Source organism: Polypterus senegalus, chromosome 13 (assembly GCF_016835505.1).
Source record: "Polypterus senegalus isolate Bchr_013 chromosome 13, ASM1683550v1, whole genome shotgun sequence".
In the NCBI taxonomy this organism is placed as follows: Eukaryota; Metazoa; Chordata; class Cladistia; order Polypteriformes; family Polypteridae; genus Polypterus; species Polypterus senegalus.
In genome coordinates, this window is record NC_053166.1 from 124106429 (window position 1) to 124178517 (window position 72089).

The window sequence follows — 72089 nt, forward strand, 5'->3', positions numbered from 1 at the left end:
TTCAGTTATGCAAGGTACGACAACATATATTTTATGTATAAAGTATACTCAGTATACAGGGTATATATATATATATATATTGTAAGATATGGCCGCCATGTACCCCGGCCAATACCCCCAAGCCGCCAGGTGGAGCCCTCCTTGCAGCATGGAGGTCCCCAGAAGACCAGCAGGGCATTATGGACCATGTAGTTTTATGCACCGCCCTGCTGGATGCCATGGGGGCCACGAGAGGGAGCTGCAGGGAGGACCGAAGAGTTCTTCATGCCCTATGACCCGGAAGTTCGTCATAGGAAGAGCGACAGGCTTCCGGGATGAGAAAAAACATCATTTACCCTGACCCGGAAGGAATAAGGACTTGTGGACTGTTGGGAAGGAACACCTCCGGTCAGGGAATATAAAAGGACTATGGGAGCTCCCAGGCGATGAGCTGAGTTGGGAGGCAGGGTGGCTAAGCGTCTGGGAGAGTGGAGGATTATTATTGTTGTTATTATTATTATTGGAGTATTTGGGAGTGGAGGGTGCTTTGTGCACATTATTGATATAATAAATATCATTATTGGACTTTTACCTAGTGTCTGACGTGGTGTCTGAGGGTGCAAGGGTGCGAGAAGCATCTTAATCTGTTACAATATATATATATATATATATATATATATATATATATATATATATATATATATATATATATATATATATATATATATATATATATATATAGCAATAGGTAGATCATTACGACCTGGTCATTTTAAAAGTAGCTCGCAAGCCGAAAAAGTGTGGGCACCCTGATTTAGACAAAACAATATTAAATACAAGAGTTACAAAATCAACAAAACAAATGTAAAATAAAGGTAGATAGATAGATAGATAGATAGATAGATAGATAGATAGATAGATAGATAGATAGATAGATAGATAGATAGACTTTATTAATCCCAAGGGGAAATTCACATACTCCAGCAGCATATTGATAAAGAACACTATTAAATTAAAGAGTGATAACAATGTAAGTATAACAGACAGACAATAATTTAGTATAATATTAATGTTTCTCCCACAACGTCCCCGATCACCCGGGTGAAATTGAAGAGTCACATAGTGTGGGGAGGAACTATCTCATCAGTCTGTCAGTGGAGAGGACAGTGACAGCAGTCTGTCGCTGAAGCTGCTTCTATGTCTGGAGATGATCCTATTCAGTGGATGCAGTGGATTCTCCATTATTGACAGGAGCCTGCTCAGTGCCCGTCGCTCTGCCACAGATGTCAAACTCTCCAGCTCTTTGCCTACAATAGAGCTTGCCTTCCTCACCAGTTTGTCCAGGAGTGAGGCATCCCTCTTCTTTATGCTGCCTCCCAGCACACCACTGCATAGAAGAGGGAGCTCACCACAACCATCTGATAGAACATCTGCAGCATCTTATTGCAGATGTTGAAAGATGGCAGCCTTCTAAGGAAGTATAATCGGCTCTGTCCTTTCTTACACAGAACATCAGTATTGGCAGTCCAGTCCAATTTATCATCCAGCTGCACTCCCAGGTATTTATAGGTCTGCACCCTCTGCACACAGTCACCTCTGATGATCACGGGTCCATGAGGAGACTAAGCCTCCTAAAATCCACCACCAGCTCCTTGGTCTTGCTGGTGTTCAGTTGTAGGTGGTTTGAGTCGCACCATTTAACAAAGCCTTTGATTTGTTTCCTATACTCCTCCTCCTGCCCACTCCTGAAGCAGTCCATGATAGCAGTGTCGTCAGCAAAATTTTGCACGTGGCAGGACTCCGAGTTGTATTGGAAGTCCGATGTATATAGGCTGAGTAGGACCAGAGAAAGTACAGTCCCCTGCGGTGCTTCTGTGTTGCTGACCACCATGTCAGACCTGCAGTTCCCGAGATGCACATACTGAGGTCTGTCTGTAAGAGAGTCCACGATCCATGCTACCAGGAATGAATCTACTCCCATCTCTGTCAGCTTGTCCCTAAGGAGCAGAGGTTGGATGGTGTTGAAGGTGCTAGAGAAGTCCAGAAACATAATTCTTACAGCACCACTGCCTCTGTCCAAGTGGGAGAGGGATCGGTGTAGCATATAGATGATGGCATTCTCTGCTCCCACTTTCTCCTGGTGTGCGAACTGCAGAGGGTCGAGGGCATGGTGGACCTGTGGCCTCAGTGGTGAAGCAGCAGCCTCTCCATGGTCTTCATCACATGTGACATCAGAGCGACAGACCTGAAGTCGTTTAACTCACTAGGATGTGATACCTTTGGGACTGGGGTGATGCAAGATGTTTTCCAAAGCCTCGGGACTCTCCCCTGTTCCAGGCTCAGGTTGAAGATGCTCCCCAGCTCCAACACACAGGCCTTCAGCAGTCGTGGCGATACTCCATCTGGACCAGCTGCTTTGCTGGCACAAAGTCTCCTAAGCTTTCTGCCTACCTGGGCTGCTGTAATTGTTGGTGGGGGAAACTCTCTCCTATGCTGGTATCAGCAGAAGAATGGGTGGAGGGTGCAGTACTCCAAGGTGAGAGTGGGTTAGGATGGTCAAACCTGTCGAAGAAGTTGTTCATCTGGTTTTCTCTCTCCGCGTCTCTCTCAATGGTGGCACCCCGCTTTGAGCTGCAGCCAGTGATACTCTTCATCTCGTTCAACACTTCCTTCATGCTGTTATTCTGCAACTTCTGCTCCAGCTTTCTCCTGTACTGCTCCTTCGCCACCCTGAGCTGGACTTGGAGTTCTTTCTGCACGTGCTTGAGCTCATGCTGATCACCGCCTTTAAAAGCCCTTTTCTTCTGGTTCAAAAGGCCCTTGATGTCACTTGTAATCCATGGCTTGTTGTTAGCATAGCAGCATACAGTTCTTACTGGAAATACAATGTCCTTACAGAAGTTGATGTAGTCAGTAGTGCAGTCAACAACCTCTTCAATATTCTCACTACGTGACCCCTGTAGGATATCCCAGTCCGTAGTTCCAAAGCAGTCTCTCAGAGCCTGCTCTGCCTCAGGGGACCACTTCCTGAATGAGCGTGTGGTTGTAGGTAGCGCCTTCACTCTTGGTTTGTAGTGAGGCTGAAGCAGAACCAGATTATGATCTGCTTTCTCAAGCGCAGGCAGCAGGGTGGCGCTGTATGCGTCTTTAACATTTGCATACAGTAGGTCGATAGTCCTATTTCCCCGCATGTTACAATCCACATACTGGGAGAAGGCAGGTAAATAATAATATGAAAACAACAGAAATCCATTAATTCAGCAACAATAGAAGAGAAGAATAAGAAGCACTAATCTAGGGGGGGGGAGTCACTTCAGCCACCACCAATGTACAGCATCCACCTGTGATGATGTGATGGCAAACAAAGGAAAACATACTTAAACCAGGAATCAAACCCTGGCTGAAACGTAACACATGGATGATGTGCTAGTCCATCGCAGGACATGCTTGCACACCAAAATTCACACTCATACGTACAGAGACAGTCTAGATTCAAACTTTACCGCACCACCAGTGGACCAGGGAAAAACACACTTGTGAGAACTGCAGACCTCACACTGATAGCAACGAGTTCCGAGATTAATATTCTGTCTCCTAAAACACTAACACTTAGTTACTATGCTGTCTAAAAACCAGGGAAAGCTTATTTGAAGAAGTCTATTAAAAAATAAATTACGTAGAGTGAAAATTTGCAACCTTGGATGTACGAGTTTGAGAACCCTTGCTCCGGGCCATAAATGTAAGAAAAGCTGGGTTATAGTTAACTAATGTATAGTCAGTTGGGTTAATCCTTACCTTAACCCACCATTTACTTATGTTATAGAACTAGGGAAATAATCAATGATTTGTCAGTCACTTTGGAGAAAAGCAATTGCCAAAAAAAAAATAAAATTCAATTTGTCTCATGTATATATTCAACAGTTATCAATTTGAACTTGGCAATTAAACTAAGACCAGGATGTGGTGTTTTTAATCATTATCCTAGTGAATCTACAGTAAGACAATTACATTACACCCATAAAGTAAAGAAAATCTTGCTCTCAGATCTCTGCTTGCTTGTAAAGAAAGAGAAATAACAATGATCCTTGATCAGGGCCACAAGCTTATTATCTTAGCATGATGCCTATTCAGGATTTCAGTCATCTCTAAGTCATTACTTGGTGATTTTATAAAACCAGCTAAGTGTTAATTAGGCGGCTTTGTGAAGCAGCTGTGTTAAGTTGGCCTGCAGTTGGGTCACATTGTAGCAGCCGTGCCAACGCAGAGAGATGTGCGTGCTTGCAATGCTAATGCAGTAGAAAGCCGAGGTCTGGCCAATCGGTGACCTTTTCAGGTGGATTTCTGCAACGTCCTTGGATTCCTGTTCAAATTGTTCTCCTGAAACAGAATGCTATTTTAAAAGCAGAGCGACTCGTAAGACAAAAAGATGTCAGTCTCTGTCATTATCCTGCACTTCTCCCTGCTCAGGGCTGAAGTGTTTGTGTGGCAACTGATGAAAAAAAGAACCCCCTAGGGAGCCCATTTCTACAGCGATGGATGAGGTGCATTCTCTTTACTGTCACCTGGATGGCTCTCCTCCTCATAGATACCATTTAACACAATACTTGCTGCCAGAGTTGTATGTGGCATTTTATGAGTTTAACTGCTGGAGCTTATTTTAGATCAGTTAGTCCTAATGACCCAACTCTGTTTGTAGCCAGTGCTGATTTTTTATATTAACAGATATCTATTAAATAGTAACAGTTTGATAAATGTAGTGACAAATTAAACTGGTAATAAGGAACACTACAGTGCTCATTTATTCTTTAGTTTCCACCCACTCAGTCCCAAAATCTTTTGGATTGCAGTTTTATCCACAAAATCATGCTAGTATGAGATCACACAACCCACATAATACTGAAAAGTCATTTGCATCAGTGCTCTGAGATTCACAGAATGCTATTTATCTGAAGGCAACACTGGTAGTGGAGGGCTGCAGGCCTTTCATTTCTTTTCTTTCTGTTTGTGAGGAGTGCCTTTTAAGATGAAGGCTCATTTCATGTTTTTATTCTGCCAGGCTTCACATATATAGATATTCCTTGCAGTTTATATTTGACTTTTTTGTTGAATTCAATTAAAAAGCTGCAAACCCAGAGTGGATTATAATCCCAGCTAACAGCTTTTCTCTTTATAAATATTTTATAAACATAACCACTTTGTGCAAATGGTACAAAATTAGCTGCTTACTCACTGCTTGTCTTCATTTTTGAATTTCATTGTTAGGTAGTCAGTGATTAAGAGCAAAAGAATTAAGTAAAAACTAAGAAGAGTGTGCAGAAAATCTTGAATTCCAGTCTGCTCACAATTTTTGTGTGTGTGTGCATTCTTTCTTTCATATTTTCCCCATGTTTGCAGGATTTTCCTCCTAAATTCTTAAAGACTCTCATGAGTTAGACTAGTAAATCTCTCTCTTAAGGGTGAACTATGCTGAGAACTGCTCATTGGCTGAAGTAGCTAGAAATGAAAAGTACAAACATTGAAAATTAACTGTAAAATGGGGATGTTAAAGTCATTAAAATGGCAGCGAAAAACAAGACATTTTGCAGTAATATTTATTGTTGATAGAAAATTAAACCAGCTACTATGTACTTCATGTTATGGATTGTCACAGACGGCTGGGGTTCTTACCCAGCTGGGACGCCTAAAAGGACCGGAAGGGGGCAAGAATAGCTTCCAGGCCACGCGGGGGCAACCGCCCTGGAACAGGAAAGGACCATGGGAAAAGAGAGAAAAGATTATAACTCGTTGGGACCCGTGGCCACCGCCAGAGGGCACCTTAAACCTTGTGGGACCTGGAAATAATTACTTCCGCCACACTCTGCAAGATGGCAGAGGAACCTTCCAGGGACGCCCGGAGTGCTTCCGGTGCAAAGGGCAGCACTTCCACCACACCAGGAAGTGCTGCCGGATGGACGTCATCAGCCACCTGGAGCACATCCGGGCAGGAATAAAAGGGGCCGTCTTCCAGCAATCGGGGAGCTAGAGTCAGGAGAGGGAGCAGGACGATGCTCCCAGGAGGAGATTGGCGGCCAAGGACTGAGAGAAAGAGGAATATTGGGGTGATTATTGTGTGCATTGTGTGGTGTTTGTGAACTGTGTTTATTAATGAATAATAAACGTGTGACTTTTATAAAGATGTGGTCTCCGACTTGTGGTGTCCGGGCAAGTCTCACAGGATGTTTAAATGCTGTGATGGTCACCAAGCATGGGCTGGTGTTCCGGCAGGGATGGGGCAAGGTTCCCTATCCAGCCTGGAGGCCAGTTTAATGGAAGGACAGTTGGAGACCGATTGTACAAACTGTTTCCTCCCCCGACACAATAGGTGGCAGTCCTCCTGGCCTACGGTGCCTGCATGGATTCCTGCGGGTTAGGCCGGTAAGTGAAGTCCAGTAACACAGCCACGCAGTGTTACATGGGAGCTCCCAGGGGGAGCTACAGGAACAAATTGTTCCCCTATAAAGGAACCTCCACCTGACACGGAAGTGCCTCCTGCTTGTGGTAGTATCACATCACACGTACTCCTGGTTTCGGCATGAAAGAAGCCTCCCAACCTCATCCAGGTAAGCCAGAGTCAAGTAGATGTTGACGAAGCTTTCCTGGTGTAGTAAAAGGAGAGGAAGAAGGGAGAAGAGACAAAGAATACCAGTGGAATTGTGCTTGTGCGATATTTGTGTATCATCTGCAAAGTATTTGTAAAAATAATCAGTTTGAACTTATACTTGTGTTGGTGTTTGAGGGTTTTGGAGCTCACTGGCACCCCTTACAGGTCACAATGGTTTAATACACAATATATTTAAAGTGGCACAGGACGTAATTTTGAGTGTGGGAGCAAACAGAAGTGGTAGACAACCATTAGAAATCAAGTGGTGTATCATATTTGCACCCATAATCACTCTCTGTTAGCTCACTCACAATTTAGAATCAGCAATCCACCTAACTGGCAGGTCTTTGGAATAAGGCAGTAAACCAAAGTATTTAGAGGAAAAATCCATGCAGACCATGAAAACTTCACATACACAAAGTGACAATGTCTTCTAGAGCTAAGGCAGTGGCTGTAGTAGCCGGGGCATGGTGCTTGTATGACGTATTTTTATTGCAACAAGTTCAAGTAGCCGGGCATGGTGCTTGTATGACGTATTTTTATTGCAACAAGTTCAACATCATAATAGAATTACTACATACCAGTTGTAGAATACACAACTTTGAGCATGGATCAGGGAAAAACTGTGTGCCCAGAAAGGGGTGCCAGCTCCCCCATGGCACTCTTGATGCTCTGGTTGTCATATTCTCTAGGTGCTGTTGAAAATTGCAGACGTTTGGAGGGAGAATGTTACTGTGGGCCACAATTCAAAGATTAGAAATTGTGCTCTTCCAGCATGTCTTGGGGTCAGCAGGTGTGGAGTTTCAAATGCCAAAGTATCCTAACACTTTTTATGACTTTACAATAATATTGTTTTGATACAATTAACCAATCAGTGTTTCACCAGAAGCTTCATCCTCTTTTACTAGAAATCTCTAGGAACAAAGAACTTTCTCAGCTTTTTCCCAGGTAGATGCCACAAAATGCTTTTATCATAGACTGATACAGCATAATTGTCAGTGAGTCATTGTCCAACCGACTATATCCTAACACAGGGTCATGGGGGTCTGCTGGAGCCAATCCCAGCCAGCACAGGGCGCAAGACAGGAACAAACCCTGGGCAGTGAAAACAAAAAGTAAGGATATTAAAAAAGAAAATCAAGCAATGTAGGTTAATAGTAAGTATAAACGAACACCCTGGAACAATATTATGAGCCCATCGGGAACTGAGGTATGCACGATGCTTCATTCTCTTGCTGTTTAATCCTCTATAGAAAATGGGCAAAGTGAATATCTGTGGCACAAGAAACTGTTATCCAGAAAAAAATATATTCTGGTTCTGAGGGTTTGTCTGTATCTTTGTAATGGCAAGAACCAGCATCAGTTTTCATTTCCTGTTCCCAGCACAGAAAAAAATTACAAAATTGAAGTGACTAAATAAGACAGCCCATCTGGCAAATTGGGCCTTTATATGTCTGGCTGGTTTTAAGTAAGTAACATTTTTATGTTTTGCATAAATTACAAAAAGGTGCTTAACCTTTAAGACCCATTTTTCCCAGCTGTATTCCCAATTGGCAACATTACATTAAGATAAAAACAAATGGGTCACAGTTAGCTGTATCTACAAATCTTTGAGATAGATTGGCCTCTATTCTGATTTAGATTTAACTACACACAGTTCAAAAGGATTAAACTGGGGCAGTAACAGTCTTTAAAAATTCCCAAATGCCTCTTGAGCTTCTGGAGTCCAAGAAAACATCTGCTAGTACTAAGATACTTAATAAACCCTTCAGTAATAATTAGCAAAGCCAATACATTGTTGAACCTGTGGCACTGCTGCCAGAGTCTTCCAATCTAGATATCTTAGCTTGGTATGGTGTGATAGACGAGGTATATTATTAAGGAATTGAATCCACATTTCTCCTATTTAACATTAATTAAAATATTGTCTGCAATGGACTGAAAAATATGGGAGAGGTGTTCCAAGAGGAGAATGAGAGGAAAATGAGAGTCATAAAGTCTATGTGGTGGTAACATCGCAGACTTTTGTTTGTTAGATACGTCAGCCTATTCCAGATACTGAGATTAGGTAAAGTTTCAGCACAGCATCAGACAATTGGAGGAGGTCTGAACCTATCCTGGCAGCAGTGAGCTAAGGCATGGAGTTTGTCTTAGGATGTATGTCAGTCCATCAGAAAAAATAAAAGATATTATCATTCATACCTACCCATAATATTTAGAAGGTCATAAAGACACATGCTTACATTAGAAACAGAAAATCAAATAATGCAGTCAGTGAAAATGAGCTTTCATAAAACCTTCACTCATAATATCAGTTACAAGCAGTTTGATAAAATTGCAAAAAATGAATCTCACATGTATTTTCATGCACAAATCGTGTTTAAATCCTTTATCTCATTTTTGGAAAGCAATGTAGACAATTCAAAGTCATTGTCACTATCCACTAGAAATTCAGATTTGTGTGCCTCTTCGGCAGGGCAAGAAAATTTAGATAGCTGTTCATTCACAGATTCGTTATCATTATCTTAATCATGCATTTTTATCATCGTTGTTGTCTTCATCGACATCCATGTCACTTTTATCTGAATCATCCTATAAACTATTAATAAAAGTAAGACATGTCTGTTATTATTGTGTTTCAAAGACAAGCTATGGGCTGTTCTTCACACCTTCCATTACAGTAATAATGGATGGCAGAGCCTTACGTAGCTGACCTGCATAACCATCACTGGACTGGCTGCTAATCCACTAAAGCATGACCACATGCACACAGCCACAGTCACTCAAAGTGAGATACATTAGAGACATTTATTCATCTGACTGACATGTCTTTAGGTTCTCATAACATATTAGAAATCTGTGAGAAAATTGATAAAAAATACTTTCATAAACTACAGAGGATGGCATCACCACAAGAAAAACAATGCAAAGAGAATAATTAACAGATCGATATACCAGTTTTATGTAGCAATTTTGACTTCTAACTTCATATTGAGTATTTTTAAATTTCACCTTCAGCTGTAATGGTGGTGTGTTCTATATGAACATCCATATTGAGAGATTTTCCAAAAATTTAGATTTTAAATTAATTTCAGTGAAAAATTTTTTGAATAAATGTTGAAATAGTAATATCACTGCATACAGCCTTAATGGACTGGATTTCCACTTTTAACTCGTTCTGTTTCACAAAATATCTTTCAAATTATTAGGTCTTCATTTGCATACATATTCTTTACACGGAAATCAAATTAAGCAGAATGCATGTGCCTTTCAGAGTATTCAATAGTTAGTGGGATCAATAAAAATTAAACATCTCTGTATAATCTATAATAGATCATGTTTCATAGATTACATTGTTTATTATTTTTTGTGCCTTCTTTATTATTCAGTAAACTCTGCCTTTTCCACATCTGTCACTGAATTGGGAATGATAGATGCATAAAGGTAGCTGGAGTTCTATTTGCAAAATCATCAATTTTATATTTAATGCAGGAGCGATTAAAAGAGATGTACACACAGAGTAATTCAAACATATCCAAAAGATTCTCTTTTTTTGATAAAAGAAATTCTACAAAACAGCAGAATACAGATTTGTTTTCATCTTTTTCAGTATTTTACTCCATGCCTAATTGTAAAATTATAAAAGAACTAAAAGTTGTTTGATTTGTATCCAATAAACACACAACAAAGTTACACAATACGTTACACGTTTAGGCTAAAGTAGTTCACTCTACCAAAATCAAATTATAGGATTCAATAAAGAGCATGGGGATGTCAGGATCTATTAGTTTCAAAAGGTTCTGAGAAAGAGATTAGAGCCTAACTAGTTTCATTGTCATGATCATGAAGAGAGTACAGACACTTGTGCATTTTAAGAATATTACAAAGCATAAGGGCATCAGAAAGGGAAAATACAGCTAAAAATATCTCAAAAGGAGAAACAACAGCCCAACTACCCCCAACACACACACACATACACAATTTTTCCCCCTGAAGTAACAGGAAGTGGAAGGGAGGAAAGCAATCTAGAAGTAAATTAGCTTGAAACCACACAGAGAACTGCCTTGGGCAGAGCTGGCTATTGTCAATTTCAACTGTAAACCAGCAGGGGAAAAAAGAACCCATAAGAATGAAAAATTAAAAAAGAGATCTCCTTAATATCGTTTTGGTCTCTCCTAGACGACAATGTTATCAGAAAGAAATTAAATGGAGGCATTTTCTTTTACCTCTTGCTTCTCAGATTTTTCTCCTGAGAAAAAAAATACCCCAGTATTCTCCTGTCGAGTTTCAGTAGAGATCACAGCAAAGTCGTACAATGGGTTTCGATTTTCCAAACAGTGTCTTGAAATATTATGCTTTTTGCAATTTGAAAGTATTTGCATTGTGTGCTCTGTAATATATGGTGAAACATACATTTTTTTTTGGTAATAAAATACTTTGCTATGATTATAAAACTGTAGCTCTTGCTTCTGAACAATATTAGTTACTTTAATTTATATTGCTGTGCTCCAATTAGTCCATACTCATTCTAGAAGAAAAGGCAGGCAGTGTGGTATTGGGGTGAAAACTTTGGACTTGAAACCCTGAGGTTGCTGGTTCAGATTCAGCTACTGACATCGACAAGCAAATGCACTTCAACTGCCTGTACTCCAACTAGAAAAACAAAAGAGATGTAACCAGTCGTGGCTCAAATGTTGCAAGTCACCTTGGATAAAGGCATTAGTCCAATTATAAGTAAAATTAGGTCTTGATGAGATTAAAACAAGACTAGAAAGAGATCTCACAAAATTTAACAAGTTTTTCAAACCAAATTCTCAATTTTGACTCCTTTTTCCTCAGTTGTATTTCATGTCTCCTTTTTGTCTTATGCTATTTGTGCTAAGGAATTAGGAGAAACATCTGTGACAACACTGATTCTTCAATGAAACATAAATGAGAATCTCTTTTTAAGTCTCATGAGCCATTAAAGATCAACCAAAAGATTTAAAAATATGTGGAAATATCTACCAAGATATCAATAAATTTAATGCATTTAGAAAAGTACAATTGACCCAGTTTAGCAAAAATTTGTGTGCTATTGCTTTTGAAATAATGCAGAAATCACAATTTCTTCAAAAAATACATCTTTGTCATCTTCTCATATGCATATGAAATAAGCAATTTTATCCTCTAAAGAAATGAACACTGCATATGCCCTGAAGCAGCTATCTATTTTTAAATCTTTTCTTTATTTTCTGGCCCATAAGTTTTCCCTGGATAATTATGATTTAACAACGGGTACAACCATGCAATTATATAAAGATGTAAATTCACCTGACAATGTATGTTTTTACTATTGGAGGAAATTAATGAGAACAAATGGAACACGTACAGTACGCACAAATGGCACTGAGGCAGGAATAGTACCAACTGTGTAAGTGTACGGTATATTCCAGATACACCAAATTAAGCGCACTATTTTTTCAATGTTTAGTTCTACCATACTCCCTACATGTGACAGCAATGACTCTATGTTTTATTTTTTGCAAATTATATATTCATTATTATTCTGGTCCAAATCTAATGTTTTTCTTTGCTTGAACCTATGTGTTGTCATCTTCTAATACACTTTAATATATCCTATGTGCATATATCTACTATAGAAATAAATGTTCTTATAAACCTATAAATATAAATCAACTAAAGAAGAGCTCTGGAAATAGTAGATAGCACATAGGATATTTTTAAATTTACCATGCACTATTTTTGAACAATGCCTACTTTGTACATGAGCTTCATAGACTCAGAGGTAAAAAGAACCATCAGTGTTTCACCTCATCTTTTGTGGTCCTTCATTTCATGGCTCCCACTATGTGAGGAACACCCCTCAATGTTGTAGTTAATCAAAAAAAATATTATAAAAGATAATCTTCACATACTCAGCCTTGGCTCTTTGTTTAAATAAGAAAGGAAGAAGGATGAATCAAATTCATATTAAAGCGCCGATTTAGTATTTTGCTGTTCCTGCTTAACTTAAAAGTGAAAGTAATAAAACTGTCATTATTTTCCTCCTCCAAGAAGATAGCATTTCTCAGTCATCCAAAGCTTCCATATTATGAAATAGGCAAGTGTGGCCTTCGACGTGTATACATTGACTATTGTGTAGAAGGAGAAGCTAATGGGCACAGATGGACTGACTTGAAATTGAATTTAAAGGTCTTGCAGCTGTGATTCTCATAAGAACATGGAAAGGTGGACTCAGTCAATGTAATCATATTCATGTAGGATACAGCATCAAGATTTTATTTTTTAGGTTTCTGGTTTGTGGAAGAAAAATGAGATTAACGGGTCACATTAAGGGTTATAGGGTGGTAATGCTTTCCACATTAAAACTATGGCATCTATTTTAGAAGTATCATAAAGGGTTAATAAAAATAGTCTAAGCTTGTACAAGCATATCAGGAAACAACATAAAGGTCAAGTGAACATCAAGGAACAAGAAAGTTCAAGGTGATGCTTTAAAAAAGTGGCTGACTGTCATGTACCCAGTAAGACTTGGCAGTTGTCACATCCACAGAAATGCCATAAAAGAATAAGAGTTGAACTCAATAAGTATTGGAAAGAACAAGAATGATATGAATTGAGACTTTTATTTTAGTTATGTATTTGGCTGTGTAAGCTAATAAACCAATCAGATGTTGTGTAAGCATTAATTCAGCAGTGCTATACAAACTCAGTTGTCTGTAAATATGACTCTTTTGTCTTTGCTCTGTGACCATTCTGTGGCAGCCTCTGGTTAAGGGCAGACAGTTTTGATGGGGTGCTCCCTCTTCATAAAGAGAAATTAATGACACAGTCAAATGCTAGCCCCTGTCTGGTTTCTGACTCAAAGAGGTCCTAGTTGAGGACAAAATTTCTTTATTTAATATATTTCCCATTTATTTCTTCCACAGTTCTAACTGAACAATCCTTTTTATTAACCAAATCTCTAAACTCTCCAGCCTCAATATCATTGATAGAAGAATCAGCCTAGCCATTTCTGAATAATAACACCTAACCTTTTATTGGTAAATGAATGCGGCTGACTTGTTGGTGCTCTTAAATGAATGATAGTGTGATCTGCTCCACAGAACCCATCATTAACGCTGTGCTGTGATCTGCTTGCAGAACCCATCATTAACGCTGTGCTTTGTTTGCTTCTGTGACCCCTCTGAATGCTTCCCTATTTTATTCAGCAGTAGACACATTTCCCTTATCTCAAATGTATTCACTCAATATGTTTTTATGACAGTTTCAACTAAAGTATGCATATCTGATGGTTCAGTTACACATTTAAATTATGGGCTTTTGAAATGTTTTAACTCGAGGGTCCTTAAGATCTTCATTTACTGGCTTTCATTATTTAATCAGGATTGCCTTTTTGTCTTGCTTTCCTTGCTTCTGTGCTCAGTCCCACCTCTTTTGTAACTTATCCAAGGTTTTAGTTTTGGCAATAGAATGCCAGCAAAAAAAAAACAGCCATAGGAGATGTTTAGGGGTCTACTACTTTGGTAGGCTACAGTTAGCAGTTTTGAGGTTGGTTGGATTTGGGGTGAGTCTTCCTGGGCAGGCTGGTTAGGTTACGGCCCTGCCATTATGGTCCTTTTAGGGGGTCACACCCATTTTCTTATATTTAAGACCTCTAATTATGATATCATCCATCTTCAACAGCACTGTGTGTAGACAGACTAATTACCAATCAGGTTATGGATTTCTTGTTTGGACTGCTGATAAGGCAAGGTGTTACACTGAGGAGCCAGAGTAAATATTGCACCTAGTCCTTCACTAGCCCACTCAAAACTGAATTTACCTCTCCTTAGTTCATGGCATTTGTAAAACTCTTCTGTTTCCTGCAGGCCTGCCACATGAGAAGTACAGCTAAAACCGGCAGTGCATAGGACTGAGAACGTGCCACAACATTGCCACCCTACTTCCCATAATCTTTCTTTCAGTCCTTCCAGGTGCACTAGATCATAACAAATAAATTAATCCAACGACAGATAAATAAATTAAGGTATCTTCATAATTAATTCACTCCCTTACACTTTAAAAATTTAAATATTGGAAAGCTTAAGTTTCCAGCAACTTAACTCAGTCTCTTTCCACCTTTCAGTGACTTGACAAAATTAAGCAGCAGGGGCACTTCATAAAAGAACAGTTAGTGTTATCACATCACTCCAGTTCTTAAATCTATTCACCGTCTAGGAGCTGGATTTGGAAGTGACTTTAAAATCCATTTCATGACTTATAAAGCTTTACATGTTTCCGTTCCGTTTTATTTCACTAATCCTTACACAAAAAGGCACACAAGGCAGATGTTTTCTTATTAATTCTTAGGATAAATATACTGTAAGTACTTCAGGCTGCACTATCTCTAGAAAAAGAGCTCTGATATTTGAAATATCTAGCCGTGAGTTGGCACCGAGTATAACTTGAAACAAGGCAATTTTCCACCACATAGTAATTGTGCCGTACATTATGAGAGGGCCTGGGTGGTCAGGAAGTCCAGCCTCACCAGATTAATTCTGCAATCCTCCGGTTCACTTTTTCCAAATTTCACATCATACTGGAGCTTTTGTTTTCCTTAGCTCTTTGCCACCTAACCTTAAACATATTCAGATTACAACATATGTTTTGAGTTTTATTTCTCTTGCTTCACTTATAGCCTTTCTGCTGCTTTGTATGCAGACGTTAATGCAGCATTGTAAACTCACCTACTGTGAAGTATGTACTATAATATATATTTTACACCGACTGAAAAAAGAGGGTTTTTTTTTAGTTTAAAACAAAAGCTTCAAATTTATTGGCAAAATATCAGAGTTACTAGAAATTTAACTTTCATCCACACACATTACAATGTAACTACAATTAAATAATATAATATACAGTGCAGTCAAAAAGTATTTGTGAAAAAATGGTCAAAAAATTGAATTAAAATTGAGAATATTGAAAAACACACTTTTAAACTGTCTAAAATGTTACAATTATTTGTGTGTTATGTAAAGAAATAATAAAAACTTTTATTTAAAACATATTCTGGAATAGTTTTCAAATTATGTAACTTATTGCCTTACAATTATTTGTACACCTGGCCCTTCATATAGTTGGGTGCCACAATGGGAGGAGCTCCCGGTGACAACTATGATCATTTAACACAACACATGACAGCAGGTGCTCCAAATAGGCAGGTAATTGGGTGCCCTTCCTATCTACCAGTAGCCTTGGTGGTCATTCTCCACACAAACATTTGTAGGGTTAGTTGAGTTTCCCAACATGGCTAAAACTGCTGAAATACCCAACGCATTAAGGGGAAGAATCATAAAATTACACAATCAGAATCTTTCCCTTTGAAAAATTACCACCAGACTTTATATGAGGCATGCTACCAGGCAGTACATCATTCAGAAATTCAAGAAGTCTGGTGAAATCATTAATCTGGAGGGAACAGGGATAAAGAGAAAAACCATTTCAAGGACAGACAGGTACATCAAAGAGCTTACCATGAAAAATCGAAAGTTGTCTGCTCCACAAATTGGAAAGCAAGTCAAGCAGGCTACTGGAATTCAGGTTTTCACACAAACAATGAAGAATAGGCTGAACGAAGGTGGGCTGCATGGAAGTGTTCCTCATAAGAAGCTATTTATAACTAAAAACAAACTGAAACAATTTCAGTTTGTCAAAGAACATGGTGACAAGCATTTCTGCTTCCAGAAATCAATTTTATGGTCTGATGAATCCAAATTCAACATGTTTGGATCAGATGGTCAACAGACAGTGTGGCACAACTCAAAGGAGTAAAGCCCCCAGTGCCTAAATCAAGCTGTCAAGCAGGGTGGTAAGGGTTGGTTGGTTTGGGGTTCCATGGCAGCTTCCAGTGTCAGCAATTTGCATTTTATTGAAGGCATCATGAATTCCCATCTGCTGCCAAACTGATTAGGCATCACTACATTTTCCAGCAAGATAACAATCCCAAGCACACTGCAAAGAGTGTAAAAGCCTTCCTCACCAAAAAAAGATAAACATGCTTGAGTGGCCCCCACAAAGTCTAGATCTCAATCCTACTGAGCAACTCTAGGATGAGATAAAAAGGAAATGCCCAGCAGACTCACCAAGCAACAAACAGAATTTGAAAGACATACTCCGCTGCACATGGGAGAGCTTTGACCTAGCCATTTGTAACACCCTTGTTGAAAGCATGCCCAGGAGGTAGCATGATATTATTGCTGTCAAAAGAGGGCCTCCCAAACACTGAGCAGGACTTTGGAAAACTTTAATGGACAGATGTACAAATAATTGTATGAAGGGAATAAATTACATAATTTGAAAGCACTACCAGAATATGTTTTGCATAAAAGTTCTTCTTGTTTCTTTACATACAGTAACACACAAGTAATTGTAACTTTTCAGATAGTTTTTAAAGTTTGTTCTTCAATAGGCTCAATTTCACTTCCATTCTTGACCATTTTTTCTTCTTCTTCTTCTTCTTTCGGCTGCTCCTGTTAGGGGATGCCACAGCAGATCATCTTCCATATCTTTCTGACCTCTGCATCTTGTTCTGTTACACCCATCACCTGCATGTCCTCTCTTCCTACATCTATAAACCTTCTCTTAGGCCTTCCTCTTTTCCTCTTCCCTGTCAGCTCTATCCTTAACATCCTTCTCCCAATATACCCAGCATCTCTCCTCTGCACATGTCCAAACCAACGCAATCTCGCCTCTCTGACTTTGTCTCCCAATCGTCCAACTTGAGCTGACCCTCTAATGTACTCACTTCTAATCCTATCCATCCTCGTCACACCCAATGCAAATCTTAACATCTTTAACTCTGCCACCTCCAGCTCTGTCTCCTGCTTTCTGGTCAGTGCCACCGTCTCCAACCATATAACATAGCTGGTCTCACTACCGTCCTGTAGACCTTCCCTTTCACTCTTGCCAATACCATCTGTCACAAATCACTCCTGACACTCTTCTCCACCCATTCCACTCTGCCTGCACTCTCTTTTTCACCTCTCTTTCACAATCCCCATTACACAGTACTGTTGTTCCCAAGTATTTAAACTCATCCACCTTCGCCAACTCTACTCCCTGCATCCTCACCATTCCACTGACCTCCCTCTCATTGACACACATGTATTTTGTCTTGTTCCTACTGACCTTCATTCCTCTCCTCTCTAGAGCATATCTCCACCTCTCCAGGGTCTCCTCAACCTGCTCCCTACTATCGCTACAGATCACAATGTCATCAGCAAACATCATAGTCCACAGGGACTAAACATTTTTGGCTGTACTGTATAATATGTGACACCATCACAACATTTTATATATTTTTATGGGATTGTACATTCACGTGCACCACTGTTTTTTAACCAGTATGCCTCAGTGCAGTGGTGCACTATGAGAGCTACCCAGGTGTGCAATGGTAATAATAGTGTAGTGCACCTGGGTCTAAATCTGAGAGGGGCAACCTCCTCGGGTGATTGTGGCCTGTCTGAGGAGGACAAGTCTACCTGGAGAAGCTGGCATAAAAGCAGCTCCATGATCGCTATGTTGCAGACACAGCATTTAGAGCAATTCTGACACGTATCCAGGCTGTTAGAGCCCATCTGCCCTGGGTGTGTGGTTGCCAGCGAGCCTTACAGCACTTGTGGATAGCGGGCATACAAGTTGCCTCTGAGGCAGAGAGGGGCGGGCAAAGGGATGAAGTAGCTTGGAGATGCCATCAAAGTGCTCACTAAGTGTCATGTCTGTGAGCGCTGATCTCAGGGCTCCTTTTTTTACCAACTTCTTCAGTTGACCCTGCCCTTCGAACAAGTGAGCACATATATGAAATATAATTTGTTTCTGGTTAGTAAGATAGTGGTGTGCCTTGGGATGATATTGGTTACAAAAAGTAGAAGAAAAGGTTGGGAAACACTAAACTACACCCATACTCACACTTAGCTATTTAGCTCTTGAGACAATGTTGAGGAAATTAATGAATTCAGCACAGTTAATCAACTTCCAGATAGCAAGATCTCGAAAGGATATTCAACACATTAGTTAACTAATAAATATTGTTTTATTTGCACCAGAACGCTTCACAAGGACAAGATAATTTTAGCTATTTTAAACAAAAGCAATTTCATTTATTTTTTATTTATAAGAATTAAGAATTAAAATGGAATGAAAACACACATTTATAATTACAATTTAATTTTATAATTAAATTCTAAACACTTGTACAAAGCTGCTACCAACTCCTCAAAGTGTTCCTGCCCTCAGTTGCTCAGATCTACCAGTCTCTCAACTTGGATGAAGATGCCCACCTGAGAGTTGTATGCTGCCATCTGCTTATCTGGAAGTTTTCCAGTCTGCTACCAGACTCTTGATCTCTCTCTTTCATTTAAAGTGAGGTAATTTGGTCCCTCTTATGTAAAGAACCCATATGTTACTTGACAGAAGCCTGGAGGCCTCCTGGCCTCTGATCAGTCACTTCCACAGCTTCTCGTTTTCTCTGGTTAGAGAGTCACCCTCTCAGTATAATTTAGGGTGGCTGCCGTCTAGCATCTTGGAAGATGATTTGTCTGTTTCTTATCATCCACATCTGTCTGCTCTGCTGAGGTGTTGTAAAGTCTTTTATTGCAGAAAATCACAAATGGCAGGGTCTACTACACCCCTAGTGGATCTTGTTTTCCACACTGATATGCTCTGGTACCCTGTGACTGCCATAATCTGCTGTTCTGTTTTGTTTCAATATAGCTGCATAAGGTACTTTCTACTGCCATGCTGGAGGTGCCCTTATACTGTATATGGCAGACCCTGTCACACAGCATTAACATAATTTTTACAATCTGCATATTGGTTGTTTTATTGCTTGTAATAGTTATTTTAATGAATTATGTAAAAGCAAAGTACTGTATGTCACTGCAGTGCACTTACTAATGTCTGGAACTTCAGCTTATCTATTTGTGCTTCTTGAATCCACAGACACAACCAACTGTGCACTGTATTTTATCTATACTTTCAATAATAGTGCAGGGACTAACACTGTCACTAGTATTTTATAAAACATAAAATATGGTTGTAACGTATCTGAATTATTTGGTTTAAACATGATTTTTGGCACTCTTGCCACTCTATTAATAGTGTGCTAAAATATGATTGACATTTAATAAGAATTGAAACCTAATTTATAAAATCCTATTTATCTGCCAGTTTTCCAATGCTCTTATCAATTTAATGTGGTGCTAAGGTGTCACCCATTGCATAACTGCAAGGGCAGTAATTTGGGATCCTGAGGTGGTTCGTCGTGTGGTGGGTGCAGCAACGCACTGTATCAGTGCATGCTCCCAACCTCTCTCTCTTATCAGTTTCAGACACGTGAGGGCCGATGCCTACCTAATTTACAAAACTGAAACAAATAAACAACCCATAGGAATTGATCAATTATTTTTCTCCAGGTAAAAAGCAGTGAAATGTAAAATTCTGTGTGAAGTAGCCTTTAGCATGTTGAACACAAAATCTGTCGTCATGTGCTATGGGAAAGAATGAAAATATGTGTTTTCCAGAGGGAAATTCCACATGAACACCCTTTATAAAGTTTTTTTAAATTATAAGTTTATCCATTAGAGCAATACATTACAGGTGTAATTAATAAAACCAACAGATTACAAGTAATGCATAGAAAATAACATTCAAATAATTGCATAATGTCAGGGGTATATTAAACTACTGTACATAGCACAGAGACAAACTATTACAACAACAACATTTATTTCTATAGCACATTTTCATACAAACAATGTACCTCAAAGTGATTTACATGATGAAGAAAGAGAAAAAAAACAAAATAAATAATTAAAATTAGGGAACACTAATTAACATAGAATAAAAGTAACGTCCGATGGCCAGGGAGGACAGAAAAAAACAAAACAAAAACTCCAGACGGCTGGAGAAAAAAATAAAATCTGCAGGGGTTCAAAGGCCTCAAGACCACCCAGCCTCCTCTAGGTATTCTACCTAACATCAATGACCTCAATCAGTCCTCATTGTATTCAGGGTTCACATGGAAGAATTTGATGATGATGGTCATGCGGACTTCTGGCTTTTAATTCATCATATTAGTACAAATACACAAGTTTATATTTCAATAACATAGTTAGTTTTTTAGTCGTCTTACTATTTTTATAGGCTATGCAAATGAATTGAATTAATCAGTAAATAAACTGTAATTTGGAATTATGTTGGTAAATTTCATTTTGTGGATAAAGAATATTACAAGTAAAATGGAGAGATGTATTACATAGTTAACACTCTTTGTTACTTACTGTATAACAAAATAGGCTATCAGCATTCTGTATATTTATTTTGATGTTCATAAAAAAATTAAATATGAAAAAAAAAATCAAATATCCTTCAATAAAGGAAGCAAAATCTTTGGAATACAAGGTTACAAAAATATGTTCAATACATCAATTATTTTCACCACAAAAGCTGCATGCATTAAATATATCTGGGATGAATTCAAAGATTAATCTGTTACATGAATAACAATTATGAATGATCTTTTATGACACTTCTTTCACTTTAATTGTCAGAAAATATCTATAAGAAAGTGATCATTTTTCAAATAAAACCCTGTATTTTGATGCCCACTAAAATTGCACAGCGGGAGGGTTTTTGTAATAAGCAGATCTTTAATAAACTTGTTAAACTTTCTTTCTGCTATGTCGATCCCAATGACTGCAATTGTTCCAATGTATTTATGTATTAAATGACTGTTTTTGAAAAATGTTTCTTTCATAAGGGTGCATATGGCATCAGGTAATACACCCATGAATGTGGTATATTCCATTAAGGAAACTGTAAAGTTCTTTTGAAGAATTGGGAATATGTTAAAAAAGACCACTTTCATTTGCAAATTGACTTACCAACAAAATGTTACCCCTATACCAATTTTCTAACAATACACTTTTCCTTCTGAATATTAATTTTTTTATCATTCCGAATTACTCAGCGGTTTGAGGAGACGCCATTTGAAGTGGTAGCTCCCAGAGGGCCAATTTGGAGAAACCTGCGGACAGATGATCCACTGTGGCAACCCCTAACGGGAAAAGCTGAAAGAAGAAGAGAATAAGTAGAAGAGCCACGCAAATGAGGCGTGTTGTGCCTGTATGATGACCATTTACCTTAATAAAAAATATATAATAATAAATAAATAAAATTCGCTCAGAAATCGCATTTGTATGGCCACATTTGGGGCGATACTTTCAAAACGCCGGCCAACGGTTTATGTGTAACACAGTAGTAAGCCGAGAGGTCGAAAGGAGTAACCCAGACCACGTGTGCGTCTGCCTTCCACCTGAACACGTGGAGAAGAGGCTTCACAACTGGGCGTGGTTGGCGAATGTAACTGACAGTTTATGCAGTCCATGAGTATATTAATCTTCCGGGAGGAGCGCAAGCTTTCGCTAAAATGTGGGAGGGGAATATGTCAATTGTTTTCTAAAAACCCAATCAGCTGAGAGAGGCGTCTGTGTAAACTAACCCATCGAGAAACTTGTCAGCTTTAGGGAAACACTAAGTGGAACAGTCGGTTGTTTGTGCCTCTACTTTAGGTTTGTATTTCTGCAGATATATGCTCTTCTTTAACAGTTTTGTTGAAAAATACAAAGTTTCGAGAATCGTTATTCAATTACTGTTCCAGAATTAATAGTCTTTTTTACTTGTTGCTTGTTTTGATGGAGAGCGCTGGAAGGCCGAAGGTCTTTATTGTAGCAACAGTATCTAGGGCTAAAGGTCCTGGCAGCTGTGAGAAAATAATTGCAGTTACTTTGTATAGTAGAATTGCATTTTACACTTTGTAAGTACGGCGTAACTAGTTAAAAGAATAATACTTAATATTTGTGGTTATTAATTCACTTTTCAATAACAACGTTTGTTGTACTACTATCCTCTGTGGTTTACAGGACCTGATGTGCGCCTTCTCTGTAAATTTGCGGCGGGAGATCAACAAGAAGCGCTTTCATTCTCTTCTTCCGCAATGCACCCCACTGATCGGTAAGTTGGACTCCTGAATTTCCCAATATCTTGATTGAGATCGATGTAACTAAAGTGCTGCTGTTAAAATGTCACTCGAATGATCGTGTCGATTTCCAGGTCAGAATAACGTGGTGTTTTTTGTAGCTCCTTTCTACATTTAATAGAATAAAATGAGATTGGTAGGCGTAGTGTGTATTTTTATGGGAAACCAAGCGGTGTTTTAATTTTACAAAGAGCGTCGTATGCTGTATGACCTTGTGTTCACGCAGTTATACTCAATTACATTCTTCTGTGTTTCTGCTTTTTACACAAATACCCAATGCTCATATATTCTGTTTTCTGATGGGTAAAAACATTTTGAGGTTGCATAGCTTATCTTTTAAAAACATGTTACTAAATTTCGATTTTGGTATGGGATTTTACAATGACAACGATGGCATATGCTTTCTCAACTCTGTTTTGTGCTGCAGTTACTTTGAAGAGACATCTTTATAACTGACTGCACATGAAAGCGAAGAAGCAAACGTAATAGCGCTTTGACTTTTGCTGTAAAGCAGTAACGTGCACAGACATTTTTTAAAGGGAAGATAGAGCACTGAACGTAACTGGATTTGTTACATGTTAACCTCGGACAAATTAGTACCCATTTTTGTGTCTTTGTTTTTAATTTCATGTGTCGTGTGGGTTTAACTTAAAAGGACATTGTAATATTTGCAGAAATGCAAAAATATTTAATATCTACAATCGCGTCTCAAAACTAGGAAACAAAAAGTAACTTTTTTTTGTCAGACAAATTGATATGTAATTAGAATTTCCCTATCACATAAGGATTGTACATTTTATTTTGTACTTGGCTTCAGGGATATAAGTGAAATAATCACTTATCCATTTCATAAATGTCCCAATGAAACCAGTTGCCATGCTTTTTGCTTTAGCATTCTGTCATTTCCAGGGAACAAGTTTAGAAGAAGTGTTTTTTTTTTTTTTTTAATTTTTATGAATTTTATTGCATTCCATACAAATCAATCAAGTTTTACATAAAGAAAATTTGAGTTAAGAACAAATCGATCCCCACCCCTTAGAAGTTTTTATTGCTGTCTGGTAACATTTTAATTGTGAATTTAAATTTAAGAAATGGCATACACCATAATAAGGGTTTATATACTAAATCTACAACCTTAAAAAAAAAAAAAAAAAAAGACACAACTCAAAAACTATGGGTGATGGAATTTCTGAGTACATTTCTGAAATTGGCATGGAAACATACGTTTAACACTAGAATCCCTGAAGCTGACGAAATACGTAATCCCGGGCCGCCTTAAATTTCCTTGCACCTCTCCATCATTGTCTTTGTTTTGTAAATGTGTCGATCGGCAGCAGGCAGGTTGCTATCCCATCCACCACCGACACAGCTTCTGTAGACACAGAACACACATGAAATGTATGTGTTCCAAATAACGATATATTTAACTTATACAGTTCAAGGCACCTCACACCCTGATAAACAGGCTTGAGCCGGGAGAACTTTGTGTATGACTGAAGGTACGTTGGTGGTGGATGGGATAGCAACCTGCCAACTGCCGGTGTTGTTCGACACATTTGCAAAACAAAAGATGCTGATGAGGAGGTGTGAAGGAATTTAAGGTTCCCCGGGATTATGGGTTTTTTTGTAGGCTTCAGGTTGTTCTTTGACAAAGTTTTATGTTCAATTATCAGAAAGGACATTACATCCACCATAATGCACATATAATTTTTTATATAACACATTTAAACATAAAAGAGTAATAAAAAAAAATCAAGTGAAACACCACATGCACCTAGCTGCAAGAGAGTTGTCATCCCTAAGCACATCTAAGTTTTTTTTTTTTTTTTGTTTTTTTTGTTTTTTTAAACAATAAGGTGCCTATTGTGGGTATGTTATGCAGGAAGCCACTGAAACTGACCACTTGGTGTTCTAAAACAATGAAGTACAATAATTTTTATGGACTGTAGCTCTGTACTATGCTTACTAGTGTTTACCCAATTGATTGTTGCTCACATCATTGTTTTTTTTTTTTTTGGAAGTTTGCTATTCTTAAGTCCCACTACAATGTTGATGATGTGTCCATCATACAGTATTTGAAAATAAAGAAAGATGAAGGTCTTGGGAATGCTTATCTGCTCAGGTCCACAAAACATTTTAACAGTGTTCTTAGAAAACGGAAAATCAACAATTTCGGTAATGTATGCTATTGCACAATAAGAGCACCAACAAGCCATGGAATTAAAGACGGGGTTTAATTAACAACAAATATCGGCACCTAATTAAGCAACTAGGTTGGAGTTGGAGTTGAAATTGGTTGGAGTTTGAGGCCCTGACTTAGTTGGTCTTCTGTTGGCTCAATCATTTCTGTTTGGATGCTGTTTTTAAGGAAACAAATGAGGCAATTCAGAGGAACGATAAATAAATTCAGGGAAACGAATCTTAAAATAAGTCATTCAAAATTAATTGAAAAGAAGTTAATCAGCAACAAAAACGGGTCACTAATTAAGAAAAGGGTTTAGAATGAAAACCTGCAGCCCTCCAGGAGCAGAGTTTGAGAACCATGGAGTAATGGAATAGCACTTTAAGCTACATCATTTGTGTGAAAATGTGCTATATAAGTAAATGTTGTTGTAGCAGCTCATACTGCTGCTGACTCATTGCTGAAGTCGTCCCAAACTGGTGGAATAATTGGTGCTGTTATAATGTTGTGTTAAGATCTCTCAGTAATAAATGATAATGTCCTTTTCCTTTTTAAATGTTGTTAGCATTTGGGTTTATAGCTTGGAAAAAACTTGTTTCAGCTGTTGCTGTTAATAAAAGTAATGTGGCAATTGAAACAGTGTTGTAAACACTAAATTGGCATCCAGCTCTTTGAATATGTTGAGCATTGCTTTGGCTGTATTCTTTGGGCAGGTGTATGTGGAATGAAATACTATCAGCTGTGTCAAAAGATCTGACCTTATGAGCTTGAACGCTGCGGCCAAAACTGGTCCTTTTCTGTTCCTTTCCAAGCAAGTAGACATCTCTTGTTATAAAATGCTTTGCTTGGTTGCTCTGTGCTCGCAGTAAATGATGTGTGATGTGAAAAACATTGTTTATAATTCTCATCACTTTTTGAAAGTGAAGAGTAGCTAATGGCTGTAACAAGTCGGCAAGAAAAGGAAAGTGAATATCTGTAGCTTGTCCATAGACTGCATAGCTACTTTCAACGCCATAGCACAATACAAACCAACCCTAACCAAATATTTAGTATAGTGTTTTTTTTTTTGTGGAATTAATAGGAATAATTATTGTAGACCAAACTTTATTTCCCAAGGTGATAGCATAGAGTAGACTACCAAGCTTTAACATGGCAAGTTGTTCATCACTCATTTTTCTCCGGTTATTTCAACACTTGTGCTTGGAAGTGATTGACTATGTCCTATGGGGCATGTGAGAGGAAAGCGGCAGGGTCAGGGGCTTGAGTTACTAAAGCCACCCATTTGAGCATGTCACTTTCAAATAAACTCTCCCTCCTCTATCATTTTTGGATGAATGATCTGCAAATGGGCAGTAATTAGTGTTTACTTACAGTTTTCATTTTCGTCCAGTTTAAAGTTGTCTCTTACAGAGTACAGCATTGTTTTATGATGCATCTTAAAGCACTAACAAAATGTTGTTTAGTAAGGTGTGATTGTTACTTGACCCAGTCAGTCATATAATTATTGTACCTCTTGGCTATTGTTGCAGAAAAAGTTATTTTGAGCTTGAATTAGCTCTTGGAAGAAATGCCAGATAGGTGGCCCTTTCGTAGCATTCCCTTTTTCTGCCTTGTTAGTATTAATAAAATCCTCATAAAATACTGTTCAGCATTTATTTAGCTGTTTTTTTTTTTTTGGTCTTCTAAGTTTATTGTACTTTTTAAATATTTGCCTTAGTTTTGTCAGTGGATAAAATGAACTGCGTGGCAATGAGAAGGTGATTTTTTTTTTTTGAGGTAATCTTAAGTGAAGAATTTTTCAAAAATATGTTGGTGTAGTACACAAAGTGCAACAGTCAGTCTCCCAGTAGACTAGATCATTTTGAAAATTTCAAACATGTTAAAACCTATCAAAGAAATCCATATTTCTTTGAGCAATTAATAGAATGTTGTGGTTGTTATTGAGAAGGTAAAATCTGTTGCACTGTTCAAGAAACCTCCTTCTGAACACAGTTTCACAATAATACACGGCTGGTAAGTTGTAGATTGGGAAAAATTTTCCAGTGTTTCCATCTGGCTTAACTCTTGATGGCCTCTAGGTTTGAATCGGCATAGTCTTAGTCAATGTACGCGGTGCTTGTTTAAAAGAAATATAATTTTTACTTGCCATTTTCCTGTTTTTTTTTTCTTACTGAATTTTTTTATGTATATATTCTGCACCTCTTTTACAGTACCAGGATATTTTCAGCAGTTATACTAAAATTTAAAGCATAGTATCAGAATGCATATGAGGGTGTACTCACACTGGCAATTTGTTCTGAGCACATTTTTTCGCATGTAACCCCACAAAGTTTAATTTGTTTGACTAGTTTGAGCGCTCCATGCCAAGCGAACTGTACCGTGCCTTGGCCCGCTTGGAAGAGGTGGACCCAAGCACAGTTCAGTAGCATTCTGGAAGAGTGATTTTCACACGTGCCTGAGCACAGAAAACAGACATGACGTCAATGATGTGATAAGTCAGGTGGTGCAATTCTCATTTCATTCAATACTATTTGAGTTTTTAAAATGAAAAAAACAGGTTTTTATTCTCACCTTACACACGAACGTGAATTGTAATTGGCAAGAAAAGCTACAGATTCCTCCCTTAACATTTGTCACAGTAAAAATCTTCTCAAATGTACAATACAATTAACAGCAAAATGCTGCGCTGCACATTCAATAAATCCGTAAGAGGGTGGAGCGTTATCCCTCTCTACACGACTCCAAAACAACCACAAAGTAAGTAAAATCATTTTGACATGTATGCTGTCACTCAGTGTTTTGATCTTGCTTTGGCTTTACACGAAGTTGCATGATAATGACAAAAGCATGTCCGGGCCCAGAATGTTAAGGGCAGTGTGAGTGCAAGCCAGTGGGGGTGTGAAGAGGGGGGACAATCAAGCTTGGCACATTACAGAATAAATGTGCCTAGTGTGAATACACCCTAAGGATCGCTATAGAGTACTTACATTAAGTTTTTGTGTACTGCTCTTGGCAGATCAGTGCGAGTACTTCAATATGCTATTGAACAGTGTAAAAGAGAAGAACTGCGGTTACAAGAAAGCATTCGCCAGTGCAGGAAGTTGTTGCAGCCACGGTAAGTTTTAAAAAGGATTTTATTGTCATAATGGTTTTGCTTTCAGTAATTTTGGGCCAGAAATTGAATATTAAACTGATTCTTTAAGAAATGTGCTATTAAAATAAAATAAAGATGTACTTAAAAATATTAAATTACTTCAGTATCTCTAAAGTTTATATATTAGATTTTTTAACATTCTTTTTTATTTTTAGCATGAAGCTGAGCTAGAATTTGACAGTAAAGCTATTAAGTTGGATTTGATCTGGACTTAGTGGGTTCAGAAAAATGGCTGGATGGATGAAATGGAGAGTGGTTAGTGATACTAGCAGTACCTTCCAGATTCAGCATTATGCTTTCGACACTCATGTCAGGTTGTCTTGTTACACTCATGTCAGGTTGTCTTGTTGGGGTTTCTTCCCACACATCTAATCATTTCTGTGTTTAGTGCCAATTTTAGAATTGGCAGTTAACCTTTGTGCATGTGTGTGTGTGAGAGAGAGAAAGTTCTAAGATGGACTGGTGATCCATCTAGATCTAGCTCTTTCCATTGTATTAAATTAACGTGAAAATGTATAAAGCTATAACTTTGAACACAGAAACAGTAGCCAGAAAAACATGTCTAAATACAGTGCGTCTCACAAGATAAAAATTTGTAGTACAGAAAATAATGAATATTTTCTTGATTTTAATTTTTTAATTTTTATTTATGCCTGACAGTGCTCTTTGCAACAATGAAACCTTTGTGTTAGCTAAACACACAGTTCAAGAAATATGCATTTTTCACAGAATAATACACTTTTTTAGCTGAACTAGTTTCTATTGTTATCTGCAGATGCAGTTCTATTACTGCCTTTTAACATACAGTAGTTTTAATGTGTAGACTTTTTAAAATATCATACTGTGGGAGTGAATTTGAACCTCCGATTCAGCACCACTTAATGAAATCAATGTTTTGTGGAAAGGGGACACTTAAGGGAAGAAACCATATAGGAGCTAGATTGAAAAAGTAGTCATGTGCAGACCAGACTGTCTCATAAATCCTATAACGAAAATAGGACGATCAGCATAACAATAATGAATGCTTTGGTATCTCCTTTAGTGAGCGCTGATGCTTTTATGCCTTATCAACAGTTCATACAAAACTGATCATTTTGCAAGTAGGAAGCATTTAAAACTCATATGAATCCTGCCTGGCAGGATGGGAGTTGGATTCCTTTTTCCAGGTAGACCAAAATAAAGTGCAGAGTTGCACTGTGCGATCCCACTACCTCTAAGACCTTGTACCTGTCTACTACTGTACTCCAGCCCCCCCCTTAGTCAGCAATGGAGTGTGGGTACTGAATACAAGAGCCACTGTATCTTTATGATATAGTCCATTTTGTGCATCATACTTGCACATTACGATTTCATATAGCATTGTGGCCTTGGTGTCAGCCATATTTTAAAGCTATTAGCAGCTCTGAGTACCTTTTTGTTCTGAGGTAAAAATACGACAAGCAGCATCTGTATGCTACAAGGGTCATCTAAAAAGAGAGAAATCCTTGGAGCTATGTATGTTTTGTGCAAAATGTTAACGCAACTCTCTTTAAAGTTATAAGCAGGGTAGCTGTCTAGGGCTTTGGAAGAAGTCTTTTGTCAAAAGGTAATTTATAGGTTTAGATTTCATTTCTACATCTAACAGCTTCCCTGTCCTCCCTTTGTGTGGAATATATGTGTCACTTTACAGTCTGGTCCATTTCCTCATTCTGACTTTCATTGCCTAATAAAGTTTCAGTCTTGCTGGTGCAGTTAACAGGTTTGTGCTTGAATTTAATATTTTGTTAATCTATACAGTAACATTTTATGGCATTACCCATATGTAAATGACATAGGGTAAATAGTGCAAGTTGGAGATTAACTTGGAGGGAACTGAAATTTAAGAATTAATTGAATTAGTTGATACATTTTGAAAGTTAATGTTTCAGCCCCCTTGGTGGCGAGGGGGCAGAATTTATGTTAATTGTCCGAATTGTGGTAGACGGAGCCTAATTCTTTCACATCTCTGGAAATGATATGGAGGCCTGCCTCTGCTTGTTTTTGAGCTTAAACCTGAAAGCATGAGGAATGTTGTAAATGCCTGAATTGATACTGAAGTAGTCTAGCAACTATTGTTTTTTTTTCCCTCCGTTAATTTGGTATTCCAATAATTATGCCCTTATTATTTTTCAATAAGGAGTACACAAATGGTTTCATTTAATTTTTTTTTTTTTTAATAAATTGTAAAAATATGCTGTGTATCAGAAATTTTAGTGTAGGGTGTCTTGAAAGCCTCTGTGTCCCTGTACTGCATTCATCAGATTTCGTAATAAATGCATGGATTTATCAAAAACAGCCCATTGACCTGTTTTCTGACTTGCTTGTGATTTAGAGTAAGTTGCTTAACCCTTTTGTGAAACCGGGGAACAAAAGTTGTTGTAAGATGAACTGTAGGAGTATATCATTAGTTCTTAATAGGTTCATTGGGAGAAATGTGGCAGTGCATACAAAGGGCTGTCTGAAATAGCGTGTTCTTCAGTGTTTACTAACTACAAGATTATCCGTAATATCATATGTTTTTATTCATGATATAGGCCTGCAGATTTCCAAAATACCCAGAAGGAGGAGCCTCATCCTGTCATTCAAAAAGGTAATGGGAATGCTGTTGATTTTAAAAATTAGTAAATAAATCTGCTATAATTAGATATCAAATACATTTTTCTGAAACTCTTAATTGATCAAATGATTGATTAGTTTGGAGTGATGACATTGTGGTTAACACTACTACCTAATGTTTTAGGAGGTCTGAAATCTGTTCCTAGCTTAGAAAACAAGCAAACTCAACACAGACAATGACTAAGTGCCTGTATACAGTAGGTTTTCTTGGGGACACTGCTTTCTTCCTGTGAGATGTGCTGGTTAGGTTGATGATTAACCCAAGTAAATCCACTATGTAGGAAAGCTGTTGTTTCAGGCAACTTATTAATATATTTATTTTTATATATTCATATATTTCTAGTTTTCTTAATTTACACTGGTTATGCAATTGCTTTGTAACTGATAAAAATATTTTACTGTTATTTACAAGCTTGCAGGGATCATTTAAAGTAAACTGAAAATTCACACAAGTTTTTTTGATGTGTTTTTAAATTTTGTATAAATGTTTAATGGGACGTGATCCCTGTGGCAGCCACCTTTACCCAGAAAATACATTAAGGAAAATAATTTAACTAAAAATCACTTTTATTAAATAAAAATAGAAAGGGGTACAAAAGGAGTACACAAAATACAAATTAACGGGACAAAAACCAAGCAGTGCTAATTCTTGAGGCTTGACAAAGTAGTTCTTAAGCTTCTGTCTGACTAACCCACTTCTCCACCATCATGGCACACATAAGTACTACTTTTATCTATCTATATATCTGCCTAGGGGGGTGGAACCTCCCACGTTATTTGTGTCACATAGTTCCACATGTCCATTATTCAGTTGTGTGCTTTATGTATGTGGATTGTCTAGACCCTTTTCAGTCAGGGTGTTAAAGGAATTTAAATTAGTGTTTGACATGCCAGAGTGGAAAACAGTAAATTCATGGAAATTCTGAAACAAAAGTACATGGGCAAAGGCAAATTATAGATAGTTCAGTACTGTTCAGAGCTTTAATGGTAGATATTAAGCAAAGTATGAGGGTTTAATGGCTTTATTAGCAATGTCTTATCAGATGGAATAAAAAATGAGCAAGCTTGTTGCAAGCCAGGGAACAACTGAGGCATCTTAATTGATATGGAAATTCAGTCGGGCATTGTGATGAACTCTATGGAAAGAGAGCCATTTTATAAATTCTTCATCTCTTGCCAGATGCAACTCCTCCCCCTGTAGTCATTTGTAAGGAGCTGATGCACATTAATGATGTACATTTGATAAGCCACAAAACTCAGACACATCTTGTTTGGGCAGTGTTTAAACTTTGAAAAACTGGGGCAGCTTCAGAATGAATGTCCTTAACTCTAAAGAATGGAGAGTACATGTTAAAAGAAATCAAGGCAAATTTAATAAAAGGATTAACTTTTGTGAATGTAAGGCATAGCACCTGTTAATAACCATTTCTCTTTTTTTGTAAAAATAATATGTTTTCTGAAACAGATTAAGTTAATTGAAGAGAGATAACAGATAATGATTTTTCATTAGCCTGTAAATGTGAACTAGAAGATATCAAACAAACTACCTGCTGGAGTGTAATCTCTTGGTTTGAGAATAATTGACTGGGATTCTGAACTAGTGAAGCTAATTGAAGGAGTGCAGTGTGACTGCATTTTTGGTTCATTCCTTTAATTATATGTTGAGGCTTCTTTATGGTCAAAATACAACTTTCAGTTAAACTGGGATATGGGTGGAAAAATGAACATTTTCTAAACAAAAAAGTGTGTTTTTTTTTTTTTTTTTTTCTTTTTTTTTCAATATAATTACTTGATTATACCAGAATATGTGAAAATTCTAGTTAGCATTATGGAGTTGGAACCACCAAATAAACACGCCCAGAAGGATAGATAGATAAGTCATGCCCATTAATAGTAACAGGATTTTATTTTATTTCTTTCTTTTTTTTTTTTTGGAAAGGTTATTGAATCTTCTTGTCTCAATATTATTGATGCTGACCATTAGAACTTATGTTATTATCCATGACTGAAGGTTGAAATAAGTATGTAAAGGCCGAGCAGTTTATTCTCTTTTAAACCTTTTTGTGTTTTTCAAAGTATACTTTTTGTTTTATCTATAGAACCCACTGTGCGCTCTGAAGAACAGAAAGATCTGGAGGTACTAGAGAAAATATTGGAGAAAGCCAACAGGATTCGAAGCACAGTAGCCCATTTGGAGCCATCAGTATATGCAAAGTTTAATTCAGAGAAGGGCAACTGTGACAAGGGAAGTAACCAACAAGTTTCTTCAAATCCAAAAAGTCGTGTAGATATTACTTTGGGTGGCAAGAAGATATCGTCCTCAACAGTTGCACCTAAATACCTTGCACGGGACTCTAAGAGTTTGAGACCTGCTTCAAGCAGACATCTTTCAAGCTGTAAGGATAAAAATGTCCGGAGGGATTCTCCATCTGCATTGCAGAAGGGTGTAAAGCCTGCTGCAAGTCATAAGACTCCTGGGCTTACTACTAAATTATCTAATGAGGCAAATGTCATAAATGAACAACAGCAGAATTTCCGTAAGAATGAGTGCCATCCAGAGGACAGAAAGGCCAACATAGAGAGTGGACAAGAAAGGCAGGTCATCCCTCTGCATGATGAATGGTAAGACTATGCTACATTATTTAAAATTATTATTGGATTGCCAGGGGCCTTTCCATTTTTGTAAGTCTCTAGATAGGCTCTGAATGTAATTTAAGCATTGTATCAACTCTGAAAATAATGCACTTATTATATTCATCTATCTGGCTGATGCATTCATCCAAAATTACTCACAAAGCCCAAATTAATGTATTACTTGTTTGGATTGCCCCAATATAGATTCTGTGTAAAAATGATTTTATAATTAAAGGTACTGGACACATTTGAAATTTGGCTGCTGTTATTAAAATATATAAGAAAGGTGTTGAAAATGTGTCTTCTCTAAGTAGTTGGTAGACTTGTCATAGAATTTCAAGTAAAGTAATCAGATTATAAAGGCTACTGATTAACTTTATTATAATTTCCTCGATCGTTTTCTGATGGCTAGTAGCAGGTTTTTGTCCTAGCAGCATACAGTGGGAAATATTTCTCCCACTATTACATTAAAGAGCTTTCATTGGGCTAATTTAAAGAAACCATTCAACCTGATACATTTGTTCCCACAATCTAAAAACTAAACTCTTGACAAATAAATGAATGACAGAGGGTCTTCAATTCAAAAGCACAACCCCATGTGAAGGTGCTTCCTGTTTTTGGACAGCTTTCATTTTCTTTAGTTAATAATTTAGCAAAAATGCTTTTTGGACATTGTCAACAGACCACTAGATGACTTGACATATGTTTGTGAATTTCCCCTTGGGATTAATAAAGTATCCTATCTATCTATCTCTCTCTCTCTCTCTATCTCTCTAGACATTTTTATACTGTTTGCTATTGTTAAGTGTTGGTCACTATTGATTCCTATTCTATCACAAACATTGAAATATCTGTTCTCTAGGAAAACATTAGATAACATTTATTTTATAAGCCATCAGTGCAATCTACGTGGGGTAGGTAACATAAAAAATATAATTTTTGGGTTATGTATTCCTTTATTGCAGGGAGAACAAATCTGTACACAGGATAGAAGTAAACCAAAGGTCCTGTGATGATTTTTTTTTTTTTTATAAATGATGCCTGCTGTGCACCATGCATCTGCTACTCTTTCTGTTTATAAAGTGAATGCAATAACTGGTTGAGTATCAGTCTGTGTTCACTGGACAATTCTGAAAAGACAAAGGCACAAATCGTTTTGGCAGTGCTTATACTGTAGAAGTTGAGAGTTTCTATGAAATGAGTCCCTAAGGATAGTAGGTGCTTGTTTAAAAAGATATATAAAAAATGACCAGTTTGATAAGCCAAGAAATTGTTTCATTTTTATAAGATACTGTCATGTTCATCTTTGTCTAATGATAAAGGCTTTTTTCCTGAAAGAATGTTATTGGTTCAAGATCTGTGCAATTTTTTTTCTTCTCTTCCTTCAAAAGATAAGATTAGACTCGGTCATATATAAGCAGTCTGCTGAAGGTCAGGTCTTTGGTTTGTGATTGATAGAATGGGTTCATGAATCCTGAACCAGTGAAGTTAACTAGGGAAGCATTTCATGGGACTTCTTTTGTTTTGTTTTGTTTTTCTTCATTATTTTTTGCCCAAATATTTCATTGTTATTTCTGTTCAGGTCACAACTAATTGCTGAACTAGGATTGGAAGAAAATATCAATCAATCAATCAATCAATCAACATTTATTAATATAGCACATATTCATACAAAAAATGTAGCTCAAAGTGCTTTACAAAATGAATAGAAAAATAGAAGACACAATAAAAAATAAACATAAGTCAACATTAATTAACATAGAATAAGAGTAAGGTCCAATGGCCAGGGTGGACAGAAAAAACAAAAAAAAACTCCAAAGGCTGGAGAAAAAATAAAATCTGTAGGGGTCCCAGACCACGAGACCGCCCAGTCCCCTCTGGGCAATCTACCTAACATAAGTCAAACAGTCCTCTTTGTATTTAGGGTTTTCATGGAAGGACCTGATGATGATGGTCACGTAGACTTCTGGCTTTCAGTCCATCAATGTTGGTGCATCATGATGCTTTGAGTAGGTGGTGGTGGCGCAGGCTGCCACCACAAAGAAACCGGAAAAAGAAACCGAGAGAGAGTAGGGGTCAGTATGGATTTTGGAGCCACTGTGAATAGTTATTATGAAGAATTGAACATACAGAGTATCAGTATTAAGTTAAAGTGAAGTTATAAAAAGGCCATGTTAAAGTAATGTGTTTTCAGCAGTGTTTTAAAGTGCTCTACTGTATTTGCCTGGCGAATTCCTATTGGCATATTTTCCAGATTTTAGGTGTATAACAGCAGAAGGCCGCCTCACGACTTCTATTAAGTTTAGCTTTTGGAATTATAAGGAGACACTCATTTGAGGATCTAAGGTTACGATTTGGAATATAGGGTGTCAGACATTCTGATATATAAGATGGAGCGAGATTATTTAAGGCTTTATAAACCATAAGCAGTATTTTAAAGTCAATCCTGAATGACACAGGCAACCAGTGTAGTGACATCAAAACTGGAGAAATGTGTTCGGATTTTCTTTTCCTAGTTAGGATTCTAGCAGCTGCATTCTGCACTCGTTGCAAATGATTTATGTCTTTTTTGGGTAGTCCTGAGAGGAGTGCATTACAGTAATCTAGTCGACTGAAAACAAAAGCGTGAATTAATTTCTCAGCATCTTTCAATGATATAAGAGGTCTAACTTTAGCTATGTTTCTTAAGTGAAAAAATGCTGTCCTAGTGGTCTGATGAATATGCGATTTAAAATTCAGATTACAGTCAACGGTTACCCCTAAATTTTTACTTCCGTCTTAACTTAAATCCTAGTGCATCAAGTTTATTTCTGATAACCTCACTGAATCCATTATTGCCAATTACTAAAATTTCAGTTTTCTCTTTATTTAGTTTGAGAAAATTACTATTCATCCATTCAGAAATACCAGTAAGACATTGTGTTAGTGTATCGAAAGAGTCAGAGTCATCAGGTGCTATAGATAAGTACAGCTGTGTGTCATCAGCATAGCTGTGGTAGCTCACGTTGTAACCTGAGATAATCTGACCTAACGGAAGCATGTAGATTGAGAATAACAGCGGACCCAGGATAGAGCCTTGTGGAACACCATATTGGATATTATGTGTCTTTGAGATTTGATTACCACAACTCACAAAGAATTTTCTCCCTGCCAGGTAGGATTCAAACCAATTTAAGACCCTGCCAGAGAGGCCCACCCATTGACTAAGGCGATTTCTAAGAATATTGTGATCAATGGTGTCAAATGCAGCACTCAGATCTAAGAGGATGAGAACAGATAAATGGCCTCTGTCTGCATTTACCCGCAAGTCATTTACTACTTTAACAAGTGCAGTTTCTGTACTGTGATTTGTTCTGAAGCCTGACTGAAATGTATCAAGAATAGCATGTTTATTGAGGTGGTCATTTAACTGCATAATGACTGCCTTCTCTAGAATTTTACTTAAGAAGGGCAGGTTAGAGATGGGTCTAAAATTTTCAAAGGCAGAGGGGTCAAGATTATTTTTTTTGAGCAGGGGTTTAACTACAGCAGTCTTAAGACAGTCTGGAAAGACCCCGTATCTAATGACGAATTAACTATGTCCAGAATATTGTCAATTAGCACGCCTGATATTTCTTTGAAAAACCTGGTTGGTATTGGATCAAGGACGCAGGTGGAGGGTTTCAGTTGAGAGATTATACTATGTAATTCAGGTAAATCTATCCTGGTGAAAGCATTTAATTTGTTTATAATGGAGTACCGGGCTTTGGAGGTTCTGCAGTGTTGGGGAGATATACTATGTTATCTCTAATATCATTAATTTTTGATTGAAAAATACAGCAATGTTCTCACAGGTTTCACTGGAAGTATTCTGGGGGCATTCCTTTGTGTTACCTGGGTTTAACAGACGATCAATTGTTGAAAATAAGACTCTGGGATTACTAGCATTGTTATTTATAATATAAATAGCAGCGCCTCTCAAGACGGACAATGTTATTGTATTCTGTTATTTTAGCCTTCAATATCTCATAATGGATAGTTAGTTTAGTTTTCCTCCATTTACGCTCAGCTCTACGACATGTTCTTTTTAAATCAGACACTCTTTGGGTCTTCCATGGAATAACAATGCTAGAAGATTTTTTAACTGTCTTTTCAGGTGCAACTATGTCAACAGCAGTTCTTACTTTAGAATTAAAGTTTTCCACTTTACTATTTACATTATCCTCGCTATTATAGTTGGCATTATAAACGGACTGATTGCTTAGAATAGTTGTAAGCTTTAAAGCTGCTGATGAGTCAAAGAAGCGTTTTTTAACAAAATGCTTCTCATGAGCATTTTCTATCTTTATTTCTATATTAAATAGTAGAAGGAAATGGTCTGATAGACCGATATCAATGACCTGCTTTATATCAACTTTAAGTCCTTTAGTAATCACTAAGTCTAACGTATCAACTTTTGATCAAAATGCACTAATATTTAATTAATGTCTACAGTGGAAACTGCTTCAGAAGCTACTGTGACTATAGCAGTGTGTTGATTAAATGTAAAATGGCCACACAACAAGCTTCTAAATGACCACTTAATTTACTATTGGGTGTATGCAGTCAATTTTTCAGAATATGATTTTTCAGTTTTTGACATAAACAGAAAATTTCATTCTGGAAAATGTATAAGATGAATTTGCAAAACTTTTTTAATGTTGCCATTTGGGGCAGGTGGCTTGCCTTATATTTTTTTTAAAATAAACTTTTTTTCCTTAAGCCATGAACCGGTTTCAGCATTTCTTTTAAACCTTACTAAACAGCTATTTTGTATAGGTATTGCAAGAAACAACCCATTTGTGTAAGGGACACTATAAAGATCTACATTTAGAGAACTCAATTTTGTATTTAAAATGAAGGTGATGTCAGCAATCTTTACTGTTACTGTATGTGACTGTCACAAAAAAGCATCAAGAATATTTTTCATGCCTTATGAAATATCCAATACTCCTGATATGTGTCAAGCTTTCATAAATAATACCTTGTATCATGGAATTGTGTGTGTTGTGGTTTTTTTTTTTTTTTTTGTTGCATAGTTTACATTAAAATAAATGCTCTGGATTCTTTTTGACAATAATAGGAGCATATATGTATTGCAAAGTATTGCTTTTTTAGTGAGAGCAAACTTTTTGTTAATTGTTGGTTACATGTTTCCTCCATGATCTTACCTAGGTACAGTATCTTGGCATTGATATTGACTACTATATGGAGGCTTCCGTAAGTTTGAGATGGTAAATCTTGTGTAAAATAAGTTCAGTGGTTTATTGGCTTTGGTAATTCTTACAAAATATTTATTAAGATATGCAGCACGAGCATTTTTAACTTAATAGTCATAATGAAATCAATCAGATCCACCATTGTAATGGTCTTTTGAGATTGAAAAACGTTTTACATGAATTGGTTCTCCACTGTCTATGTAAAGCATTTTAAGTAGTTTAGAAAAGCACTCTGTAAATGTAATTCTCAAGAAGATATTTCTGTTAACTCGTCTGGTAAATCATCCATTGTGGGTCACAGTAGACAGGTAGTATTTCAGCATCCTTGTAATTTTACCTGCATAAAAAAAAATACAAAGTGAGGAAATATGGAATAGTTTTTTTTTTTTATAGATTATTTACAGCACATATATAAATTGTTGGAAAGTTTCCCTCTAATTCACAGTTGCTACATTTAGAACCTGCCCTAGTAGTCTGCATGATAAGAAGAGGAAGCTGATTTATTAGTAAAGTCTAAATGAGTGACTAATGCCAACTTTTCTTTTCTCGTTTCAGGAAATCCCTACGACTTCCACTGGCCTGGACCAAACGCCATCAGAAACATTCAAGGTGCAGTAACAAGCCCAGGACTGGCTTACTTATAGTTAATACTGCTCCTGAGGCTAAAAATCAATGTATCCTGTAAGAAAGAATATCTGCTGGTACATGAGTAAACCTAGAATTTGATTACAAATTAATGTGCATTATATCTGTGTATGCTAGAGTCTCTGATATGTTTAATTGCTTAGAACTATGCCTTTTACTTCAGGCTTTCGGAAAAGGTGTCCTCTTTTCTGAGTAGACCAGTTCCAGAGAGAACCCAGTTTATTCTGAAAATGCAAGAAATGGTAAGCCTCTGTTCTTTGGTTTTTACATTTTCTGCTATCTTCTTTTTAAAGTCATAGGTATGTACTTAGAGTATAGCGCTTTTCTTTAGTCAAAGTGTGGATTTTTAAAATCAAATAGATTTTTAGAGTCTCTGTGTGATTTGTATTCAACGAAATGTAGTTGACCTATCAATACATTGTAACTTCCAGTAGGTCAGTTTAATTTTAACTATTCAGATTGTAGAGAATTACTTTTAGTATATTTATTATTCTTCTAAGGCCATATATAGAATATAAGTACTTTTTAGCAACAGTTTGCCAAGGTTAACTTGAGTTTTTATTAGTAAAATACCTGTCAAGAATTGAGAACCCAAAACAAAATGCAATAAAGAGTAAAGACAAAAGGTGCTCACACCAATCCTCAGGTACATCAGTAACACTTGTTTGATTTAAAAAAAAAAAAAAAATCCTTCAGTAACAAACACTTCTATAAGCAACATATTTTCAAATGTGAAATATTGGTAACACATAGATGTAACAAATTATTTCCATAGCTTGCGTTCCACTCCATGTAGCAGACCATTCTCACTGCCTGGGCCATCTTGATTGATCAAAACATCCTGCCAACATGAGTGCAAGCTGCAAGTTGCTTTGGGGCATTATTTACCATCGTGTTTTGCAGTCATTTGTTATAGGAGCTAATGAGTAGCTTAAGATTTCTACAAGTATCTGTTGTTCTCAAATGCTGAACGTGAGCACCAGGCTGGTGGCAGTCACTGATTTCCTTGTATATGTCATTAGATGCTTTAAGACGCAAACATTTTAGTAATGTGTTCTATATGGTTTGCTATTATTGGGTTCACTTTCAGCCTAATTTAGTGTACATTCATTTTGTTACAATCCATACCACACTTTCCTCATACTAACTACTTATGCCCAAAAACTAGACAGTGAAGTTGGCCCAGGAACAATGTAGGACTATATCTGAGCTATTCCTGCCTGAATGGGTTAGATATTGCTTGGTATTTTAGATGAAAATACACTTAGCCAGTTTGTAGGGCAGTCCAGATAATGACCCAGGTTCGAGGAGCTTTATCACTTTGAAACAATTGTTTGTTTGTTTTTTTTCCCCTTCCTTTCTAACTTCCTTCCACACAGATCAGTATTAAGCCCCACAGCCATGTTTTATTCAATGTGTTTTATAAAGCACAAAAGATTGTCCAGTGCCAACATTCTTAAGTGTTCACGCCCACAAACATTGATCAAGCCTGACTATATGGATTATTCAGTAGTATTTATAGCTTTTAAATTGTTTTGCCCAAAGAAACATTGGCTGCCTACTTCATATTTTTGAAAGTGTACATCTCTTGGTTTCAGTTTTTATGATATAAAGGCAGATTTTTGTGACTTGTGAAGTAAGGCTGATGTGATATTTGATGTGGTGAAGACTGACTCTTTAGTAGGAGAAATTTAAGTAAGTTTATATTTTGATTATCAAAATTGATACTCTGTAGTAAATCAAACATTTAGGGAAAAATTAAGAAGAATGACCAATTTCCAAGGGATTGTTTATTTTAGTTGTAAATTTGATGTTTGTTGTCAAGAGCAAGAGGCAGAGTAGTGACTGACAATTTCTCAAAAGGAAGCACCCTTTTTTAGTAGACAAAAATTACTAGTCTAATTTTTATCCCAATCCCAGCAAAGTACACTATTTATACACAGCTTAGAACCTTGAGTACCCAGCAGCACTAGTATAAAAAATTTCACTATGATTTAAGATAAACCTTTTTGTAGAGCTTGTTTTATATGTCACCATTTGAACAAAAGAGCCATAGCAAGTAGGTATGTTAGTAAAGTTGTGTGTTTCATACCTGGATTTGATCACAATCTCCCTACTTTCACTTGGCACTTCTATGCCTAATTGAGTAAAGGGGACACCCTATGAGTTTTTCAGAGCAAAATTAAAATGGACGTGAATGCATTTAAGCTACTTTCTTAAAATAAATGGGAACTTTTACAAGAATGCAGGTGTAAATTCATTTTAATGTTCTCATTTTTTGCCCTCCTCTGTGCTGTCCCATACTGTTAAGGCAACAAATTAAACTTTCCAAATACACTACTAGTCAAGCCCTATCATCCATAAAGCATGCTGATTCTAGAGTCCTTGATCACAGAGGTGTCTGCTATTACTCAGGACATGAGATATGGACCAAAAATTAGTGAAGAGTTTATTTTGGAAAAACTATACTGCTTCTTCCTGAATGTATTGTTATGGTGTGATTACTAGTGAAGACTGAACTGACCTTTTGTTGCGAGCTACACTCATTGCAAGCAGCAGCCAAGTTGATTTAAAGTAAATTTACTTATCTGTGCTGATGTTCAACTCAGTCTAAGGCCACACTTGTTTAACGCATTTGCTTATAGAGTGCTTGTTCTATAGTACATTGTGACAAGAAGAGACTTGAGACATGGCAAAGGTTTGGGGCAGCCACCCGTATAATCCTGTATCCTGGCTGCAAAAAGTAAAAGTTGAAAGCAATTTAAGTTTACAAGACAGAGTCCAAAACAGAACTGAATTCCAGAGGAAGGGAGTGAGGCTTTATAGGAAGTCTGGGGGAAGTGATGTCATCCTCAGGACCGGAGGTGGCGTGTCCCGAGTCGAGGCAGTGGCTCCCAGTGGGATTTCCCAGGAATGGTCTGCAGGGAACTTAGAAAGAGCAGTAGTGCACCCCGCCACCCCCTGGGCAGATGTTTTGCCATTATTCTCCAATCCCTTCAGCTGACTCCTATTCACACCTGTGTGATAACATATACACATGCATTGAGGCATGATGCAAGCTGCAATGTGAATAATCCACACCAGGCAGTAGTAGGCTAGAATGTAGAGTGTTTGTAGTATCTGATTGATACTAAGGCACCAGACATACTTGCTTACCAACACAATAAAACTCATGCTCAAAGAAATTTAATTTTCTTTTTAGTTATTTTTGCCTCATGGGCAACATTTCAATTTGGCTTAGTAGCAATTCTAGAGACCAGAGCATGTATATGCAGTTATCTGACTGATAATGGATGTCTTGGACATACTTGCCTGCCTGCCTACCCAGTAAATCTGTCAGATAAAGAAATACATCCAATATTGAACTATTCTCATTTCCCTGTTTATTTTTTCTAATAGTTTACATTTTTTGCATGAACTCCATAACCAAAACAGCCTGCTGTTGTAACCAAGAAAAATAAAAACATGAAACTTTTGGTTCCAATTTAAAATTATTAATGTTGAACTCTTAAGCTCATTAGTTTTGTAGTCTTTTTTTTGAAAGCAAGCTTTTTTTTTTTTTTGGATATGTCTAACTCTTCTGTTAACACTATGTAAATAAAGTCATTGTTTTTTTTGGATTTGGTTAATTTCTAATAAAAGAAAACACTCTGGTATAGTGTATTGCAGTATCCCCACCTATGCAGATGGTGACTGAGCTTCGATTTAAATAGCAGATTCTGAAGCTGTGAGGTAGCAGTGTTAACCAGTGTGTCACTGTACTGACTAAGGTTTAACAGAAATGAACACATCATTGATTTGGCTCTAAAGTTATTATTAGTAGAGATGTAAAAGGAGGCCTTTAGCTGCACGTTTTTAATTTTGATTTTAGCTTTAGGAGACACATCAGCATACTGAATTTCTGCTTGGTCCAATGTCCCTTTTTTCCATTTTACAGTTCCCCACTAATGGACCATCAGACTGTCCTATGCCCTTGAAGAGAGATTTTGTTGAGTCCACAGATCAAATGCATTGTCCAGAATCTAGGCTGAAACCTGAGTGCAGAGGTATGTCTAAAAGGTTTTTGGCTTTTTTGATAGGTGTATGAACTGCAGTAACATTAACATGCACTTTGAACTTTAAATGCTAGCATGACAATGAATGATAGAATGAGGGGAACATTTGGCCTAAGTAGTCTTCTCTCATATAGGATAAACATGAGTTGGGCAGTCATTAAAGACTGAAATAAAGTGGAGGAGGGTAATCTGAGGGTAGCAAATTTGACCTTGGTATTGAATTTGATAAGATCTAAATTTGACTAATACAAGATCTATTGTATAAAAATATCCATGTCTTGTTTCGTATAGTGACATTTACCGCATGCATTATCACAATGCATTTTACTGACAAATATGACTAAAATATAGTACAGTGAGCAAATTGAATAATCAAAACAGATGTGAAGTGTTTGCATACCATAGGAGATCTAGGAAAGGAATTTTTATTTTGAGAATGTGACCTTTTTTAAATGGAAGAATTATGTTGTGTCAGATTGAGCTATACATATTGCAATTTAAAAGATGGTAGAGGTTTTTCAGAGTGTATTCCCTGATGAGAAAATAACTATAGAAAATAGGAATGGAAATTTTAGCGTTTGTGTTTATAATTCATAAGAGCCTCAACAGCACACTATAATAAAGTCCTTAAGTATGAGCCACAAACTTAACAAAAAAAATGGTGGATAGGCTGATGACAAAGATTCATTTTGACTTTAACACTGTAAAGAAAAATGTTGATTCCAAAAAGGTATAAATGGACCATTTTATGTAGTCTTAGAATAGTGAATATAATTATATTTTATATGTAAAACTATCTGTATTTCTCCAGCTGGATCACTAAACTTGTGAGTTTATGGTTAGCAGTTTCTCATTAAGTACCAAGGATCCACTCTTCCTACACAATTTAGAAACAATGACCAACCATTTCCTTATTCTTCTTTATCATTACATGATCATTGGCACTATCTGCATACAGCCACACTCGCTCATGCCATCACAGTTAAGAGCTAGTTTTTACCCCATGGAGATAGCCCAAAAAGATTTCTGTAATCCTACATAGAATTTGCCAGACTAGGAGTTAAAAGGTGGTCTCTGGAGTTGTAAGGTTGTAGTGTTTAAATACTCCACCTCTGTGCGGCAACATATGAAAGATGAGGTTTAGCATCTTTCAGTCTAATGCCCATTTAACTGTAGCGGAGTATTACATGGTCTAGAGCCTATCCTATTCATGTAGCATTTAACACAAGGCATAAATCACAGGACCACCTTTCAAGCTGCACACTGGCTGTACTTCAGCAGAGATTCAAGCCAAGTTCCCAGCATTGTTGCCTAACTTATTTCAATCTGAGTGTCACCATACTACCCTGGTTTAATAAAGTAGTTTTGAATGAAGATAGAGGCCAGACTCGTATTGCAATCTCATATGAAGAGGATCTTGGAGCAGTGTTGGCTTAGTCTTGCTTGTCATCATGGTATTTTGTACAGGCCTTAATACATTGAAGATTAGTGGGGTTTAAAAGGTAAAGATAAAGGTATTTAGTTGTTGAGGCATCATGACACAGTTCTGTTCATAACCTCGTAGGAAGGCCATTCAAGAATGTAAAAGTGTTCAAAAGCAATTGCCATGCCAGATTTAAATCTTTTGTAAAAAAATAATCTGCCAGCAGGGTAGAGGTACAAAAGTCCCATAACTATCTATCTATATATATATATATATATATATATATATATATATATATATATATATATATATATATAATGACGCCAAACCAATACATAATCTCAAAATTAGTCCTTTGTGTGGTAAATCTTAAAGCACAGTGAAAGACACTATCCAGCATCACAGTTGGGACAATAACCGCTTGTTTCTTTCCAGATTTATCAGTTTTTGAACTGCACAGTTACGAGTTGGATTCTGTTTTTTTCTGTTGGAGGTATATAATCAATAAAATGTCTGCCAATGAGACGTTCTGGAATGATCCAAGATGTGCTGGGTTGATCAGGGTGGGTGTGCGGCATTAATTTGTTTTACAGGCTGGCATGTAAAGTTTAAATAAGATTGTTTTGCCAGCTTTTTGTTTGGAATGCATTCGTCTTATACAAATGCCCTGTTACACCAGATGAAGAAATATGTTTTTGTGGCATTTCTTTTGTTGCCTCTGCATAACAGGACAGAAAGTCAATTCTTGGATCTGTATGATCTACGCCGCCCATCATGCTATTGTAGTCAACCACAGAACAAGACTTCATAACCTGCTTGTTTCTTTTTGCCTGTACAGTGACTGTAGCTGAATTATGTACAGTGCTAAGAAGACAAAACATTTTTCTTGTCTTTCCATTTCAGTGCAAGCACTTTACTCTTTTGCCAAGCTACTTGCACACCTTGCTGTCATTTAGCTCTGCCAAAGTCTTCAGGGATGCCACAACGCTTGGGATGCACTGTTCCATTTGTGTTTGTTTGTGTTTCTTTGCAGCAGGACGTCAAATAGCTCTTGCAAAGTTTAAAAATTGTCCATGGTAACACAGTAACCTTGATTCAGCAGAGCATCTCTTAAAGTCCGCACCGATGTTGTAGCTACACCGTACTGATTGTATTTCAGATCAAGCATCATCCCTTTCCCTGTTTACAGAACCAAATTCCAAATGTATTCCATTTTAGATTCACAAAGCTTGTAAAACTTGATGCCAGATGTTGCTCTTTTTGATGTGATGTGTCCGCCCTTATAAACCATGAGACTTAATCGATGCTGACATCATGGTCTGGAATGTAAACACTCAGAAATGTTGCTACAATAGCCTGGCATATCTCCCAAATTTTCTTCAGTTTGGGTGCTGGATGGGTATTCTCATCAAAGTCTTTATTGTTGGTAAAGCGCAGATATTTCATAATTAGTGAAAACCTACATGCAAATGTGATTTCAGCAAAGAACAGCCGCACTGACAGCATTTTTGCAACCCGAGTGATTCTCGATTCTAATGCTTATGCAAGACGCATCTATACAATTGCCCGAGTGTCACTCAGGGCTAACGCTTTAAGCACAGTTTTTGCAGCCCGAGTAACGCTTGGGTCTAACGCTAAGGAGGTTAAGGAAAGTCTTGCGTTAAAGTTCTCTTCCCGCATATTCAAGGGAAGGTCTACTGATCATGTATGTTCAGACTCTGTGGTAAGGAAAAGAGCAATGTACTTTTTCTTCTACATCATGCAGTTTTTCTGGTTAAGGATCATCTGTATTGTTTCTCTTTCTTAACTCTACAATCCAAATCCATTTTATTACTATTGAATGCCATTCGTTCACTAGTTGCTAAATGCAATTTACTTAAGAAAGACTTCATGTAAGATTTTCTGTTGCATTATGCTTTCAGTTTTTTATTTGTTACTTCTCAGGCATATCTATTTTTATATCTGCCTTTTTTTTTTTTTTTTAATCCAGTGACAGAAATGCACGATTTTAATGGTGCTGCAAGACTCCCTGGGAAGATGGCAGCTGTCTTGCATTACTCAAGCTTAAAAGAGCTTAAGGAAATGGAGACACTGAAACTTCGAGTGGCTATGCTTCAGCAACAGATCAATATTCAGACGGTACCTATTCACTTCATTATTCTAATCCAGGGATGGGCAATTATTGTTTGTTTGGTGATCACAATGACTGCAGGCTTATTGTCCAAGCAATTTTTTAAAATTCAAAACAGTTCTTTTGTTAATGGAATAGGCATTCTGCTTTTTGCACTGATTTTTCTTCCAATTCATTTTATTTTTATGTGAAAAATCAAAATTTTCCATTTTCTTTTTTGTTTGAATGACTGTGGTCTCTCTTTCTGTCTTTAATTCATGGTTAATTGCCTTCTTTATTGGTTTTCTTTTTATTAAATTAGAACTTAATTTTCTTGCTTGTTACTTCACTTTCATTCATATACTTATCAACAACTTTAAGATACCCCTGTGCTCTAAAAGTAATAGCTGTAGGTATCTTTATGAATTTCCAAAAGAGAAGTCATTATTGTTCACTTTTGAGACGGCAAACTTTTTAAGCTGGATCGAACTGTCTGATTTGAAGCAGTAGTTCAGTTAGCAAAAAGATTAACATGAAAATAAGGAATTGATTGGAACGAAAGCATACAGAGACCAAGTCTGCAATCCCTTTTCTAATCAGTAATGTCTTCTGGAAAAGAGCTAGTAAGGCTACCTTGATTGATGTGTAAGGAAAATGATTATTAGAGATTCTTTGCGTACCTTCAGCTGTATCTGTGTTTTTGTCATTTCTTTCCATGATTCTTATTATGTGGCATAATTAGAAGAGTAACCAAATACATTGGGGCTAAATGTCCTGAACCACTTAGTCTTTTTTTAATTTCTGCATTTTTTCCTGCATTAAATTAAAATAATCATATCCATGGTCCTTTTGAACTTTTGTATAAAATTTTATGGACATGCTACATGATACCCAAATTATGCAATCCAGTTTAAGAAAGCCTGCATTTTTCAAAAATAATGAAAAAGATCGTAGTCCTATGCTTATCTGTTTGCTGCTATTTTTGTTTAACTACACAACTGTTTGTAGGCTAAATAAAAGTCCAGCAAATTAAGCTAGGTTTTTTTTGCTTTCAAATTAATTTTAATTTCAGACCCTAGAATAAAGAAATATCATTAGTAAAAGTACTAATAGGGAAATAAATTTGTATGGCACTTCAAAATCGGACACATTGTAAGATGTGTTATTATTTCTGAAAGTGTTAAATCATAGAGTTGGGAGAGTAAAGCTGAAATGAATTAAGTCAAGTCACATTTAATGCACTTGGAATGTTTTAGATCAGTGTTCTCAGTTTAATCTCACATAAAGATGATCTGCTTGCCACACAGGAAATTGGTTTTAAGGGCATCTGCTAACATATAGCATACTAGTTCCAATACCTGTCAAAGATGGGTAATAGAATAAATGTACAAATATTTGATACTTGTCATCTATTGCCTTATGTGTACTGTCCGCATTCGTGCTACGTCTTTCTTTGTTATTTTAGTGTGTCTCAAACTGTGTTGGCTAGTGCTTTCTATCTTGATTGTGTTGCCATAAAGCCTACATCCAGATTCTGTCATTTTGAGACGTGTTGCTCATTTCCTCACTGCTTTTTGACTACCACCAATGGTAGATGGTACCCCATGACCTGCTGTTTAAGCATCATTCATGTGCTTATGAATACTTCAAGTGTTGGAAGGTGACTCTGTGTTCCTCCTACTTTCCTCCTCCTTATACTTGTGTGTGTCATCCTACTTTGCCTGGTGCTTACAGTCCCAAATTTGAGTGAGCAACCAAAGCAGAAATGACCAATCGGATCAAAGCTAAATTGACCAAGCAGATTGCTCAGAGGGAATGAACAAACACACACACACTCCCACATACAGTGATGATTTATTATATAGTAGATGTTAGTGATTTTGGTTATTGTAATTGATTTTCTGTATCTGTGGCATTTGCAAGCTGTCCTCGCGACTGAATTTTCATCTGGGTTTTCCTCTTGCATCTCAGAAATGTAATTTAGCTTAAATGGTTACTCAAACTATTGCCGTTGTGGATGTTTGTATGTGGGTCTGTCTTCCAAACAGCTGACAACTTATCCAGGTTTGTGTTCTACAGTACATTATGCCCAGTGTTGCCAGTAAAGGCATTAGTATTCAAGCAAGACTAAAATGGATAAGAACATTTAGAAATGATTGTGTTTATTAGGGATGAGTGATAAAACTATACAGATAAGTGTATGATATTTTATAACTCCTTGGTATTTTCAATACATTTTTTTTTTTTGCCGTTTTGTGTTTTTATATATACTTTATAGTGTGTGTGTTATAATAATAATCTATATAATACAGAAAATATAGATGTGTTTAATCCCACCATTTTAAAGTAACTTTATTCCAGTGGACCTCACCAAAATTATAGCTTGCACAATGAAGTATTAAGATGGGTATCCTAGGGATCCCATGACAATAAATACATGTCTTTGCTAAGTAAATTTGATAAAAAAAACTATGTTTTAAATTGTTGTTGAATTTCCTGAGAATTTAAATTCCACTCTTAGACTTTTTGCTATAGTTTAGGTCAGTTGACACTTACTACATTTGTGTTGCTTGTTAATATCTGCTGAGTTTGTCCTCCCTTATCAACGAAAAAAATTGCATGTGACTGATTTTCTTTTTGTTATAGTAGTTTGATGAAATGTTTGATTTTTACAGCCTTTTTAAAGTTTTTGACCTTTTACTAGCTGCTTCAAACAATACAAACAGCTTCTAAAATTTAGCTCAGTTTTCATTTTCCATTAGCTGTGGTGGCACAAATAACCCAGTAACAAGATCAATTTGGAGGGACTTTAAAAGTTTTTTACATTTTTTTATAGTCCTGAATCTTATTCATCAGCTAATATCTACCTCCAATAACACTAAAATTGTGTCCTACACTGTACAGAATTAAATATTATTTTTGTAAGAATGCAGGCCTCTGCTTCAGTTTCCTTTGTGCATTACAGCCAACGAACCGACAGAATTTCTACACATTTTGGGTCTGAACTGCTTTTGAAAACCTCTCGGTAAGGCGGGGTGACTTTTTTCATTTGCTCTTCCTAGAAGTACCTCATCAGAACACTGTTTTTGCCTTCTGTCCCTGGTATCTGGTCTCTTCCTCACCTACTGAGCATTCATTTTAACTTTCACGGAGTATAAAGCTGGGAAAGTTCCTGAGCAGGAGTGGCTCTTAAACACAATCCTGTGGTCACTTTAGGCCCTGTCCCAGAATTTCTTCTAGGTTTGATTGCAAAAGACTCGCCAAGCTAAAGCTCTGCCTTGCAGCTCCTGGTGTCTCTAGATCCTGTTTCTTCTATTTGCCTTAAATAGCAAGGTCTCCAAGCCAACTACCTCCATTATTTGATAAGCAGCATTTTTACATGCTACTGCCCTGTGTGTTTCCCTTCAGCACATGTATAGTGTAAGCTGGTCCCTGACAGTGCCCATCTTTTTGCACTCACGTTGAAGATTTGCTCTGCCATTACCCTTGTGTGTTCCCCACTTTCTATTTGAGCTTTCTTAGACTTTAGCCATGTCCCTTGCCACCTACTGTAGCCTGCAGTTCCTCATTCTGACCCGGTCTACTGTTACAGATATTTCCAAAAAAATCTCTAGTTAAACCAAGGGTCATATGCACTCTTTGTCCACTTTGAATATTGTGATATGAAATTCCCTATGTTTTTTTTGCTTCTTGGTGAGATTTACATGATGAGAGCATGCTTTGGAACCCAACCAGCACCTGTCATGTTTTTGTTGAAGAAGTGCCCGTTTTTTTTATTGTTTAGTTAGATGTGTTGATTAAACAGGAGATGGCAAGTCTTACCAAGTTCAGATAACCAGCATGTATTTTAAATCTCGCCATCATCAGTTTGTTACTTTTGTGGTTTACAGCTTTGGTGAAATTACTAGAACTGTAAATTTTTCCACCTACTTTCACTCAACCTGCAGTATGGTTTTGTACTGGTCTAATGCATAAACTTTTTATTTATATAATTATATAATTTTTTTAAATTAAAATATACATTAAATAATTTAAGTAGAATTAAATAATCATTTATTTTAAAGCCAGTATCCTATTCCACCTTCTTTCAGCCTGTCACATCCAGACAAGTTGCACCATTCTTCTTGTTAATGCTGTTGCCTGTTTTAATTTACATCATTATTGCCTGTGGTAGAGGAGCTCTGTGCTTCACTGAGCACTTTTCATTTTACATCTAAGCTTCTGTGTTATTTGCTTGCTGTTGCTGCATTTTGTGCTTGCTTTTCTTGAAGCCTTGCAGTATGTTTTATTGTGGGTTTGCACTAATGAGTTTCTAGTTTTGCCTGGGAATTGATCTTCTGTTCTGTTATTGTTTTTAGCATTAAGCCTTGCTGTATCATTGCACTTGTACCCCAGGTTGATTCAAGTTGAACTACCTTCTTCGTAGAAATGGTATCTTCTCCCTATGTATATGGGGATATTTAACACAGTCAGAGGGCCTTTTGTTAGGGTGCTTGGCCACTATAGATTATCTTTTCATGTGGGTTATTTTTTGCCCTAATCTGGTTCCTGTTTTGCAGCCACTCCTGCTAATGTAGGTTTTGGCTGCCTGTGAACTGACTAGGAGTAAAAAGTCATGGTTGCTTCGATGTTTTTTTTTAAATGGATTAGTCAACAAATAGCTTCACAGTTTTGATGCAAATTATGATTCTGTATTTATACATTTTAGAATTGTGAGTTTTGAATAAACCGAAGAAAAATTATTGAACATTAGCACCAACTTTGGATCACATTAGTGGAGAAGCAAAAATTGATTACAACTGCATTCACATATTAGTGTATACTTAAGTTAATTCTTAATCTCAATTTTTATTCTGTATCTTATTTTACCTGAAAACAGCTGTTCTGATATAATTGATAAGAATTTTTTTTTTTTTTTTTGCTTTGACAATGCAAAGCGTTGCATAGAACAATTAGACCCATTTATAGTAAAGGTGGAAGGCCTTGCTTTCTGTTTGAAGCGGTAGTCTGTCTTCCAGAAAGCCCAAATAAAACAGTGGGTGGTACAAACACTGTTCTTAACAGCTTCTCTTTCACAGCAAACCAACTTCATATCTTTGAAGAGGAACTGGCAGCTATGATAGAAATACATCCTTTTTTTCATCTTAATTTCTTTATTTCCTTCTGTGCTTTCATTAAGAAAAATTTAAAATCTGCAATGCTTCAAGAGCAGGTGCTTTAATAGCAAGTGCAACCTTTGGAGATTCAGGAAATTTTGAAAATCTGACTGCAAAACAACATTCTGGAGTTTCAGCTACATGTACCTTGTAGTATACATGGTGGCCATCTAAAAGTGTAGAATACTACCATGCTGGTATATTTTCAAATTTAGTAAATTCCTTTTATTAGAAATAATAAATTCCAGTTACAGAAAGAATTGAAGCACAACCAACATCCCAACAACAGATGAGAAAATGAGCAGAGAGTGGGAATGTTTAAGGACAGAACGATAAGGACTGATAGGCATTTTAAATTGACATTTTCTCTGTAACGATTCAGGCTTAAAAGATAGAAACTGCGGATGCAATACTTTGCTACTGCTCTTGTAAATAGGTTTTTTCTGCTAAGTTTCACCTTATTATGAACCTACTTGACATGCCTGATTGGCCAAAATACAAAATGTTAAGAAGTGTGGCTTTTTGCTTGTGATATGTCCTCATTTTTCTTCTGTTTATCTCAGATGTGTCCCTCTCTCTCTGTCTCTAACCTGTCTATTACAGATAATGGCTGAAGACATCCTTTCCAATCTGCTATCTGTGATCTCTCCAGGAAAGCCTCTGCCAGTTGTTACCCGTGGATTGTATTCCCTCCTGGCTGAAGGTGGGCTACACTTTCCTTCCTTGATTCTGGATGTTGTCTCTGACTGAGAAATCTCAGTATCCGTTCTACTCCTTAAGTGTCTTACAAGTCTTTACAGATCATTATTGTTTGTATTGTTCAGATGTGAAATAAAACAATAGTGTTATCTGCAAGGCCCAGGACAATCAGCCCTGTACCTTACCAACAGAGCCACTCTGCAGATATTTAACAACTGTCCATTATTTGTACATTCCTCAAGTGGTGTTTCCCACTTAGCATTTCTAAGCCACAATTGTAGCATTGGCTAAGGCGGCGATGCATAAGTCAGCCTGCTGGGAGAAGAGGCACCGTGCTGTGCAGGTGAGTGAGTGAGAGCGCATTCCATGAGAATTCTTGCTGTGAAGAATGAGGTGCCATTTACTCACCAAAGCCTTTTTGTGTTAGGAGCAGGAATTATAATGTAGGATCAGAGGCTTGTCGAATGTGTGCTAAACTGGGCTGAAGTAAGAACTTATTTGGTTCTCTGTTTTTAAGAGACAAAAAACACTGCACAATTAGCAGGGATGGAAGCATTTTTGTTTGCAAAATGTACAAATTACTACTCCTTGTGGGATTACCTGACTTTCTCCTTGACTGACCTGCTAGACGCTACTGGAGCATGCAAACTGCTGGGCTGCTCTTCCTAGTGAGAAGCTCATCAGCTGACTTGTGCTGGAGTGTGATGAATTCTGCTTGGGCCTCCATCCAGGATTTCGCGACAGTTCGCTGATGTTCCCATAGAAACTGATCAAAAGCACTAAACACCCCCCACCCCTCCCCGTCCATCAAGCTGAGATTCTAACCCATAATGGAATAGAAACTGTTTTTTATCTTTGTTGCTTACATGTTGCACTTTAATATTTTAAGGAATGAAATAAACTGTGGAGTGTTTGAACTACTATTATATTAAAAGGAATTGCTTGAAAAGAATGCCTTCTCTTCAATTGTGTTAGTGTCTTTTTCAGTAACCCGTTGACTGAGCTATTAATGGATCTTTCTCTTCCTGTGCTTGAAACACAAAGCTGAGAGGCTGCCTATGATGAACCTAATGGCCAGAGTGAAAATTTCCAATGAAGCTAACCCCTTTTATTTTTGTTCTGCTATAAGACATGGAGGTAGATGGGTTATTAAGCCAAAAAAAATCTAACACCCTTCATTATCTCCTTCATAACCTGCCCATGAAGTCGATTCAAAGTAACAAGATAATATGCAGAACAAAACAATACAATTTCAGTTAATGAAGGTCTCATGAGGGCTGATTCTGCCTCCTGGAATTGAATCTCAGACATGGTCATTATTCATACGGACTTGTGTAGGTTTTCCTGTGTCCTCTCTAAAATCTTGAGGAGTTTGTGTGTCAGTGGAACCTACAAGATACATTAAGTGGTACACATAGATATAAGGAAGATAAGTTATCATAAATACAAATTGGTAACCTAAAGGAAGGAATCTCTATAACTTTAAAAACACATTGTATTCTCATGGTCTAGTCAATATACAGATACAGTTAAAAAGGAATATACAATATTAGGCTGTTTTGAATAAACTGTTGCATATTATAGGTCAAGAGACATTTTCGGATTCATACAGAGTGTTGTGTGCAGTTCTGCTCACTACATTACCAAAAAAATGCTGTCTAGTGGCTGTGTAAAGAAAAGCTGCAAAGGTACAAGTAATATTATTGAACAAATCAAAGAGATATATATAAAAAAAATAGAAGATGAAAAAACTTTATTTGGAGAGAGAAAATGTGTTGTCAGGAGACAGGTGGACATCTGACTACCAAAAAGAATAAACTAGTATCAAACGTGAGCAATTGCTGGTCAGAAGGTTTTAAAAATATTTTTTGGAGAATATGCAAAGGTACTTTTAGGCTAATTGAACTAAAAACAAACATGGTTGTTAGCTTTATGTGTTTGTTTTTAATAGTACTGTCTACAGTATTGATTTACCAATAAATACTGACTCTGAAATGTTGAAATGATGCCATTAGTTGTTTGCTTTATATATACTGTATTCATTTGTGCTGTCCTTCTCTCTCATTCTTTAGACAGCTAATGCAGACTCACAGGTCGAGTGTTGCACACTGCTCCCCACATGGAGAACCAGCCTTACTCTTTCTTTCTTTCAACCAGAAGTGTCCTGTTAATTTTGTGCCCCTTTTAATTTAACAGAGGCTGTTAAGGTGTTTTTGTTTATTAACTCTTTTTGTACCTTTGATCATTTTCAGAAAATGTTACATTTTACCTTAAACCATGTACATACTGGCTTCCAATAGAAAAGAAAACAATTCTGTAATGAGATCTTTTTCAACACAAAAAATCTGAGGTTAAATGTTGTAACACAGCAATAATAACAATTTGTCTCTTGACACCTTAGAAATCTTTAGACATTTTAAAGACGAACCATTTAAAATGCACACATGCTCTTTTTGCCTGTGGTTCCTTGCTTTCAAACATTTAGTCCGGTATTTTCCCGACATTTTTATGTTGGGGAATCAAGTAAAATTAAGTCCTTGGTAGGGTTGCCTTGGCAGACGTTTGGAAAGGTGCTGTGTCCTAAAGACTGAGCTACTTGCATTTTACTGATTTGTCAATGAGTGACAATGTCGGAGGCTTTTGAACAAGTGAGCTACCTGAAGAACAATATTGCTTTTATTACTGTAACATTTTTAAATTGTTCATAATTACAGAAGACTGTTAATGTTCTTATTGGTATTGAATTTTACATTTCGGCGGCTTTTGAAGAAGCATACTTTACTGAAGATTACTCTAGTTTTCAATTCTTTTATTTTTGTAAATAAAAAATATGATCTTCCGTTCTGCTGGTGCCTCATCATGATTTTTAAAATTTTTTTTTATATACATTAACCCCAGAGAGCAATTGTCTTAATCTGTCACTTGGTAATTTTATTTATAGTGTTGTGTTTGGGTGGAAAGGTAGATAATTTCCCCATTTAATCAAAATGTGCAACTAACATTTCTAAAAACAATGTTTTTCTATTTTGCTTTAAAATAATTGATAGGAATGTTTTGTGTAATATAAGAATATGCATTCTACTTATTTGAATTTTGCTCATTTAGCAGCAATTTGGTTTAACTGCAGGGGGAATTCTCAAGCAGGCCTCAAATCCTTAAAAAATGCACAGATGTCAATAAAGTCCAAACAAATGTGGATATATTGCGGTTGGGCAGAATAACTTCCTTCCCCTAGCAAAAAGTACAAGGTGTAGGGAAACACAGAACATAACAAAACTAGCCTCACTCAGGTTTATCCTGCCTTACGCGGTATTATTCTTTTGATCCCAACTCAACTCTTGAATCCTGTCTTGTCCTGGGCTTTGTCTTCTCTCAGTCCAGATAGGCCCTTGTCTGCACTTGAGGGTCCTTTTTGAAGGGTAGTGCCAGATCATTCTTAGCCCTTTAGGTGCAATACAACCATTTCCTTAAAGGGCCAGACAGCCATACATCTGGTTCATGCATGACTGAAGCCCCCTTCTGCCTTTTGGCAGGAAGACTTAAGGCTTTGCCTCTTCTTTCTTGATCACCTATACTACCTTGCCTGAAACAGGACTTCCTCCAAGTCCTAGATGGCTGCTTGGCAGTTAGTGCTGAATGCAACAGCCAGAATATTAACCAGGAAAAGAAAATCTGAGCACATTTTACCGGACTTGGTGTCATTACATTGGTTACCCCATGTCCCTTAGAATTGACTTTAAAATACTACTAATGGTTTGCAAAGCCTTAAATAATCTCATCCCGTCCTATATTTTGGAATGTTTGTCCCCTTACACTCCCAAGTTGTAACACTGGATCTTCAAATGAAGGTCTCTGCTTATAATCCAAGAGCCACCTAAAATTTGGAATACTTTGCCAATAGAAATTCATTAGGCTAATACTGTAAAACTATTTTTAAAAACTGTTAAAAAGCAGTATTTTAAAATGGCTTTTTCATAGCTAAATATTAGTTGTACCCCCGTTAGTCTATGCAGGCATTGAATTATCATTTTCCTCTGCGTTCTGCAATTCCGTACTATTTTGTACTATACTGTCTTTTCTGGTTCTTCTGTGGTGGCGATCTGCACCACCACCACTGATCAAGGTACTGTGCTGCCCACTGTGTTTATGGATTGAATGGCAGGTGTCCCAGATCTCCACGTGACCACCATCATCTTCGGTTTCTTACATGCGAGGCCTGAAAACCATAAGGTCTGATTTTAGAACATCTCTGTGAGGTGGAATGCCCAGTGGGGGCTGGCCTGCCTTTTGGCCTTGGAACTCCTGCAGATTTTGCTTTTTTTATTCTCCTAACTGGAGGGTTTTTTTTGTCGTCCTGGCCATTTGACCTTACCTTTTGCTTTGATACAAACTGTATAATATTGTTGCCTAATCTTGTTTATGTTTTATATTAGCTTTTACTTCATTTTGTAAAGCCCATTATGCTACATTGTTTGTATGAAAACATCATATGTAAATAAATTATGTTGTTGTTGGCCTTCTTTCTGGGCAATGGTCCATGCCAATCCTTGCTGTCCTTGATGCTCTGTAATGATTATCACTTAAACAAAGTTTAAGTAACATGAATAAGTTCCATTAGCCTAATGTATTGCACTTCACTTATGTGAAATTTTTACACATAACTAGATTAGGTCATGTGAAAAGTGAATTTCCCCTTGGGGATTAGCAAAGTATGGCAAATCAAACAACTTCCTTCAATTATTTATTTTTTTTTTAATTTTTTTTTTGTGGTGCCCCTTGACATCCAAGCTTTTATACCTGGGCCTTGCACACACTAAGTATATGTTTTACGCTGTTTCTGGCTTGACTTGAATAACAGTAATACATATCTACACTGTCAACAACAGAGGTACTCAACTCTGGTCCTGGGGGTCCGCAGTGGACACAGGTTTTCTTTCAAACCAGTTGTGTAATTAGTGGCCAGGCCTAACAGATAATGAAACTTGAAATTTAAACCATCCACACTGCAGTGTGCTGGGCTGGTAACATCACTTCATGAGAGGCCCACCGAATCAGACAGCCAAGTCAGAACTTTTCTTTCTTTTGAATTTTCTTGCTTTATAGTCATCCAGTGTGTGTTCAGACCAAAGTGTGTGTGTGTGTATATTTATTTACTTATCTATCTTTATGTATTTATTTAAAGAGCTTCTGTAAAAAGATCTATATCTCTATGTGCCATCTAGATGCCATCATCTATATGCTACACCGATCCTTCTCCCACTTGGACAGAGGCAGTGGTGCTGTAAGAATTATGTTTCTGGACTTCTCTAGCGCCTTCAACATCACCCAACCTCTGCTCCTTAGGGACAAGCTGACAAAGATGGGTACTGGTAGCATGGATCGTGGACTATCTTACAGACAGATCTCAGTATGTGCGTCTCGGGAACTGCAGGTCTGACATTGTGGTCGGCAACACAAGAGCGCCGCAGGGGACTGTACTTTCTCCGGTCCTGTTCAGCCTATATACATCAGACTTCCAATACAACTCAGAGTCCTGCCACGTGCAAAAGTTCGCTGACGACACTGCTATTGTGGGCTGTATCAGGGGTGGGCAGTAGGAGGAGTATAGGAACCTAATCAAGGACTTTGTTAAATGGTGAGACTCAAACCACCTACAACTAAACACCAGCAAAACAAAGGAGCTGGTGGTGGGTTTTAGGAGGACCAGGCCCCTCATGTACCCCGTGATCATCAGAGGTGACTGTGTGCAGAGAGTGCAAACCTATAAATACCTGGGAGTGCAGCTGGATAATCAATTGGACTGGACTGCCAATAATGATGCTCTGTGCAAGAGAGGACAGAGCCGACTATACTTCCTTAGAAGGCTGGCGTCCTTCAACGTCTGCAATAAGATGCTGCAGATGTTCTATCAGACAGTTGTGGCGAGCGCCCTCTTCTATGTGGTGGTTTGCTAGGGAGGCAGCATAAAGAAAAGGGATGCCTCACGTCTGGACAAACTGGTGAGGAAGGCAGGCTCTATTGTAGGCACGGAGCTGGGCAGTTTGACATCCGTGGCAGAGTGACGGGCACAGAGCAGGCTCCTGTCAGTCATGAAGAATCCACTGAACAGGATCATCACCAGACAGAGGAGCAGCTTCAGCAACAGACTGAGGAGATCGTTCCCCCACCACACTATGCGACTCTTCAGTTCCACCCGGGGGGGTAAACATTAACATTATACAAGATTACTGACTGTTATACCTGCCTCGCACTCACCACCTTACATTTTTTTTTATTATCTTGCACTGTGCTTTTATTGTTCTTTAATTAATATTGCTTTTATCAGTATGCTGCTGATGGAGTATGTGAATTTCCCCTTGGAGATTAATAAAGTATCTATCTATCTATCTATCTATCTATCTATCTATCTATCTATCTATCTATCTATCGTGTATATATAGTGCCTTACAAATCTATCTGGCTGGTTAGTACTTTCATACTTCCAAGACAAACATTTTGTTTTTCTGAGAACATTTCTGGAACAGATTTGTACCTTTTGGTCCTTGCTGTCTCTCTCATTTATTTCAAAACATTTTATTAATGCAGAAAGTTCATGATGCATGCACACAGGTTTAAATGGAAGTATGTTAGCTGCATAACTGGTGATGATTCCTTTGCCATCTGCACCTCATTATTAACTGGTGGCCCCAAAAACATATTACTTTAGTAGTTAATAAATGGGTAATTAAAAATTTGGTTAAAGCAAAAAACTGCCAGCCACTGCAGACCCCCCTGAACCAGTGTTGGGTATCTCTGTTCTACAACCTATTAAACACCACACTAGAGCTAATTTCAGGAAAAGGAGTGACCCAGGGAGTCACAACATGAGGATTTAGATAGAAAGAAGATGGTACCAAAAAATGAAGTTGGGCTTTATAATTCCAATTAAATATTTTTTTGTTCAGTTTCCCTTGTACTGATTACAGGCTGAGAGAGTTCGATAACAGTATTCCTGCTAAAATAGAAATTACAATTTGTGTGCACTATACACACATACAGATTGGGATAAACATACAGTAAAACAGCAATTTTAAACTGATTAACATACATAGATCCTGACAATTTACACCCATTCACATTATAGTTGTGATATGGCAAGTTGACAATAGAGCAGAGGAAAGCAAAAAAATCAGAATCAGATTTCACTTTATTGGCCAGGGACACTAATGTGGTCTAGTAATTGGCCTTGGTAGCATTGATGCAATGTACAAGGACAATGCAAAATATTAAAGGTAAAATTGAATAAAATACAAAACAGACAAAAAAAAAAACAAAACAAAACAAAGTTCAAGGTGTGCAGATACACATAGATACTGAGTAGAAACTCAAACCTAGTTAGCCAGAATAACTGCACATGGAAGAAAGCTGTTTAGGTGACGTGTTGTTTTAACTTTCACTGCTCGAATGTGCTTGCCAGAGGGACCTGGCTGAGTTGGATGAGCAATGAATGTTGTGACCTGCTTGCTTACCCTGGACTCATCTATGATTTGAATGGATGATAATTCACAGGCTCTGATGATGTGCTGCAGGTTGGCCTTGGCCTGAGCAGAGGCAGCACCAACCAGACACACACAGATAAGGTTAGAATGGATTCAATGGTGGATGTGTAGAACTCAACCAGTATTGCTTGGGGGGAGATTGAATTTCCTCAGCTGGTACAAACAAAACATTCTCTGATAGGTTTTTTTGATAGTGCATGTGATGTGTTTGTCCCACTTAGGGTTCTATTGATAGAACAGTTCTCAGAAACATGAATTACTCTGCTGTCCCAATGGCTGAACCATTTGGAGCAAGTGATAGGTAAGCAGGTGTCTGTTTCCTGAAATCTTTTATCATCTGTGGAGTTTTTTTAATGTTAAGGTCTAAATGATTAAAGTTGCACCAAACTGCCAGATGTTCTGTCTCTCCTCTGTATATGGACTCCTCCTATTAGTGTCATGTCATTCACAAATTTAAGCAGTATGACAGATGAATGACCAGATGTACAATCATTTGTATATAGTGAGAAGGATACTGGGGAAAGGACATAGCTGTAAGGTGGACCAGTACTAAGGGATAGTAGTTCAGACATACAGCATGTCTGCCCAACCACACATTTTGTTTCCTATCTGTAAAAAAAGTCGGATATAACCTGGCAAGTTTGTTATATAGGAGCTCTGGGGTGATAACATTGAAAGCAAAGCTAACGTCCTCAAACAAGATCCTCACATATGTCCCTGGTGTATCAAGGTGTTTTGTCAGTAAGGTACTGTTTTGCAAATACAGATATATAAGCATGATAATAACTATGAACTGTTATTGACCCCACACTGTTTCTCTTATTCCATTGCTTCACCACCAAATTGTTACTCATGTCCATGGGAAGGCATTAGACATACTGGAAGCCTTGGATTCAGTCTTCTTATGAGACTGTCAAGCACAAGCATAAATACTGTGGAATGGATGGCCTGCTGGTCCAGATCTCCAGAACTGTAAGTATGTCTGTTGCACTTTGTTCTTTGGTTTTCTGTTTTAATTTACTGTTGACCCCATGAGTTTTATTTCTGTTTCAGTTTGCATTTAGTGCCAACCTGTCTATGGATGATGTAGTAAATTTGGGTTTTAAACAAACGTATGCAATATACACAGCCTGAATTGAACAGCTGAAACCAAAGGGATGGCTTTAATACAAGCGGGCAGATTGTTACCCAGTTTGTAGCTGAAAGCTCAACCTGTTTTTTTTTTATGAATAAAGGAAACCTCAATAGGCCAGAATTTTGAAATTATGTGTTTTCCAATTTTGTATTAGTAGGGCCTAGGCCATTTAACATTTTATATGTAAGACAAATAAAATTGAAATTAGCCCTAAACCTAACTGGATGCTACAACAACAGTTTTTCAACCAAATTTTTCAGTGAAACATCTGTTTTAGGGTGGGTTGGTGAAACAGTGGCCGGCACTTCTTTAACTCCTTTACAAAGTAAGTATCATGCACGCTCTGGATATTATTCCATCTTTTGCCTGTGCAGGTTCAAAAATGAGAAGTGAACCAGTGCCTTCATGGTTTCATTTACTCCTTATCTTCAAAGGATCTGCAGTTCCTACACCGTTTACAATTAACATCCATCCTTCCTTCTGTATTCTGAGAATTTTCAATATAAAGTCTTAGAGCATTGGCACCTGTGCTGGCAGCTTTGGTCACAAAAAGGGAAAGAACTTGGAACATGGCCTTAATCTGCAGGACAGACATCCCAACTCACACTCATTCAGATTCAGATTAGAAAGACCATTTAACCTAACCATAAACAGTATGTCATTAAAATGTGAGAGGAAACTGGAAAAGCAATGTAGACAAAGACATGGGGAGATTATATGCTTTAAATTATTTGTAAAGTTTAAATGACATAGCTAATTTCAGTTCTAGCCACTTAGATTGATTATTGCCCAATGTGTAAGGATAACTTAACTGTGATCAAATTGCATAAGGACTTCCAGACGGCCATCACTGCTCACTCACATGCTGCTCTTCTGTCAGTGGTTGGGCTCTTTGTTATGCAAAGAAGGGAGTGCAGAGCCAAGTGCACGTTATCATCGGACAAGTGATGGCTGCACTGCTGCTATTGTTACAGACAGTTGATGAACAGTGACACCAAGTGTCCTGACTATTCTTGCAGCAATGGCCAGGCTGTGAGCTTATGACTTAATAGGGTAAAATTGAATTGCTGGATGATATGGTTCATTCCAAACAGAGTTGGCAGCAAACTTAGGATCATAGATTCCCCAACTTCCACTGGCCTTCTGTATACCTACCTTCCATAAGCAATTGAAGGGAACTATATAAAGCACAAGTGAATTAAATAACCACTAGGTTTTACTAAGTTTATACAAATGGAGAATTAAATGCTCACCTTCTTTATGAATTTATGCCATCTCCTAGCCCCTCCATACAATCCCAAAGACATTCCTGCCTGCGTTTACAGAATGTAAGGTTAAAAAAAAGGAAAAAATTATGGCTTTTGTTACATGAGCATCATGTACTGTTCATATTACCACACTGTGGGTCATTGTGGAGGAGTCACTTGAATAGAATTCTACTCTCTATGAACTATGATTGACAGTGTGAAGAGGGAAATTCCTAAGACAGTATAGAATACCAGAAAATTCATTTTACACATACAGAGCACCTATGCAGGCCAACTATCAGAATCCTCTGAAGTCAAGACTGCAGTGTGGCAGGCATGCCTTCTGTCAATTTTATGTTCCACCGAATGATTGATTGGGGGAGCCCTTTTCTCACACAATTATAGCTAAACGCAGAATTAACCAAAATCGAACTGAATGTCAGAAAGAAAATGACCAGTCATGAGAACTAACACCAAAAATGACAACATATAGAGAGTAGAAAGTGACACCCTTGAAGAAGCAGACTCGTTTACATACCTGGAAAGCACAATCGATAAACAGGAAGGTACAGACAGTGATGTCCTCCAGAGAAATACAAACCACAACAAAACTGAGATAACATCAAAGCAGTTATGGTGCAGAAATGTGTAGAATGACTAAAAGGATGCAGCAGAGGATCCAAACTTTTATCAACAATTGTCTTCAACATACAGTGGCCTGATAAAACCAAAAACGAAGACCTGTGTCAGAAAGCAGGGCAAGAGCCTGTCACCAAGCAACTCTGGAGGAGAAAGTAGGGCTGGATGGGACATACCCTCAGGAAACCTGCTTCCAACAACAACTGGCATGCTCTGGCCTGGAGTCAATGGCATAAAAGGAAGAAGAGCAGACCAAGAAGTAACTGGAAGTGAGAAACAGAAATAGAACTAAAAGAGTATGGCACCAGCTGGAAACAGATAAAAGAGATAACCCAGAGCTGATCTTATTGGAGAGGTGTCATTGATGGTCTATGTTTGTAGCATGGAACTATGGGTTTAAATAAGTAAGTAATTCAATGTGCATAAACTTGAGATCATTTCCAATGATTAATGTTTAGAACGAAGGTCACTGAAGGTTCATGATCCTAGACTAGAATGCCCGCCCGAATGAAGTATTTGGTTAATCCTGTACAGTATTGGCAAAGTGTATCTGATTTTTTTATTTGTTTAATTTCACACACTCCATTTATATATTGGTATCCTTCAGGAAGTCTGATTCATGTTTACGCCTGCAGTCTAAAGACCTGGGGGTTATTTAATTAGTGCCATTAAAGTGAAGCAATGTGTCTGAATTGGTGCAGTGTCCCGTCCCGTCCCGTCCCGAGTTGGTTGCCGTCTTGTGCCTATTATAGCCACCGGCTCCTCGGAACTCTGCACAGCCTTAAAGGGGATGTGAACATTTTTAAATGAACGGGAAGTGCCCCAGTCTGATCTGTCTGTCGAAATGTCCCTGAGAATCTTACTTAAATGGCAGGATATAGTTTTCCATTTTGTTATAACCTAACACATCACATGAAACAAATCTCTAGTTCAATTACGCATTATTGTTGTTGTTATTATCATTATTATGATTACTATTATTAATATATATATATATATATATATTCAAATCTCTGAAGGTGAACAACCGCACGTACTCTCTCTGGTACTGATGCCGGTGTTCTGTTCCATTAGGCAACTCCCCCAGCCGGCAATCCGCAGCCTCTTTTGGCTGTGACATTTTAAAGTTCTGGTCATACAAACCACGGGCATGGTGCAAACAACATGTGGGCAGGATCTAGCCACCAGCTTTCCAACACTGTTTCCTCAAGTCCGGTATCCATGTGCCTTTTCTATCCCCGTTCTGCGACATTTTAACAACTACCGGAATACCGCGTCCCGCCCACATCGACGCGACACAGTACTGGGCGTTGCGAGGCTATGGTATAATAGATAATAATCAAGGTTGTGCTTACGTCAAAACAGCCGTTAGCCAATAGCTTACAAGGAGTGTCGCTCTCGGTCCAGCCTCCGCCGGTGTCCTCGGAATATGAGTAAGAGCGCTTAGACGCAGCTGCTCTCTCTCTCTCTTTCTCTTTGTCGCGCGCTCCCTCTCTCTCTCTCTCGCTGTCTCTCCACTTGCCTTCTCCCTCCTTCAGTCCCTCCCTCTTTCCCTCTTCTCAGACAATGACCGGAGACGAAGCGCAGTGATGGGCTGCCGCCACGGACAAGCCGTCAACACTTCGCTCCATCAGGATGGAAGCCCAAAACCACCAGAGACACTTTCGACCTTAGAAAGGCTGGCACTGGCAACAGGAGGGACAGAGAAGTCATGGAACCGGTGCATCTTCCCATTTGGGATCATCTCGTTGGTCATCGGGATTGCTGGTACCGGAGTGACTTTCTACTTCAACAATATGCAGCTGTCCAAAGTAATATCCATAGTTCTCCTGGCAGTGGGGTTGGCATTGGTGGCATTTGCCTGCTGGCGCCTCTACAAGAAAAAGACGAGAAGAAAGGAAGCGAACTCCTTCAGCTCGGAGCAGTGCGCTCTGTGATCGAGGGGGCACAAGGAAGGAGCATCCTCTCATACCGGTATTCCGCATTATGAGACATTCTTCTAAGGAGTTCAGTCGAGCATACCAGCGTGACCAGTGAATCTGGCCAGAAGTGGGATGTTGGGGGCCGCTGTAACCAATCGGGTGGTCGCAACAGAGAGCGATCCCGACTAGTCAGGGGTTCCAGGATGTGGATGTTCTAGGCCTTGTGTATAGTGGACGGGTTTGTGTTTCCCAATTTGTATTCAAAGTGGAGATTCGGTAGTTACAAGTGACCTCCAGTAGCCTGCAGCTGGGCTTGAATCATACTTGACCGTCCCGTTTAGATGACGCACCAAATCTGTTTACTAGGTTCTTGCTTATATGGGACTGGGGCTTGGGCTCGGTTCGCTGTCACTGATCGTGAGAAGAGCAAAGTTTACCAAGAAGGTCGTAACATTAGCTCGTATAGGTACGTTTCATCACAGACCATTTCGGTTTAGTATCGCAGACTGGCATGCAAAAAAACTTGTTGACTGTGAGGAATCCAAAGAAGAGTACGGATATCTGAAGCGGACAGCATCGACCGAGACCTAACTCCAGTTTATCTTTCGGCAGCTATAGAATTTGGCAGGATTTCGCGCATCCCAATCCCTGGATTATAGAGAGGCACGGCGCTGGATGGTACACATCGGTTGCAGAGATCCCGCAGCTGGCTGAGCTCTAAGAATGCGGGAAGGGGGTACTTTTATTCTCACGCGCCAGGGTCGCACTCCGCCTTTCTTTCATTTTCCTCATTGCCTTATTTTTAAAATGTATATTGTGATGGTACGTGTTGCAATTTTGCTGAATTTCACACTGGTGTTCTTAATATTTTGAATTTGTGGCAGGGTATTTTTTAAAATATTTAAACAATTTTATAAAATTTCAGAACGTGTTCCTTACTCTTACAGAGTCTAGAACACCGATTTATTGTTTCTCAACGAAGATGCTCTTTATTTTCTTTATTTCAGCCTAACCCTAATGCAAGTGTCATTCACTGGGCGGCCACTTGGGGGCACTTTGTGGACAAAATACATTTTATGCTCAAGTAAAGCAGCAAAAATATGTTTATTTTTGTTATCCTTCACTTGTGTGTTTACCTGAGCTGTGTCTGAGTGATGTTAGAAATCATAAGTGCAATTAAACTGAAAGTCAGCTTCAAATGAATGATTAGTGTAGTGCCGGCGCGTGTAAGTGTAACTTGCGCACTGCATCTTTTTAGCCGACTTACTCAAATCTGTGACTACTATTTACGCTATATGTACTTTAAACCTGGCAGTTACGGTAGAGTTCAGACATCGCGTGCCTGTAGACAGAGCTCAAAGAGGCCTCGACGGCAACACGTCATCCTGCCTCCGTTGCAGTTTGGCGGCCGACGCGCAGGTGCGAAGTGGAAAGCAAAATAAAAAAAAAAAAATTGAACGAACGGTTTGACGCTGTCGATAAACACGGGAATTCCCACAGAATCAAACGGAACAGAAGAAACTAGAAGTCCTCAGGTAAGTATTTGTACAGGATTTTAATATAATTTGGATTCAAGTGTCCCTTGACTTTTTTTTTTTGGTGGGGACTTTGCTGGAGCCTTTCCTAACAAGCACTGGGAGCAAGGCAGAAACAAACCCTGCATAGGGCGCTAGTCCATCGGAGGGCGAACACACACCCGGGCCAATTTAGCGTTGCCAGTTCATATAACCTGAATGTCTATGGACGGTTTGAGGAAACTAAAGCACCTGGTGGGAACCTACACGGACTCGGGGAGAACATGCTAATTCCACACAGACAGGACCCAGGATACTAACCCTAGTCTCCTTATTGTGATGACTGCTGTGTAGTTTATTATTCATACATGACTACACTTAATCATCCATTTCTTCAGTGGCCTAATAATGGTCAACTCTCTTAGCCAATCTAAATACTGTAAATCATTTTAAATGCTAATTGGTTATTAGAGAAAGCCTTAATTGCATTAGCAGTGCTGAAGCCTGTTATTCTGTTCACGTGGGTTGCAAGGTACTGTCATTGCTAAATTATATTTCTGGGTCCAAAAATGGCCAAAATGAAACATCTTTCTCAAGCAATGTGTGTCTTTTTTTTTGCAAAATGAAGGTTATTCCATGTGACAAATTGCCAAGAAATTAAAGATTTCTTATAAAGGAGACTAGTACTGTTTTTAGAGAAGAGGGCAAAGTGGATCTAACCAGGATAGAAAAAGAAGGGGAAGGCCCAGATGAATAAGAGGATAAGGAAATCAAGGTTTGCAGTATGAGAAGCAATCACCTTACAAGTCCTCAGTTGGCTTCTTCCTTAAATACACCCCAAACAGCAGTGTCGTCTGCAGCACAGAAAAGACGACTCCGGGATTCTAATCATAATCCAATATCCCAGCCATCTTCCAATGTCTGTGTTCTTTTGCCCATTTTAGTCTTTTCTTTTTATTTGCTAGTTTGTAATGCTTTTTTTTTCTTTGAAATGCTGCCTTTTAGGCCAACATCAAAAAGTCATCTCTGTTTACAGACCTGAATTTGGTGTGTATTTAAAGAAGATGCCAACTGAGCACCTGTAAGACATTTGTTTCTCAAGCTGTATACTCAGATGTCCTTATCCTCTTATTTATCTGAGGCTTCCCCTTTTTACTGTCTGTTGGCCAGTTTGTGAGACTGTTTTTCTGATATGGATGTGAGCAACACTGGAGCACCACAAGGAACAGTCCTGTCAGCTTTTCTCTTCACTCTGTACACCTCAGAAAATAAATATAACACCCGGTCATGTCACTTGCAGATATTCTGCACTTATATGGCATATTGATAAAGGGGATGAGGCAGAGTGGAGTCAGGTGGAGAACATCTATTCTTGGTGCAAAGGAAATTGTCTTCATCTTAACATCAACAAAATCAAGGAACTGATTATTGACTTTCGCTGCACCAAGGAGCCTCTATGTCTGGTCAGGTCACTATGCAGGGAGTGGATGTAGAAGTAGTGTGGACCTACTAGTACTTGGGCATCCACATTAATGACAAGTTGGGCTTGTCTCAGACCACAGAAGAATTATACAAGAAGGGAACGGCAGGCTCTTTTTCTTTAAGAGACTACATTCCTGTAAGGTGAGAAGTGAAATTCTTCACATCTTCTGTAACTAAGTGACGGCCAGTGCAATTTTCTATACTGTGGTATGGGGTGGGCTGGTAACATTCCTTCAAGAGATGCCCACTGAATCAAAATGCTAATTAAATGTGCAAGCTCAGTTATGGGATGCACTCTGGACCCTCTGGAGGTTGTAGTGGAAGACAGAATTAAAACAAAACTAAGTGCCATTATGGACAATGCTGCACTTTCTGACACAATAACACTGAGGACTTTCAACAAATGAATTATTCAGCAAAAAAATATGGGGGCTCCTTGATACTAACAGCAATACGTTTGCATAATGCCTCACTGCGAGTGGGACTTTCAAGTCAGAAGTCTTTGAAAATGTCTTCCATTTTAGTTATTTTGATGTGTGCACAGACCATAGTATGTGTATATATCTGTAAAAAGCCAAAGCCAAATAAAGTATCTATCTATCTATCTATCTATCTATCTATCTATCTATCTATCTATCTATCTATCTATCTATCTATCTATCTATCTATCTATCTATCTATCTATCTATCTATCTATCTATCTATCTATCTAATTCACCTCTGTATGAAATCCTCAGTTTCTTGTCATTGTTTCACATGGAATTGTCTTCGATCTGCAATAATAATAGACTGACAAATTTCCTGAGAAAGGTGTTTCCTTTTGGCCATTGTTTGAACGCAGAAGTGAACTTGAGTAATGCCTATACCCGACAACTCAAGCGAATAGAATAACAGGTTCAATCAGCGCTAATGCAATTACAAAGTTTCCTCTAATAACCAATTTGCATTTCAAATAACTAATTAAAGATAAGTTAAGGGAGTTGGTCATTAGGACACTGTAAACATGGCTGCTGGAAATGAGGTTTTGCTGTCATAAGTGAATAAAATAAAAGAATAAAAATCAGTTGTTTCAAGCAGTAATAGCCATTAGGAACATTAATAATGTGTTGGCTGTATTTTTAAAATCAATTTTAATAGTACCTTGATAAAAAAGATTTACATCAAAAATGTGGTTTTGTAATTTGCTGTCAATTATTCATTCATTCATTCATCATCACTAATCAGTCATCCATTGTCCCTTACAGAGCCTAAGACTGCAGAATCAAATATGGACAGGACTCTATAGCCCCGTCATTAGTTTTTGAGTCACCCCTCAACTTAGCCTTTGTTTGGACAGTGTGGAAATACTACAAAAACACAAGCAGAACTTGCAAAGTTCATGTAGAAGATATCACTGCCAGGACTGAATCCTTGTACTGCAAGGCTGACAAGTGACCCACTGTGCCACACAGCAGATTCATTCATGATACCTTTTTAAAATGTTGAAGTGGTACTCTCCTTACAATTCCACTGTGATAACATATGAATGAAAGAAAAGTCAAGAGCAGCTTGGTTCTCATTTGAGTACAGCCATCTGGCATCCATGAGCTTTTGGCAATTTACAGTATGACTTCAAGCATTTTGAGAATGCATTGGCATCAGCACTTATATTCTAGAACTGCACACACATCTGTTTTCATAGTTGCTTAAACTGGGCAATGACATCAATCAATCAATCAACATTTATTTATATAGCACATATTCATACAAAAAAATGTAGCTCAAAGCTCTTTACAAAATGAATAGAAAAATAGAAGACACAATAAAAAATAAACATAAGTCAACATTAATTAACATAGAATCAGTAAGGTCCGATGGCCAGGGTGGACAGAAAAAACAAAAAAAAAACTCCAAAAGCTGGAGAAAAAATAAAATCTGTAGGGATTCCAGACCACGAGACCGCCCAGTCCCCTTTGGGCAAGCTGGACATGCTGAAATGGTGATAGACAACAAGATACCAGATTAAAAAAAATATGAAAATCAGACATTTTGGCTCTTCAGAATGGTTAATATCACAGCTGAGTTAAGGTTAGTCACTAAATGTGTGGTGCACAGCTTTTGCAAATTAATGAAACTTTTATTTTATATAGCGCCATTCACAGTGTGCATTAGAGAGAGAGAGAGAGATTACAATTAAGGAGAACTGAAATCCAGGAATGCTGTGTGACTTCCCTTCACTCTGCTTGTGCTCACAAAGTGAAAGACATTCAATCAGACTTTATATTTAATTAATGATCTTCACAGTATGGACCACTACATGAGTCTGTTCAGAGCAATAGACTGATTGGTTTTTGTTCCAGCTTAGTCTGCTTTCTAAGTCATGTCATCTTAATGTAAACACCAGATGTGCTGAACCTTTCAGACTTCATCACTTAAGACACTGACTCAAAGCTTTTTATCAGATTTATATATATTTAAAGTAAGAAATGTTCCTTCACATCTTCTAATGAAAGTGAATGGGTATCATGTGTGCTCCATGAGTCCTGAAGCGAGAGAAGACCCAGAAGCTCCATGTGCACAGAACTGAAGTCGTAAGAGCTGGTATTCCCAGGAGAGCAGTCTGTGTCTCCAAAAGTGAAGATGAAGGTACAGGACTGCTTCCATTGTCTTCACTTACAGTGCATTGTAAAAATAATAAGAAAGAACTCAAAATATTGGGAGCACTGAACAGTAAACCTATTTAACTTGCCAAAATTTGGGAGAAAAGGGCTGAAAAGAAAACATAAATGTGCCTTCATCTGAATATAGTCCATGAATGATGCCATGTGTAGCTTAAGGTGACCTTTTAAAGCTTTAAAACGAGAACAAGTATTTTCTAAAGGCAGAGTCTTCATATCTAATGGCAGGAGAGGAAAAATGGTCCTGAGGCTGTGTCACATCTGAATCCTTCCTCTACGCACTCCTTAAATCTAAGACACTTTATTCTCATTTCTTTGATAACATACAGTGGATTCAGAAATATTCAGGCCCCTTCACATTCTACACTCTTAATTGTCTCTTAATTGTGATATAGATTTGATTTTACATTTATACCTTTGCCATTTTTGCCCTATAATCTACACTCAACCGCAATGACAAAATGAAAATATTTTTTTCAGAAAGGTAGGTAACTTTTTAAAAATCAATAACTGAACTTTCTCATTCATATGAGTAGTCAGAAACCTTAATGCAGTACTTTGTAGAAGCTCCTTTGGCAGCAGTTACAGCTTTGAGCCTTATTGGGTAAGTCTCTACAAGCTCTGCATGCCTGGATTTTGGCAGTTCATCACATCACAGATCCTCTCAGGCTTCATTAGGTTGGATGGGAAGCATCTTTAAACCATCATCTTCTGGCGTAGCTCAACAGATGTTCTATGGGGTGTAAGTCTGGGCTTTGGCTGAGCCACTCAAGCACAATTAGAGACTTGGCCCAAAGCCACTCCGGCATTGTCTTAACTGTTTGTTTCAGGTCATTGTCGTACTGAAAGGTGAACCGTTGCTCCAGTCTAAGGTCACTTGCACTCCACAGCAAGTTTTCTTTAAGGACCTGTCTGGATTTGGCTGCATTTATCCTTCCCTCAATATTGACCACCCTGTCCCTGCTGTTGAGAAGCACCCCATAGTATGATGCTGTCACCACCATGCTTCACTGTAGGGATGGTACTGAGCAGGTGATGAACAGTATGTGGCCTTCACCAGACACAGGGCTTGCAGTTCTGTCCAAAAAGTTCAATTTTTGTGTCATCAGGCTAGAACATCTTTTTCTCCATACTCTCAAAGTCCTTTAAATGTCTTTCACTCAAGAGTGGCTTATATCTAGCTACTCTGCTATAAACACTTGATTACTGGAGTGCTAATAGAAAGTTAGACTTTCTGACAGGTTCTTCACTCTCAGCAGGGGCTTCTTAAGCTCTCTGATAGATTGACCACTGGGCTCTTGGTAACCTTCTTAACCACAGCTCTTC

At 37.8% G+C, this 72089-nt stretch overlaps 2 protein-coding genes across 5 annotated transcripts; both read left to right on the forward strand.

Annotated features, from left to right (window-relative positions):
• Positions 1-22078: 22078 nt before the first annotated feature.
• Positions 22079-54797, forward strand: LOC120542324 (tubulin epsilon and delta complex protein 2). Of its 4 annotated transcripts, none has more exons than XM_039774701.1 (11): positions 22079-22233; positions 22585-22675; positions 27899-27997; positions 30589-30644; positions 32770-33292; positions 39097-39150; positions 39350-39428; positions 43124-43232; positions 46655-46803; positions 52534-52633; positions 54702-54797. In XM_039774701.1, the coding sequence occupies exons 2-11, from the start codon at positions 22659-22661 to the stop codon at positions 54707-54709; spliced, it is 1194 nt and encodes a 397-aa protein (XP_039630635.1). In that variant the 5' UTR covers positions 22079-22233; positions 22585-22658; the 3' UTR covers positions 54710-54797. The 4 variants fall into 4 exon arrangements, with proteins under 4 accessions (XP_039630635.1, XP_039630632.1, XP_039630634.1 ...); XM_039774698.1 differs by lacking the exon at positions 54702-54797 and adding an exon at positions 53258-53578 and having other exon boundaries at positions 22080-22233; positions 52534-52689; XM_039774700.1 differs by lacking the exon at positions 54702-54797 and adding an exon at positions 53258-53578 and having other exon boundaries at positions 22081-22233.
• Positions 54798-64777: 9980 nt separating this feature from the next.
• Positions 64778-65125, forward strand: LOC120543341 (transmembrane protein 100). Its single transcript, XM_039776379.1, has one exon. The coding sequence runs from the start codon at positions 64778-64780 to the stop codon at positions 65123-65125; it is 348 nt and encodes a 115-aa protein (XP_039632313.1).
• Positions 65126-72089: the final 6964 nt, after the last annotated feature.

Excerpts from the sequence above, each read along its gene's own strand:
- LOC120542324 (XM_039774698.1), top strand. Across the intron at positions 33,293-39,096 it reads ATCCCTCTGCATGATGAATG|GAAATCCCTACGACTTCCAC; the intron begins GTAAGACTATGC and ends TTCTCGTTTCAG. Across the intron at positions 39,151-39,349 it reads CGCCATCAGAAACATTCAAG|GCTTTCGGAAAAGGTGTCCT; the intron begins GTGCAGTAACAA and ends CTTTTACTTCAG.
- LOC120543341 (XM_039776379.1), top strand. The coding sequence starts at position 64,778 with ATGGGCTGCCGCCACGGACAAGCCGTCAACACTTCGCTCCATCAGGAT.